This window comes from Drosophila miranda (assembly GCF_003369915.1).
Source record: "Drosophila miranda strain MSH22 chromosome Y unlocalized genomic scaffold, D.miranda_PacBio2.1 Contig_Y4_pilon, whole genome shotgun sequence".
Taxonomy (NCBI): domain Eukaryota; kingdom Metazoa; phylum Arthropoda; class Insecta; order Diptera; family Drosophilidae; genus Drosophila; species Drosophila miranda.
The window spans coordinates 1,100,934-1,171,294 of NW_022881636.1; the positions used below are offsets into that span (position 1 = coordinate 1,100,934).

General features: G+C 46.5%; 5 protein-coding genes, 1 long non-coding RNA gene and 1 pseudogene across 8 annotated transcripts; 4 read left to right on the forward strand and 3 right to left on the reverse strand.

Moving 5' to 3' along the window:
• The first annotated feature begins 2,982 nt into the window (after positions 1-2,982).
• Positions 2,983-4,632, forward strand: LOC117194906. Its single transcript, XM_033399371.1, has 4 exons — positions 2,983-3,264; positions 3,861-4,236; positions 4,302-4,459; positions 4,540-4,632. The coding sequence occupies exons 1-4, from the start codon at positions 3,172-3,174 to the stop codon at positions 4,543-4,545; spliced, it is 633 nt and encodes a 210-aa protein (XP_033255262.1). The 5' UTR covers positions 2,983-3,171; the 3' UTR covers positions 4,546-4,632.
• A 16,900-nt stretch (positions 4,633-21,532) lies between these two features.
• On the forward strand, positions 21,533-22,117 carry LOC117194946. Of its 2 annotated transcripts, none has more exons than XM_033399416.1 (2): positions 21,533-21,873; positions 22,024-22,117. In XM_033399416.1, exons 1-2 carry the CDS (start codon positions 21,588-21,590, stop codon positions 22,098-22,100), a joined length of 363 nt encoding a protein of 120 aa, XP_033255307.1. In that variant the 5' UTR covers positions 21,533-21,587; the 3' UTR covers positions 22,101-22,117. The 2 variants fall into 2 exon arrangements, with proteins under 2 accessions (XP_033255307.1, XP_033255308.1); XM_033399417.1 differs by having other exon boundaries at positions 21,996-22,085.
• Positions 21,866-26,418, reverse strand: LOC117194947. Of its 2 annotated transcripts, XR_004474942.1 has the most exons (10): positions 26,337-26,418; positions 25,451-26,199; positions 25,244-25,391; positions 24,815-25,181; positions 24,579-24,743; positions 24,359-24,489; positions 23,965-24,298; positions 22,449-23,382; positions 22,243-22,382; positions 21,866-22,160 (listed from the first exon to the last, which is right to left on the reverse strand). It is a non-coding gene; the product is annotated as an uncharacterized LOC117194947 (long non-coding RNA). The 2 variants fall into 2 exon arrangements; XR_004474943.1 differs by lacking the exons at positions 21,866-22,160; positions 22,243-22,382; positions 22,449-23,382 and adding an exon at positions 23,485-23,902 and having other exon boundaries at positions 26,337-26,417.
• Positions 26,419-26,571: 153 nt separating this feature from the next.
• On the forward strand, positions 26,572-27,622 carry LOC117194914. Its single transcript, XM_033399380.1, has one exon. The coding sequence runs from the start codon at positions 26,638-26,640 to the stop codon at positions 27,541-27,543; it is 906 nt and encodes a 301-aa protein (XP_033255271.1). The 5' UTR covers positions 26,572-26,637; the 3' UTR covers positions 27,544-27,622.
• Positions 27,570-28,427, reverse strand: LOC117194916 (U6 snRNA-associated Sm-like protein LSm1). Its single transcript, XM_033399381.1, has 3 exons — positions 28,144-28,427; positions 27,907-28,091; positions 27,570-27,841 (listed from the first exon to the last, which is right to left on the reverse strand). The coding sequence occupies exons 1-3, from the start codon at positions 28,196-28,198 to the stop codon at positions 27,746-27,748; spliced, it is 336 nt and encodes a 111-aa protein (XP_033255272.1). The 5' UTR covers positions 28,199-28,427; the 3' UTR covers positions 27,570-27,745.
• Positions 28,428-28,665: 238 nt separating this feature from the next.
• Positions 28,666-31,430, forward strand: LOC117194926 (annotated as a pseudogene).
• A 25,077-nt stretch (positions 31,431-56,507) lies between these two features.
• LOC117194927 lies at positions 56,508-58,262 on the reverse strand. Its single transcript, XM_033399390.1, has 3 exons — positions 58,157-58,262; positions 56,943-57,106; positions 56,508-56,885 (listed from the first exon to the last, which is right to left on the reverse strand). The coding sequence occupies exons 1-3, from the start codon at positions 58,260-58,262 to the stop codon at positions 56,547-56,549; spliced, it is 609 nt and encodes a 202-aa protein (XP_033255281.1). The 3' UTR covers positions 56,508-56,546.
• Between the last annotated feature and the right edge of the window lie 12,099 nt (positions 58,263-70,361).

Consider the following 70,361-nt stretch of genomic DNA (forward strand, 5'->3'; position numbering starts at 1 on the left):
CCTTATGGCGGTCTTCAGATCCTTCCTCGCCGCTTTGTAGGTCTCGCTGCATCGGGCCAAGCGCGGTGTGCCACTGGCTCGCTGGAGCAGCCTTCTGGCCCGGTGGCAGGTTCTACGGAGAACCGCAATCGCTTCGCTCCACCAGAAAACTGGATCCTTGTGTTTCCGGAACGTCCCTCTCGGTAGCATGCTCTGGTCGCAGGCGCCTTCAAGTGCGTCCGCCAATTTGGTCGCCATATCGTTGGCTCCGACTGCATCGTTTGCAGAGTAGCTCTCAAGGGCGCCTGCAGTGATTCAGGTTGAGTTGAATCAACTGCATGTCGTCCTGGTTTTGCCGACCCCGCTTCGCGTGGCTGGGCAGTTTTAAGTGCCTGCCTGGTGCGTGACCTCCTTCTTTCCAGCTGCTGAGCAGATGAAGCACGCAGGCTCTTTTTTGCATTCGGCAACTTTGTGCCCTATCTCCCCGCATTTGATGCAGCAGCCACTCCTGTCCACTGTACTCTTGCAGTTCCGTGCGATATGCCCGGGTTCCAGGCATCGGTAGCTCCTTGGGAGTCCATCTCTTTCCCGGATCCTACATATGGTCCAGCCGTTCCTCACCTTGCCGCCTTTCAGGACCGCTTGGCCCAGGGAGAAAGGCAAGCTGGGACTCCGCGTATCCGCGGCGCAGACTGCGGACTCTTACTCGACCCTCGTCAATGTTGAATTGGCGAGTTAGAGCGGCACAGATCTCCTGATCCGTCGCGAGGGAGTCGATGTCCCGTATCTCCAATATGACCACCTTCGAGTCTTCCGTCATTGCGCGCACAGACGCTCCATCGCCGAGGACACGTGCGATGCTGGCTTTCATGCCCTCAGCACTCTCCACGCTGTCTTTTGCCACCTCCAGCAGAAGGTTGCCGTTTATGGTGCGGCGTACCTTGGAGACGCAGCTTCCCAGGTCGGAAAGCTGTTTGTCGTGTCGTCTGGTGACCATTGCCAGAACCTCGCTGTACGACTTCCCGGGGGCCAACTTTGCCAACTGTTCTTTTTTATTTTCACTCTCAAACTGAGTCAATGCAGTGCGTGGGCGGAGGTGCAGATGCAGCTGCAACAGCAACAGCAACAGCATCGGGGTGGCAGAATCAGCACCGAAAATAAATTTCAAATATGTCACAAGCAAAATGAGATAGAATTTTTAGGCGAATATTCGCTGTGCCATGCTGCGTGGGCAGCGATGGCCAAATGCAGGGGAAGTCAATGCGCTCTAGCCGAAAAAGTGAAAGCCAGCATCAATCATGTGAGCAGGCGAGGGGATATAGTTGTCAATCGATTCGCAAGAAGTTCAGGGTTGCCTACTGAACTTAACCGTTCGACAATAGTTCTCTACGATCCAGACTACAAGGTGGCAAAACAATAACACTCCCCCACACACCAGACGTGCGATGTCTCAGCTAATTTTCATTGCCACAAGCGCGGACGGGCGTCCTTCAGGGCCTGCCAAATTCTAAATTTTGGCTAATTTGTCAACAGCCCCCCAGCATTATCCGCACATATCCGACAATTTGGGTAGAACCAAACATCTAACAAAAGCTGTACACATTCGCTACTTACACTATATGGATAGTACGGATTGAATTACTGGAACCATGTGTCCGCTATAGAGAGCTTAGCTTGTTCATACATAAATGGGCACCTAGCACTATTATATTTTGCATGCAAATTCCAGGACACAAGTGTGTACCCTCACGTAAAGATGATGCCAGAAATTCCAACTGACGAAGCAGATATGCGATACACTGCATCAGCAGTAACCCACCAAGATGAGGCTCCTCCGTGCTTAGCCGCCTCCTTTGGCACTGACACTTGGCATTTCGCAACCTTCTCGAGCCAAGGCGAGCACTTCAGAAAATTGAAACTTTCAGTTTTATGCCACCATCGAGCACACAGCACAGTTCTTTTACATGGCCAAGTGCAACTCTTTTGGCTGTTTTTTCAATTTTCTAATATGCTTTAAAGCTTCTGCTTGATGCTGTTGGGAGCGGCGCCTATTGCTTAATTCGATTTTGCTTGACTTTGATGCTGGCAAACTTCATTTGTCCGACTCTAAAAGCGTGAAATAGGATTAGGCCGACGGAAATGCATTCAAGCTGACTTAAATCCATTTCTAGTTGGGCAACGATACAAAGTACCAATTAATAATCTATAAGAAATCAGATTTGAGAGGAGTTAGGGAAGAGAGAGTTGCAGTGCACGCAGTTTATGGAAGAGATCCAAATTAAATTAAGACTGCCAGAAGAATTCCACAAATAGCCATGACCAGAATGAAGTTACTTTGGGCCAAAACGATGACGAGTCAATACTTTTTTCCAGGCTTGTGGATAGATCAGCGTCAGTGCGGCGCCTTAATGCAAGTCTGTGCACGCATTGTATTTGGTAAATTTTCTTTACAGCAATCCGAAAGGATCGAACAAGGTGAAAATGAGCAGTGTACGAATTAAACATTTTACCATTTAACCATTTGGTAATTTGGTAAACCATTTTTTTGTGAAGCTCAAGACTCAAGCCACGGAGTACCATTAATAATACGAAAATGTACAGTAATTAGTATCTGATCTACATCCATACAACATTGAAATGCAGCCCTGAATATCGCTCCGATTATAATCGGGAGACAGCTCTGCTTTTCACTTTGAATTCCGGTTTGAGCAGGCGACGACTTTCAGTGTGAAAATCCGAACAGTCATCCTTTCGAAAATTGTGCCAGCGAGCGGAGCTCATGTAAAGTGGAAAATTAAATATAAAAATGTAAATTCCTCTCAGAGTCGTAGTGAGAAGTGTCGAACAAAATATTCTAAAACTGTATTTAGCACGCGAGTGTTCTCAAGTAAGTTCACACATATTTAAAGTGAAAAATTTCGCATTTGCCGCACACACGAACACACGCACGCACACACAAACGCCGGTTTTGTGAACTCACTTGACGAAAAGAAAGAGCGAGAAGAAAAAAGTTGCCAAATCAAAATTGTCACCGAGCCGAAGTCCGTTGAGCCCAAGGTCAGCACCAAGGAGGCGCAGTGCCAGTCATCGGACTGCGAGACTTCCCAGCAGGAGCCGGTCTCGCAAGTAAGCAGCCCGAAGGGCGCCCGTGTGGGGATCTTCAATGCCGAGTACTTCTTGTCGCGTGCTCAGATGAACGATAAAATCAACAACATCTTGCGCTCGCCCACCAAGCCGCACAACGGGGTGCGCCAGCGCTCCGTCTACACCAACAACCCATTGCCGGTAAGTGAAATTCCAAGCAACGTGAAAGTTTCTTCAATTTTCAGACATTTTGTTTTACAAAACTGCCGCATCATCGCGCTAGCAGGGTATCAACAGCGAGCTAACAGCCGCCGCAGTCTTAACAGCTCGGCAAGAGCAGCATTGCCACATCACCTCATTGCCCTCTCCTGTTATTTCAGACCTTCTTATTTTCCGTCTCGCTCTTTTCCACCATTGCTCTCTTACTTTTCGACTTTAATATTCGAATTTTCCTTCTCTATTCCCCCCCTCTTCTCTTCTCTTCTAATACTATTCAAAATAGTTTGGTTAATTTCTATAAAAATCAAATGCAAATTGGGAAAAACGCACACACGTATGTAAATACATATATGTATGTATGTATGTATATGCATGCGTTAACAGGATGTCGACAGAATGTTAGCAACAGTTGCAAAGTCATTCGATTTCTGCGCTGCTGACACTTTCTCTCGTATCTGTCGTTTTCTCTCCTGCCGGTATTCAATTATTTTCTGGCACTTTCACTTCCTCACCTCTTCATTTCCTTCCGGATCTAACTTCCGCTACTACCTCTCGCCTTCTCATCCCCCCACCCTTAGCAAGCAAGCTTGCGTGTCGGCATGACTGGGGGGCAGCTGTCCCAACGCATGAGCAACATCTCGCTGTCCTCCGGCACGGACTCCGTGGGCCACATGGATCGCGGCAGCAGCTCCAGTCTCGCTAGCAGCGCCACCGTTGGCACCAACACCATCACCAGCGGAATTTCCAAGGAGTGCGCCAATTACCCCGTCGGCAGTCATTCGGCCCGTCCATACGTCCAACTGCCGGGCATACACATTTCCAACCCTCCCAGGGGGGCCAGGGAATATGCAGGAAATAGACGCTGGCAAAATGGCGCACAACGGCAAGGCACTCACAGGGCGCTACAATGCCACGCCCACCTATGGCTTCGACAGCGAGCAGAACTACTGCCTGGTAAGAGGCTCCTGCATATCTGTAAATCTAGCCGATTCTATGCTCAATCTCAGAATTCCCAACAGTTGCCGTCTCCAATGCCCCCTCCACCATACGCCTTGGCACGCGTGAGCAGCACACGCAACTTCGAGCTCGAGAACCACACACCGCCGGCATGTCCCGGCTCTGGACCCATTGCCATGACGAACGGCACCATCCAGTTGCGCCTCCGCGATGGCGTGCGGTGAGTGTGGACGCCCCCAGCCCCTTGGCTCTTCTTTAAGACCGACCCCTAATGTTAATACCTTTCTTTGCATGGGGCAGCATTGACATGACTCTGGACAAGGCGGTGCGCGTGCTCAATCAGCGCAGCATGGTGGCAGTTGCTCTATCACGCAACTGCAGCAACTTGGCTTTGATCCACCCCAATGGACGCATCTTGCAGAGCGGCGCTAAAGTCGAAATAGTCACCTACGACGGCATGAAGGGCAATAACTTTGAGTGAGTGGGAATGGCCCTTACCCCAACGTGGCATATTTGAATCCTTTGAATTATCTTCCCATTAAAGTCGCTATGCCAAGATGTGGTACAAGGGTGTGAGCTTCACCAGCGAGGCGTGCGCTCTCATCTACCTGGTGGACACAGCCGGGACGCGCACCACAACCGACACTTTCACCGATCTGACCAAGGACTACACCCTGGCAGTGTTCTATGAGTGAGTCCCCCGGCCAATTGCATCGCTTCTTATTTGGCTAATTTCGATTTAATTCCCGAACTTCTCGCAGCGACTCGCGGCATGGTCCCTGTTATATGGCTGAAGCCCATGACGTGATTGCCAATTCAGCTTACACCTGTACCGAGGATGGCACTGAGATCTATGACATAAACGGATTTCGCATCACCCAGGCAGCCGATGGCCTGGTGAAGGTCACTCGTGTGGACAACAAGTGCTTGATTCGCACCAGTCCCGGCAATGGATCGGCCACTTTGACCACACCTTGCATCCATTGCACTGCCTCTCTGGGCAAGACCTCGCATCTGTTTGTTCGGTGAGTGTCAAACCGATGCTCTCAACCTCCCCCTCCCCCTCCCCCTCGCCCGTCATCCTGCTCTGCTAACTTCCGTTCTGTTCTGTCCTTTGTAGTCGCAATGAGAAGCGCATGCACTTCGATGGATCCTGTTTCATTGTACGCAACGCCGGACACTCCCCCGGCTTCAATGAGAACAACCTGCTCATTGTCTACTGAGCGGCGTTCGTAGTCCGGAGATAGAAACGGCGCAGTGGTAGCCCATCCCACACGCATACACTCACACATGTCAACACATTTCACCTGGAACACATACATAGACACCTACAGCAGCACACTTGAGGGACCTTGACGTGGAGAGAGGGATTCAGTTAGGATCCCGGAATTTAGGAATATCAAAATCAATTTGGGAAATAAGTTAGAAAGCAAATATGTTCGTACAAAAACCAGCACCACACCACACCACACACACACACCTCAGCGAAGGAACTCAGCCCAGTCCTATCTGGGTTCCGATTGCTCGACATGGGCGCAACACAACCACACCACCAACCCCAGGGAATACTAGTTGTCTTTCGTTTACCATTGCCTACATATATATCATGCCGTATATATGCGTGTATTACTAGTTGTTATTGCAAATCGGGAGCGCTTTCCTGCTTCCCCAAATCAGTTGGCCAAATCAGACCGATCTCAAGCTGAAGCGGAACCAATCAGAGCCGAATCGCATCGAACAGGGCCGTGCCAGCGTTTTGTGTTCTAAAAAAGAAACATCGTTTTTCAACTCGTTTCCATTTCGGCTTTTTCAGTTCTTCTAAATTGTTTCTTTTACGCAGTTCAGTTCTAAATTTTGTTTGATAGACTTTAAAAATGGCAAAACTCAAGAAAAAAAAGTTTAAAGAAATATCTCCCAAAAAAAAATTTACAAAATTATGCACAGTTGGTGCGTCTGATTAAGCAACGTGTATTCAACAATTATAGTAGATCAGAGGACTAGTTCTCTTGGGCGTTACGTTTAGGCAACGTAACGCCAGTGCCGATACATTATTTCTAAGCTACCAGTTCTTTCAATGCAATCCAATAATGTTCATCCACACCCGTAGCATACAGACACTCAAACACGTAACCCATAATCACACACACCGCACACTCTTTACAAGAGGCAAAAGAAAGTGAATTATTTGCAAGTGGCACAGCGCCAGCCACAGTTAAAACAGCCACAGGACACACATGAAAGATAGAACAGATCCTGTGAAAGGTAGAAAGAGTTTATTAAATTAACCCCAATTGTAATTTGATTAAAAGACACGTCCTGTGAGGAGGACAATGAAAGAAACCACCATACAAACACAAAACATAGGCTTAATATATACATAAATACGATGGGATGTCCAATTATAATACAAAGTTAAGCCCAGTGTGAAAAACCGGGATTAGCCTTACGTCAATCTCCAACACCTAAATTTTCTATCATGTAAAGAGAAATTCATGTGCCCCAAAATCAATACTATGGAAGTATAATAAATTTAAAATGAAATCTGTTCATTCAATAAATTAATTTATTCCTACAAAAGAATGGTGGAGCAATGGAGCTCGTTTCGTTTCCTACCCTCCATCCTTTGCTAATTTCTTGGTGGAAAGAAAATGTCGACTGCCTCCTGCCCCGTGCCTTTATGTGTTCGAGTATTTATGTACCTTCTGTCATACATGGCCGGGGGTATCGTAAATTTACAACAAAATTGTTTTATGTCCCCACTCCATGGGCCCTCCTGGCCCCCCTCAGGCGGAGCTTGGCGTTTACGCCGTCACCTGAAGGGCCATCAGGAGTTGGACAATTTCAGGCCCTAGACGACAGTTTGGTTCGGTTTCCCATCTTTAAGAGCACTTGGAATTTAATCATTTAAATTTCTGCGAGGATTTCCAAGAAAATAAATTTGAATATCTGCCGCTATAGAGTTTATATTTAAATCCGATTTAATGTAAAAGCGGATTACGCTCTTCCATTTTGAAGGACTTCGGATAAGCCCTATCTTCGGAGACATCGGGATATGGAAGACCTTTTTGATCTCCAAAAACCAAGCTTCGCGGGGATAAAAATATTTCGTTGAATTTTTAATCGCACATTTACGACACAGCTGTTTTTATTTTATCGTAGCGTGACAACCCTGGGCGGCCAGTGTGTACACTCTTTTGGACTACAATATTGTTTGTCTTGCTGTTGACAGCGGTAAATTAGGCAAATGGAAGGAAAAGTACATTGATATTTAATTAGTAAAATGTCTTGAGCCTTGTCGTTACCTGCCAACAAATCCAAATGCACATGGATATCGGATCGACTGTCATGCAGACTAAGGTTAGGTTAGGTTGAGGCGGCTGCAGGGCTCGCTCGGAACCCGTCACACTTAGGCCGGTTTCGGCCCGTTGTGATACCGCATAGGATCATTTCCTTCCTGCGTTGTGAGACTTCCTGTCAGCAATTATCCCATCCAGATGCTCTCACAAAGTTCGCTATCCTCCTGGGACATAGTTTGGACATCTCTGAGATGTCGTGTAGAAAGGCTGAGCCCAGGTGCTGTAGCCTTCTTCTGCTGAGAGCTGGGCAGGAGCAGAACAGATGTTCCACTGTCTCCTCCTCTTCCTCGTCTCTACAGCTGCGACAAAAATCGTTATGTGGGGCCCCAGCCTGTTAGCGTGGGTGCCTATTAGCCAGTGTCCCGTGAGGGAACGTGTGACTACGCTGCACCTTTTCCTGCTTAACTAGAGGAGCTCGGAGGTGCGCTTCATGTCCATGGTCGGCCATGTTTGCCGAGTTGTGCGACATCGTGGCACTGTTTGCCACATATCGTTGTTTAGTCGCTTGTATTGCTCCCTTATAATGAGCTTACAGGTGGCCATTGGCATACAGATATCCTCCTTGTCTTGAAGAAGGGGGATTTTAGTGCCAGATCTGGCCAGCTCGTCCGCTATACAGTTGCCCTCGATGTCCGGGTGCCCCGGGACCCAAATCAGGCTAATAGCAAATTGCTGAGCCATCTCGTGCAGAGATTTGCGGCAGTCTGCCACGGTGGCCGAGTTCGAGGAAATCGCGCTTAGCGATTTGATCGCAGCCTGGCTGTCGCTATAAATGTTTAGCTTGGTTGCCGTGACGGCAGCCGCTTGTAGGCAGTCTAGAGCCTCCCTGATTGCTATGACTTCCGCTTGAAAGACACTGCAATGATCTGGGAGTCTGAAGGAATGCCTTATGCTTAGCTGTTCAGAGTAGATTCCCCCTCCGACTCTGTCGTCCAGCTTTGATCCATCTGTGAAGATGTTTATGGCCCCATCTGGGCCTGGGAGTCCCTCGAGCCATTCGTCTCTGTGAGGGATGATTGTGTCGAAGGGAGTGTCTGTGTACTCTCTTGGAACTTGGTAGTCTGTTTTTGAGGGGACGGTACTGCTATTATTTAATATGGCTGAGTGACTTATGCACTGTGTCACCCATTGATCTGAGTCTCTTAGACGTATTGCTGCTGCTTCTGCCCGTTCCTTTCCTGCGAGGTCAAGGCTCTGTAGGCATAGGATGGCATTTAGCGCATCATTTGGGGTGGTGCGAAGAGCTCCGCTGATGCATAGGGCGGCAGTCCGCTGGACTTTGCCCAGTTGCTTGGTGATCGCCCTTTTTGATAGGGCCGGCCACCACACCGTAACTCCGTAGAGTAGTATTGGTCTAACTATAGCTTGATATATCCATTGGACTATGCTTGGGATCATACCCCATCTTAGCCCAATAGCTTTTTTGCATGTGTAGAGTGCAGTCATTGCCTTCTTCACTCTGTCTTTGACATTCAGGTTCCAGCTAAGCTTCTTGTCAATTACCAACCCTAAGTAACTGGCACTGTCGCTAAAGGAGAGCCTGCATCCTTGTAGTATTGGAGGGTTGAGGGGCGGGACCTTGTATTTATTTGTGAATAGTACGAGTTCCGTTTTTGAGGGATTTACTCCCAGACCGCGCGATTCTGTCCAATCCGACAGTTGCGCTAGCTTTGTGGACATTAAGTCGCACAGTGTTTGGGGGTATTGCAGCCCCCCCCTTCTAGGTCACATAGAATCTTGTTGACTGCTATGTTCCACAGAAGAGGAGACAGGACACCACCTTGCGGGGTGCCTCTGTTGACATACCTTGACTGGGCGGACGATCCCATCGATGATGTCACCGGCCTGCATGTGAGCAATTGATCAATGAGCATCACCAAGTGACGGTCCACCCCCAGGTCAGTCAGGGCTTCTGTAATGGCGCCCGGTACAACGTTGTTGAAAGCTCCCACAATATCGAGAAAGGCTATGAGTGAGTACTCTTTGTGATGCAGAGATTTCTCTACCGCTGAGATCACTTCATGAAGAGCCGTTTCCGTGGATTTTCCTTTCCGGTAGGCATGCTGTGCGCCTGACAGCAACTGAGGGTGTATAGTTGTCCTCAGTTGCAGCCCGACGAGTCTCTCAAAGGTTTTGAGGAGGAAGGACGATAGGCTGATTGGTCTAAAGTCTTTTGCAGCTGAGTGCGAGGCTTTCCCAGCTTTGGGAATGAAGACTATCTTTGCCTTAAGCCATGTTCGCGGGATTGTACCCACAGCCAGTATCTTCCTGAAGATACCTTGTAGCCAGTTGATGGCCGTATCCCCGGCCTTCTGAAGTTGGGCCGGGATTACCTGGTCTGGGCCTGGCGATTTGAACGGGCTGAAGCTGTTTATTGCCCAGCTTATGTTACGTTTTGTGAGGATGTGATCCATCGAGGTTACCGGTCCCTCTCCTGGAAGATGTGCCGTCTCGATGGTTGTGCACCCTGGAAAATGTGTGTCTAGTAGAATCTGCAGGGACTCCTCACTGGAGTTAGTCCACGTGCCGTCATTCCTTTTAAGATACCCTACCGAGGGGTTAGTTTTTGAGAGAATCTTGCGAAGCCTTGCGGCCTCTGACGTTTCCTCAATTTCCGAGCAAAATTTTTGCCAAGAGGCCCTTTTTGCTTTCCTTGTTTCCTTTTTATATAGTGACAGACTGATTTTGTAGTCTGCCCAGTGGCTCTCCTCGTTCGCGCTTTTGGCCCTGTTGAAGAGGGTCCTGCAGCTTTTACGTAGGATGTCTATTTGTTTTGACCACCAGGGGGGTTTCTTTTTCCCCCTAGGTTTGCTAGAGGGGCACGCTGCCGCGAAGGCTTTGTTGCATGCCTCTGTGAACCTGTTCACTAGGCGATCTAGGTCGTCTTTTGTGTCAGGGCATGATGGTGCTTTGGAGGGGAGTAAGTCCTCCAGGGCTGAGCTATATTTTTCCCAGTTGGCTTTCCTGGGATTAATATAGTCCTTAGGTTTCGGACACTCGAGGGATAGTGTGGTCTCGATGTATCTGTGGTCAGAGAAAGAGTGGTCATCAAGGACTTGCCAACTCTTGACTATGTCTAACAGGTTGGAAGACACTAGGGTGATGTCAATAACCTCCTGTCGATAAAAGTGGGGTCGTTGCCCCGATTACAAATAAATAGATTTGAGTTGAGGATGAAGCTGAAAAGTGACTCACCCCTTACATTTGTGTTCGAGCTCCCCCATTGAGTGTGGTGAGCGTTGGCATCGCAACCTATTAATAGGTCTATGTCCGACCTCTCGCTGTCGCTGGCTAGTTTGCGAACCAGGTCGTTGGGAGGATCGTTTCCCTCATGGGCCATGTAGGACGACATCAGCCTTAGATGTGTCCCTTTCAGCTCTAGGCTTGCCGCCGTGTTGTCGCTATCGCTATAGTTATGGAGCAGAAAGATATTAAGGTGCTTTCTGGCGAGAATGCAGGTGCGGGTTTTACCTTCATGTTGAGCTACAATTATCTTGTACGCCTTCGACCCTAGTCCACAAACCTTGTCTCCCACTATCCAAGGTTCCTGGATCAGGGCTACGTCACCTCCGCTCTCTTCGAGGCGGTGTTTCGATCTCCGAGGCAGCGTCCTGGTCAACTGGCTTGTCGACAGGACGTGCCTCGGCCGCCGCATCCGACTTGTAGACCTTTACGGTCACAGAGCTGAACCCAAAATTGAGCTCGCGTTTGGCAGCCTCAATCGGGGCCAGCGCCTCTTTGTTGAGGACGACCACCGCCTGGTATGTGGGGCCCTGTGTCGTCTCAACTTTGACCACCTTCCATACTGCTGTTGGGAGGTGGGGGTTGCATCTTTGCAACATTTTTAGGATGCGCTCCGGCTCCTTCATGGAGGCAGGCACCCAGACTCTCGCCCTTGGACTACTGGGCACTTCGCTCCAGTCTACAGCGACGAGCTTCGCCCCTGGGTAGACTTCCCCGACTTGCGCTACCGCTGCTTTGTACGGCTGTACGGAGCGCTCGTCTTCACAGGCTACGATTTTTATGCAGCCCTGGTACCAGCCCATGTCTTTGCAGACGGGGGGGGATCCAGGCTGCTTTTCCAGCAGCTCGAAGCAGCGGTCGGCCAGTGCCGCTTCCACCCACTTCCACTGGTTTCTAGGTATCCGGGAGTCCGCGCTGCCTTTGTGCAGGACGCCAATCAGCGTCCTTTCTCTGGCAATCTGCGCGAATGATGTGTTAGGCAGCACTCTGGAGCGCTTCGGTGTCGGCCCCGGAGTCTCTTGCGAGCGCTGCCTTTTTGGCTGAGGGGCCTCCTTCTTCGGTGCTTCCTTGCCAAAGTTCGGCAGCACCTTCGAGGCCCACTCAACCTTCTTTATCCATTTGTCCGTCGGGCTGGACATCTGGCTTGCGTTCTGCCGACGGAGTATATTGCCATCCCTCCTTCTATCGGCATATGTAAAAGATTTGGCTTGGACACTAGTAGATGGTGACTCATCACCCGCCACTTTACCAGCAGGCAGAGCAGCCGCAGGATTGCATAGCCACTCTGCCAAGGTATCGGTTTTGGGAGCCAATTCACCACCCACCCCGACACCGGGATGGGACCCCTTTGGGCTCTCCCTAGCATCTTCCGCCGCGCAGGTTTTCCCTGCTGATTTGCGGGTCGGGCCAGGCCTTTGGGCCGCTGCCTTCCCCTGTTTGGGATTGCTCCCTGTTGGCATTTGGGGAGTGCCAGACTCATTTTATTTGTTTTTAAATTCTTCCATTCTTTTCCCACGAGCTGCAGAGAAGGGGTACGGTCCCTCCGGGCAGAGATCCACGTTGCCCGGATAACTTAAAACAGGGGGCTGCCAAGTCCCTGAGCTCTCCGTTAACGACTGGGCTAGTTTTATATACCGGGCCCCCAGCCAGGCTGACTCTCGGCACGGGTCGAATAACACTCTTAGTCCGGCCCGGTGTGAGCTGAATGTGGGGGGTTGGGATGTGGGTAGGTAGTGTGTAGGGATAGGGGAGTGTGTGAGCTACTTATACGAGGCGGCACCACAAGCGCATCGTCAGTGTTGCTACTTCGCGAACACCCGCTGGCTGTCCGGGGCTGCTTATTTTCGGTACTCTCCCTAGGGATGACCGATTATTCGCAGCTGACCTACCTATATGACCTGTATATAGGTAGGTCGTTCGCTATCCGCAACCTGCGACCCGTCCGGTGGCCTCAGCTAGGCCCCCTTTGAGCCACCTTACGAGCTCATCAGACCAGACATGCAGACTAAAGTTTCCAACAAACTTAACCTGGAGCTGGAGGTGGAGGTAGGCACGCGGCGCGGATGCTACAGCGCTGGCTGTGGCTGTTGATAAAGATTATTGGATAATGTCTTGGCGGAACTATCTGCCACGTCTGTCTCTGTCATAAGAAGAAAATTGTTACATGGTTAGAGATACACAAAGAGAGAGAAAGAGAGATGCATACGGAAAGTGTGTGAAAGCGTGGAGCAGTGAGAGCGGGTGCAGAAGCCACAGCGTGGATACAGAAGCAGCGGTAAGTACAAATAGCCCAACCAGGGAAGGATCAAAATATTGATGTCTGGAATGGCTTTATTCAAGTGTGAGAGCCTAACTGGGACTCGTGCGAGCAAAGGACCGACCCCACATATGTATCTGTGGCATATTCAATGCTCACGCTTGTGTGACTGCGCCCCTGCGAGTCCTTGTCTGCATCCATTTGCCGCTCGCACCCGTGTGCCCAACATCAAAAGCTTTTCACACTTAATTGGGCGTAAAATTAAATCATAATTGATTAGAACACTTGAATTACAACAGCCGTGGCCGTGTTGCTGATGTCAATGGCATCAGAGAGAGCCGCATCCTGCCAGCATCCAAGCCCCCAAGCCTCCCAGCTCCCAGCTCCCAGCTCCCACTCCACCTCCTGCCAGCAATTCCGTTGGCATTCTAAGCATAAACAAACTTTTTGGTTTCGATTTTCCCCAGCTGACGCACGGCACGGCAAGGCACGGCACGTCGGTGACTTCGGCCACGTTCCTGCCACTTCCGAATCCGGGCACTCCCGAGACAGAGCGCACTAATTGATGCTGGGAACTTCCCTGGGGAGGCTCCCCCGCAACCCTGTTTTTCATCGGAAAGTTTATGAAATTCAATTTCCCCAAAAATGGGGAATGGAATGGAAAAAGGCTGGGCATCAATTTTCCTGCATTATCGTTTAATGAGCCGACAATTATGCGAGGCCCCTCTGCTTCGGCACCATGCACGTCTATAGATATTCAATTAACTTGAATTCACAGCCATAACTCTCCGAACGAGTTCATTCCACATGCATTTGGCCAGGGCATAGGGCAAGTCAACTCGATTTCCGGCTATTAAGACATGGCTGAATTTCAGCCGTGGAATGCAACGCCATGGAGTGCCGAGTACAGGCAGGATAATTACACTTTAACCGGGTGATTCGAGCGGAGAGGAGAGTCGACAGCAACGTCAACGGTAATGGAAAATGCACCTTCCGCCGCCCTGGGGGTCTTGGGAGCCGTCCTGGGGCACGGCACATTTAATGGGAAATGAATGGCAATGTTGGAGGTAGAAAATTATGAAAACGTTCCCAGGGGTAAGTTGTACGAAAACCAGCACGAAGTGCCCTCCATAATCTTCCACTTAAAGTTGATAAAAAATGTAAACGACTTTCATTTCGCCCGGGAGCGATACCTCTGACGAGGACTTCAAAGGACAGCTGGAAGACCCAGGACAAACTCGAGGCGAAAGTGAGTAGCTCATTGAATTGGATGGATTGTCATCCCAGTCAGTGACAGCAATCAAATCAATCACACCAGCCTCCACCTGAGTAGAGCAGGCAGGTCAAAGTGCGGCAGCCTTGGAGGATGTTTTGAGATGCAGCAAGAGGGAATTCCTACACCGATTGGGGCAAAACTTAGGCTAGGTACAGCTGGCAAGGCCGATAGCTTGATCCGATTCATAAATAATATACAGCTAAGAGTACTATATGTTTGGATTCATTGGGAATCCGTGCGTGGTGATGTCTAATGCAATTTGCGTATTTGAAACCCACTCGAAAGCAATTAAATTTCCTGTGGTTGGACCACTCTCCGGCAATGAGATTCGTTGGAGTAATTGCAATCGAGATTGCCAACTAATCTTCAGGTAAAACAATCCATAATGGAGCAGAAGTTTTGTTCGCACTCGGCATTTATCAAGTTTGAAGTTTTAATTTGCTTTCGCCCCAACAAAAACAACTACAGAATACAGAATAACAAAAGTGTCAACACGATTTTAATTGAGTTTAATTAAGCCGCAAAGTAAAGCCTCTCAGCACTCTTGTCTGTGGACCGACCAACAGAAATTTAAAATATTTGCGCTAATCCACTTGGCAACGGCCTAACAGAAATGAACAGCTGGTGCCAGTCCAGGCCTCTTCAATGGGCCAACTTTCGGATAAAAGAGGTACGTGCCAAAGGCTTCAAATACTCGTATTTGCTGGGGCCAAAGTACGTACAATAAACTCGAAGCAATCCGAAGAGCAAAGTTGCGATCTGGAAATTTATGGATGGCGAAGGCCAAAATGTTTTGCTGCCCAAAACCCAGGCTGAACCCATTTGTTGGCCCAGCTCTGAAAATGTCACATGCTCCTCACACCCACAGCTACACCCACACCCTGTGTGGTCTGGGTCTTGGCCGTCTGGGTCCGTCTCGGCCGGATTTGTCTGCGCCAAAGTTCACTGACACTTTCATGAGTTTTCTTGGGTCGACGAAAATAGTTTTTCCACATTTCGCATTCGACCGAGTGGAAATGAAATCCCCTTGGAGCATAGATAAAATATTTCAGAGCAGTGCTCGCTGCCAAAAGCTTACTGTTACACATTCGTTCTGCGAAACGAAATCCAGTTAATTAAAATGTGGCAAGCAAATAATCAACAAGCAATTCAAACTAGAAAAAGACCACAATTCTGCTTCCTCTCTGCCTTTGCCTGCCGTAAATGGCCGTCCAATTGGTAATGGCTCGACAAAAATCCCACATTCATATTTACGAACCATAAATATGGACTCGTACTACCAAAAAAAGGAAAGGAAAAAAATAAAAGAAGGTTAACCAATTTGTTCGCTTGCGGCTGCTGTAAGTGACAACAAAAGAGGTGGTGGAGCCGGTCAAGGCATTGTAGCTTTTTACAAATGAGTTTCCGTATTTCATTCGGATTCCATGCATATTGCATTTTCTATAAATACAGTATTTGCCAACTGTTCTTTTTTATTTTCACTCTCAAACTGAGTCAATGCAGTGCGTGGGCGGAGGTGCAGATGCAGCTGCAACAGCAACAGCAACAGCATCGGGGTGGCAGCATCAGCACCGAAAATAAATTTCAAATATGTCACAAGCAAAATGAGATAGAATTTTTAGGCGAATATTCGTTGTGCCATGCTGCCAAATGCAGGGGAAGTCAATGCGCTCTAGCCGAAAAAGTGAAAGCCAGCATCAATCATGTGAGCAGGCGAGGGGATATAGTTGTCAATCGATTCGCAAGAAGTTCAGGGTTGCCTACTGAACTGAACCGTTCGACAATAGTTCTCTACGATCCAGACTACAAGGTGGCAAAACAATAACACTCCCCCACACACCAGACGTGCGATGTCTCAGCTAATTTTCATTGCCACAAGCGCGGACGGGCGTCCTTCAGGGCCTGCCAAATTCTAAATTTTGGCTAATTTGTCAACAGCCCCCCAGCATTATCCGCACATATCCGACAATTTGGGTAGAACCAAACATCTAACAAAAGCTGTACACATTCGCTACTTACACTATATGGATAGTACGGATTGAATTACTGGAACCATGTGTCCGCTATAGAGAGCTTAGCTTGTACATACATAAATGGGCACCTAGCACTATTATATTTTGCATGCAAATTCCAGGACACAAGTGTGTACCCTCACGTAAAGATGATGCCAGAAATTCCAACTGACGAAGCAGATATGCGATACACTGCATCAGCAGTAACCCACCAAGATGAGGCTCCTCCGTGCTTAGCCGCCTCCTTTGGCACTGACACTTGGCATTTCGCAACCTTCTCGAGCCAAGGCGAGCACTTCTGAAAATTGAAACTTTCAGTTTTATGCCACCATCGAGCACACAGCACAGTACTTTTACATGGCCAAGTGCAACTCTTTTGGCTGACTTTTCAATTTTCTAATATGCTTTAAAGCTTCTGCTTGATGCTGTAGGGAGCGGCGCCTATTGCTTAATTCGATTTTGCTTGACTTTGATGCTGGCAAACTTCATTTGTCCGACTCTAAAAGCGTGAAATAGGATTAGACCGACGGAAATGCATTCAAGCTGACTTAAATCCATTTCTAGTTGGGCAACGATACAAAGTACCAATTAATAATCTAGAGGAAATCAGATTTGAGAGGAGTTAGGGAAGAGAGAGTTGCAGTGCACGCAGTTTATGGAAGAGATCCAAATTAAATTAAGACTGCCAGAAGTATTCCACAAATAGCCATGACCAGAATGAAGTTACTTTGGGCCAAAACGATGACGAGTCAATACTTTTTTCCAGGCTTGTGGATAGATCAGCGTCAGTGCGGCGCCTTAATGCAAGTCTGTGCACGCATTGTATTTGGTAAATTTTCTTTACAGCAATCCGAAAGGATCGAACAAGGTGAAAATGAGCAGTGTACGAATTAAACATTTTACCATTTAACCATTTGGTAATTTGGTAAACCATTTTTTTGTGAAGCTCAAGACTCAAGCCACGGAGTACCATTAATAATACGAAAATGTACAGTAATTAGTATCTGATCTACATCCATACAACATTGAAATGCAGCCCTGAATATCGCTCCGATTATAATCGGGAGACAGCTCTGCTTTTCACTTTGAATTCTGGTTTGAGCAGGCGACGACTTTTAGTGTGAAAATCCGAACAGTCATCCTTTCGAAAATTGTGCCAGCGAGCGGAGCTCATGTAAAGTGGAAAATTAAATATAAAAATTAAAATTCCTCTCAGAGTCGTAGTGAGAAGTGCCGAACAAAATATTCTAAAACTGTATTTAGCACGCCCGTGTTCTCAAGTAAGTTCACACATATTTAAAGTGAAAAATTTCGCATTTGCCGCACACACGAACACACGAACGCACACACAAACGCCGGTTTTGTAAACTCACTTGACGAAAAGAAAGAGCGAGAAGAAAAAAGTTGCCAAATCAAAATGGTCACCGAGCCGAAGTCCGTTGAGCCCAAGGTCAGCACCAAGGAGGCGCAGTGCCAGTCATCGGACTGCGAGACTTCCCAGCAGGAGCCGGTCTCGCAAGTAAGCAGCCCGAAGGGCGCCCGTGTGGGGATCTTCAATGCCGAGGACTTCTTGTCGCGTGCTCAGATGAACGACAAAATCAACAACATCTTGCGCTCGCCCACCAAGCCGCCCAACGGGGTGCGCCAGCGCTCCGTCTACACCAACAACCCATCGCCGGTAAGTGAAATTCCAAGCAATAAAGTGAAAGTTTCTTCAATTTTCAGACATTTTGTTTTACAAAACTGCCGCATCATCGCGCTAGCAGGGTATCAACAGCGAGTTAACAGCCGCCGCAGTCTTAACAGCTCGGCAAGAGCAGCACTGCCACATCACCTCATTGCCCTCTCCTGTTATTTCAGACCTTCTTATTTTCCGTCTCGCTCTTTTCCACCATTGCTCTCTTACTTTCCGACTTTAATATTCGAATTTTCCTTCTCTATTCCCCCCTCTTCTCTTCTCTTCTAATACTATTCAAAATAGTTTGGTTAATTTCTATAAAAATCAAATGCAAATTGGGAAAAACGCACACACGTATGTAAATACATATATGTATGTATGTATGTATATGCATGCGTTAACAGAATGTCGACAGAATGTTAGCAACAGTTGCAAAGTCATTCGATTTCTGCGCTGCTGACACTTTCTCTCGTATCTGTCGTTTTCTCTCCTGCCGGTATTCAATTATTTTCTGGCACTTTCACTTCCTCACCTCTTCATTTCCTTCCGGATCTAACTTCTGCTACTACCTCTCGCAAGCAAGCTTGCGTGTCGGCATGACTGGGGGGCAGCTGTCCCAACGCATGAGCAACATCTCGCTGTCCTCCGGCACGGACTCCGTGGGCCACATTGATCGCGGCAGCAGCTCCAGTCTCGCTAGCAGCGCCACCGTTGGCACCAACACCATCACCAGCGGAATTTCCAAGGAGTGCGCCAATTACCCCGTCGGCAGTCATTCGGCCCGTCCATACGTCCAACTGCCGGGCATACACATTTCCAACCCTCCCCAGTACGGGCCAGGGAATATGCAGGAAATAGACGCTGGCAAAATGGCGCACAACGGCAAGGCACTCACAGGGCGCTACAATGCCACGCCCACCTATGGCTTCGACAACGAGCAGAACTACTGCCTGGTAAGGGGCTCCTTCATATCTGTAAATCTAGCCGATTCTATGCTCAATCTCAGAATTCCCAACAGTTGCCGTCTCCAATGCCCCCTCCACCATACGACTTGGCACGCGTGAGCAGCACACGCAACTTCAAGCTCGAGAACCACACACCGCCGGCATGTCCCGGCTCTGGACCCATTGCCATGACGAACGGCACCATCCAGTTGCGCCTCCACGATGGCGTGCGGTGAGTGTGGACGCCCCAGCCCCTTGGCATGTAACCACTAACCATACAGTATATAGATGTGCAAGTTCATACAACGAAAGCGTCACACACTGGCTAGCGCGTTCAGTACCCCAGAGTGACGTCATCATGAGAGAGAGAGCGCAGAGAGAACATCTTTGCATGTGTTAGTACACACGCAATATGTTTCGACAAAAATATGTGATTGGATGCTTTTTCAGATTTTTTGAACTCTCTCAGGTCTGGTTCTGTTTTGCCACCAGCATGTTTTAGTGTATGGGTGCACATGCATTCTCACGTACTTTGCGTGTGTGTGTTTAGTATTGCTGGCCGCTAGAAATGAAATTTGAGTTTGGTTCTTGTTTTGGGTCTGTTGATGGACTGACCTACCGCCACAAAATAAATGATGAATGGGCAGGGGGTGGGGGTATGGTACACTAGGGCGCGGGAAATGAAATAAAAGCTGTTATTTGTTTGATTTATACCACAAAATATAAAATATTACAATAATATAATTACACATTTATTTCCTTATTTTAAACAGGTTTATTATAAATTATAAAAATTATGCAAACGCCGTCGGTTCTCGACTTTTTTGTTTATTATAACTATAACAATGATGTATCTAAATATACAATATAAGAAAAAATATATATATACTTAAATAAATTTGCATAAATATATATATTTCTTTCTATAAATAGAGGATATGCCTTAAGAATGTTCATATATGTAACTACATATATATACGTAAATACATACATACAGGGGTGGTCAAAAGTATTTACACAACGAGTTTTTTTTGCATGTTAAATTTCAGGACCTTTTCCTGTGGTTGTTGAAAGCTAAATAAAATAAAAACTTTTATTCCAAAAAGATTGATCTACTAGCAATTGAATGAGAGAATAATTGGAAAAGATAACTGTTTGTACGAATAAGGAGAAGCAAATTAAGTGATGCTTATCAGTTGTCAAAATTATTTACACACATTTTTAATGCTGCAGAAGTATTTACACAAAACCTTAAGTTAATTTTTTATTATGATTTAATGATTTTTTTAAAATTTGTTGGATGAATAATAATAATAATGATTAATATTTTGTAATTCCACCTTTGGCATCAATAACTGCTTGCAACCTGGCTGGTACTGATTCCACTAAGTGGCGAGCATATCCAAGTTCCAATTTCGACCAAATTTCCTTTACTTCCTCGATGGTAGCGTCGCGTTTTCGGTTTTTATCAATTGTTCTTTGTCCTTTAATAAGCGACCAAACATTTTCTATGATATTGAGATCAGGGCTCTGCGCAGGCCAGGGAAGAAGAGCCACATTGAGATCTCGTAAAAATTTTGTAGGTGGCGATCCCTTGTGGCATGGAGCATTGTCTTGCTGTAAAATCCAGTCGGAGATGGGAAATAGCCTGTCACCAGACACAAAAGCATGGTCATTCAGTATACCGGGTATCGGATCGAGTTTCAACAGACAACTCCTTTGTCTTCACCATTTTACTAAGTTAATTTTAAATTTTAAATTAAATTTACTTATTGCAACTGCAATAAACGAAAAAACGACTGCACTAAGTCAAACCAAGTCTAAGAATAAGCTCTAATTTGCATTGTGTAAATACTTCTGAAGCTATGCAAATTTGTGTAAATACTTTTGACAACAGCCCATTAACAGTTATTTTTCTAATTCTTCTTTCAACCAATTCCTAGTAGATCAAGCTTTTTGCCCGTAAAGCTTTTTTTTGTATTTTGATTTCAACAACAACAAAAACAACTCCTAAACTTGAACTTGCGAAAAAAAACTCTTTGTGTAAATACTTTTGACCACCTCTGTATGTACTTAAAGTCGCCGCTCAAATTGGCTCCCGATTGAAGATCGGTACCCAGGGAACACCACGAGGAGGCCATTATATATTAAATGGGGTCAAAAATTAATCTGACCTTTGAGTCGACTTTTAAGTAATTAAGTCACATCCATGTTCCCCGCCTAAAATTAAATCTGTTAGATATATGTACATACATATAAATGAAAATAAAAAATAAGCAAAATATAATAAACTTATACAAGTTAAATTTTTATATTAATAAACTCAACGTATTGAGTTTTCTTGCGGACGAAGTCCGTGTTCTTTATCTGACGAATAATTAAAGACTAAAGGTAAGATAAAAGTTGCACTTTTGTTGGAAAAATTCTATTGAATATACATATAGTGCAGAGCAGTAAACTGTGCTATAAAATTAAAACAGAAAGTTTCTATGAATGCGTACATAAAATCACCCTAAAGTCAAAATTTCAGAAACACTGTGAACATTTGAACAGTAATAGCATTTCTTGACGAATCGCGAAAAATGTTTTTAAACGAAAATTTGCGAAATCGGCCCAGGATCGTGATGCCGAAACAGGAACAACTGGAGGCAGTACCACTGCCTAATAAGAATGCTGATATCGTTTGGCGCGGGGTACGCGGGCGACTGTACGACTCACGTGCAGCTCGGACAGTACCACTGGCCTTCCGTCCGTACCGTGCTTCCGGAAATTATTCCCTGGATCTAACCTCGTCACAAAAAGCCATGAGTCCCGTTAATAAATTAACGTACTTCACCTTGCAGTTGTTTTTGTCCGACCTGCCTCCGGGTAAGTAAGGCCGTGTCGGTCTCACTGCTTAACAAATATGCTTTATAAAACAGATAAAAGACATTTAATATTCAAACACCGCAGAATTTGATTTAAGCCGATCTCTCATTTTGTTTACCTAGTCTTTCTTACGTTTGCTGATCGCTACAGATGCCGCTCTGACTGGAACAACTTGTAGCGGCCTGTCCAACTCTTCTGGAGCTGTGAGCCCAGCCTTGCGGCGGTAATCTTGTGACAAAATATTTGCCGGCGCTAGCATGACCGGCGGACCTGTGCAAACTGGACATCTAGAGGAAGTAAGGACGGGATCGGAGGGAGATAGTTAGTTATCCGGCTGAGTATGAACCATTTTTGCTGTGAAAGGCTTACCTTGCTGCTTCTACTGCTGCTAATTGAGCGACAATCGGAGACGGATAGATTTTAGAGTACAAGCACATCAGACAATGGGCTACCAGCAGTACGGGCAGGAGAAGCATGCAGCAAAAAAGAGTGGCCAGCTAAAATGCGTTCTTCAAATAATAAAATATAAATACAGTATTAACAGAGTGGAGAATTTAGATGAAATCTGTACTCACTATCGGATCGACTAGACGTTCACAAATTAAGGAAGCGCCTTGATGGTAAATGTAGGCCAGAGGCTTACAGTGTCCTACGTTGTTTTCCGATTCCCTAATCACTCTTTCGATATATTCTTAAATCTGAAGGTTGACCGAAATCGAAAGGTTATTGGCGAGATGGTTGATGTACTCGTTGCCTTTATTCCTAATAAAGTTCTCGGACCTTTCAACCGCGTCCATCAGTATTTTAAAAGAGTCGCCAAAGTTATTGTTGTCGTATAGAATGAGATTATCAATTTCCTTTACTTTTTCCAATAATGTTTTTACGGCATTCGTCAATGGGACCAATATATGATCTTGGTAAATATATAGATCTATGGCAGCCAGGTAGTAAGCAAGGCAGCCTGGCCAATCTTTTAGATATCTTGTGTTTATATCACATTGGATAAATCCCCAGTGAACAAAGGGGGATCTTCAAAGCCGTCGACGAATACTTCAAAATTTAACAACTTGTCTATGTCGTAAATATTGTTCGCTCTCAGCAGCTGAAATACGGACTCATTTGCATTGCAGGCCCTGATTGCCTCCGACACTGGCAGCGTGGGAAACGATTCCCTTACTTCCGTACTCCCCGACATGTAGCGATTGATATCGATCACGGGGTCGAGATATCGGAAGTTGTTTTGATCATTTTTTATCAAACCGATTATCAAGTAGAACAGTCCAACTAGCGTCATGAACGAGAACACACAAAATATCATGATGATGGCGCTGAAATAGTGACACAAATGGCTGTTGCTGCAAATTTTTCGGTATGCCAAAAACTAGAGATTAGTCACATAAATAGACATGAGGCAGCCATTCTCTTTGAGAATACTCTAGGGGGTCCTGGCATTGTCCGGTTAGGCCCTAAGAAGCCGCATACCAGTGCCGATATCAAGATTACTATAATCTACAATCGGGAAAAATTTTATTAAAATCGGTCGAACCGTTTGGGAAAGTTTTATATATATATAATAACAACAAATTTTGTTTACTTCTGCATCCGACACTAGCCGTTTTATCTCGCTTCCCTGCGCCAGACCGTGCACACCGCACAAGGAAGTGTGTGAGATTCGAACCGATGATCCGATCTGATCCAGACTCGGCAATCTGTTACATATGGGTATTGTCTATGATTCTCCGGTTTTAGTTTTCTTCAAAATTGTAGATGCCACAGATTTTCGTTCTTTGTGGGCGAGGATGGTGCTTAATTCCGTGTGTCATCACAGGAGTCTGTATACAAAATTTGGGGGCTCTATCCCTCATAGACTCTGTGGACTAGGCGTCAAGCAAAATGGAAGGATAGACTGACGGACAGACAGACATAGCTTTATCGAAAATATATACTTAATAGGGTCCTAAACACTTCCTTCTCGGTGTTACATACACATTCTTTCACCACAAAGCTAATGTAGTCCGAAACTGTTCGACTACCGGGTTTAACAAAATGCATCAAATTTACATAAAATATGCATAAATTCATTCGACTTACTATAAAGATTAACAACAAAATGACGATGTTAATAGTCCTGCGATCTTGGCCAAACTTTTCGTAGACGTCATCAAATGTCCTTGCGGTCCTCAGTGTGTTTAGGTGAATATCGCTGATCATAGAATCAATCAAGTCGCGGATTTCTATAGCTTCATCCAGAAGCATTATCCTTGATCTAGTAAGGCTTCGAAATATTGGCGGAAGAACGAGTTTCATCTGTTTCAGGATAATGTCCTTAACCTTTTTTAAGCGGGCCATTCCCCTTATTGGGATCTGATAAAGTTTGTCGTCAATAATTTGTTTCATCGCTTCGACAGAGTGTAGTATTGAGAATCTAGAAATTACACTGGTTACATTTGGGTTTTGTGGGTGCTTTGTAGGGAAAATATAATACCAGGTCTAAGTGCAGGCACTTTGAAACATCGTAAGTAATTACACCCATGTCATGGTTGAACTTATAGCATTTTGGCAAATGGCACAAAGCATAAGCAGCGTAGGTAAGATCTCGTTTCTGGCCCCGTAAGCCTGAAATGGCGAAAAGGTAAGGGCACAGCTGTATCGACGACTATCCATCAGATATCCGATGCGAGAAATTCTGGGCTTCTAGTAGTTACCGTCTCTTAATTGGGACCCAAAGAAACGGATATCCTTCTCTAAGGCCTCCACTTGCAACATTATCTTAAGGGCTTTCGGCATGTTGATCAAGATGCGCTCCATTTCTGCTAGCGCAGTACTCTCGGAGGTATCCCCCAGGTCCAGGAATATGTGATCATGTGCGTCTATGGAGACAGATGGAGGGTGGCAGATAGAAGATATATCGTTTCAGATTCAATTCCCGAGTCGAACTCACTATTAAGTTGGTCATCGAGGTGGGCATCCAGCTCCTGGTAATTGTACACCATCAAATGGTAGATGTGATCAGCCACATCTTTTAAAAAGGTGCAAGTGTCTCTGCTATTGTCATATTGCTGTCTTCTAGTCCGCGATCCAGAAACTTTTTCGCGATAAACATTATGAAAAGACCAAGCATGTGGGCAATCGAAATCGGAGGCACATTATTTTGCTGCCATTGAGGCTGGTCGACCTCGACCCAAACTCACATAAGGCCAATAACGAGAAGGGCAAGGCAAACGCTGCAAAGACAACGCCTCCGGAACTCGTTCGATCTCTTATTTTGCTTGCAACGTAAGCAGCAGCAAAAGCAGCAATAGCAAACACTATGTCATCAAAAGGGTTAAAAAAGGATCTTATGGATCGCCTTTGTAAAGGCTTTGCTTACCCAATAAACGGAATGATAATTATACAGAAGAGGTGGAATATCACGACAACAAGCAGAAACCAGTACTGAGCCAATAGAGCAGCCCAATCGTTCTTCCACACCTTAGGGCCGAGAACCAACTTGTTGTTGGCCGTCGTCGTAACATAGCCTGTAACATAGCCGTAACATGCCTGGCTCTCTGGAGCTAGTTGATCTGGTTGTACTTACCCGGAGGCAGGTCGGACAAAAACAACCGCAAGGCGAAGTGCGTTAATGTATTAACGGGACTCAGAGCTTTTTGTGAAGAGGTTAGATCCAGGGAATAATTGCCGGAACCAAAGTATGGGCTGTACTCGACGGAAGGCCAGTGGTCCTGTCCGAGCTGCTCGTGAGTCGTACCGTCGCCCGCGTACCCCTCGCGCCAAACTATATCAGCATTATTATTACTTTCAGTACCACTGGCTCCAGTTGTTCTTGTTTCTGCATCAGGATCCTGGGCCAAATTTTGCATAGTAAGTGAGAGTAACACAAGGATCAGCACCACCGAATGGATGCCTCGAACAGAAAGGGGAACAAAGTGATGCTTTCGTCCTCTTCCTGTGAATTTTCTTTCGCGTGGAGGTTCTGCCAGCGCCATTCCGATCTCGATACGGTTCCTCCCAACGCATCGGCGTCCGCTTCCGTCGCTTGCCACGTTGTCGTTTGAAAACATTTTTTTACTGCAATCAATCCTTGCACAGTTGGTGTTACACTTAACGTAGGATGTGTGTGTGTGCACGCATGTGTACTTGTTGTGTTTGTGTCGAGTGGAGAGTTAAGTTCTAACTCGTCCTATATGTGATAACATATTTCAAAGTAAGACTTAAGTCAGAAGTTTTGACTCAAAACAGATGGCCGCAATTCAAATATTCGAATATTTCTTCAAGATTCGCGATTCGTCAAGAAATGCCATTGTTTTTCGAATGTTCACAATGTTTCTGAAATTTTGACTTTAGGGTGATTTTAAGTACGCATTCAACGAAACTTTCTGTTTCAATTTTATAGCGCACTTTACTGCTCTGCACAATATATTCGATAGGATTTTTGCAACAAATTGAAATTTTTGTTATCTTACCTACACACACGAAAGCTATTCAGCTGAGAATATAAAAGGTTTTAGCAGCCGTTTGGCTTCATCTTCCTCGTGATCAATTCTCAATGAAATGCCAGACATTCTCTCTCTACCTAGCGGTAGAGATTTCCAATTTTAATGTTAGTTAACATTGTCAGGATTGAAATGCGTTTAACGGCACGCACACAAAAATAGTATAGCAAAGTATGAAATGGACATATCGATAGTATCAATGGTACCATCACTAACCAAAACGAAAACACTGTAAACGCATTAAAAAAATTGTAAATATTATTTTAAAGCCATGAGTTCCAACCATCGACCCCTGGACGCATCGGATATCCAGCTGATACAGACTATAAGAGAAACGCCCTCGCTGTATGATCCGCAGCTCCCCTCTTTTCGGCTCTCGCAGCGCAAAGAGGAGGACTGGGCGAAAGTGGCAGAAACGTTGAGAATTTCTACTATAGATGCTCGACGGCGTTGGACCTGTTTACGAGATCGCTATTCGCGGGAGCTAAAACAGATGCGTCTCCATCCTACCAGCGAATTCGGCCGCAATGATTTCTTCAAACAAATGGATTTTCTGCGGCAATTTGTAAGAAAGCGGCGCGAGCGCAACAGAAGAGATCAGACACCTACTGTTTGGGTCAAAGTGGACATGAGGAGAAACAAACTAATGAAGATGTCGACCGAAACGGACACCCTGATTGAGGATTCGCATGTTTACGAGGAGACCGATGAGCACAATTACGATACTAAGCTAGAAGTGCAGACATCGCACTCCGAGACGTACTCTGTGCTAGTGGAGGCCGATGATGGTCAAGAGCCCGAGCAGGAGAGTTTCGAGGAAGACTTCATTGGGGATGAGCACAAGACAATGGACTCAACGACCACAACCTCTCCTCACGCCGATGACGCAGCCCACCCCACCCAGGGCGACATCAACTACATGGTCTGCATGCCCAGCATGAGTCAAGAACGGAAGCATCTTTCCCAAGAGTCACTAGCTTCGATTATGGCCATGCCAACAATGACAGAGACCGAGGACGATTACTTCTGTAAATCTGTGGCTGCCTATCTACGGCAGCTGTCGCGGGTGCACAAGATCAAGGCCAAGGTGGAGATGTTCCAAATACTGGAGAACTACATTATGCTCGAGGAGGAGAGACGAGGCGTGGTATCGGGCTCGAGACCAGGGTCGGGGTGAACAGGTTACATAGCAATTGATGTATAGGTCTTAAAATAGTTTTTAATGCAGTACAAATATACAAAGTGACGAAAAATCATTTGAAGCTTAATCTATTTACTTTAGTTCCTTCTTTTTTTCTTTTCTAGCAGAAATCCTCATTGATTAATTCCGCGTTGACGGCTAGGCCGCGCTCCTTGAGTGCCTTAGACACCAGACGATGCTACTCTTGCCGCTGCTCCTGCTCGCGTCGTTGGGCATCCAGTATTTCGTCCACAGATATCTCTTTGAGCGGCAGCTTCTGTTCCTTTTCACGATCCTGTTTTGGGGATGTTACAAGATCCGGGGTATTAATTATTCGGAAGTTTGAATTCGTTCACTCACAATTTCACCCAATAGGACAACATTCTCCCCTCGGATTATAAATACTCCACGTGGAATGTCGCCATATTGATTGCCCACATGTATCCTCTCAATGGTGCGCTGCAAAACCAAGTTGGCAAACTGATCCACCGATCGTAGGTAGCCAATCAGGGTACGACCATCTCGCAGGAGCACCATCAGTTTCTCTGTAATTGAGACATTTCATTGTCATCCAAACAAACGGCCGGAGCCACTCACTGTCTACTTCTTCCAGGAGGTGAGCTGTGCCCGCCAAAGGGTTCAGATCGTCCATGTTCAGACTGTGAGTGATTGATTGTGTGTGGAAAAACGACTTCGATTCAACTTTTCGCTTAATTATTGTTAAATGTGTTTTTTTTTTTATGTTTTAAGTTCTCCTGCTACCCTTGAGTAGCGTGGGTTTATTTGGCCGCCCGCCTATGCGAAGCAGGAAATTGCCGAGTCAAAGAATGGAAGTTGTTGGTGTACTGGTTATAAGTCAATTAGTGTTTGGCACGCGCTGATGTTTTCTTTTTCAAAAAATTTGTAAATATCATTATACTTTCTTAGAGATGGCAGTGCTTCGATAAATCACGCGACAGTGATCGCAGATGGTGGCAGTTCCTCAATAGCACAATCCCATATCGATACAGGAATAAAATATCGATGCAAAGTATCGATTCACCGATATTTTTGATTGTTGACGTTATCGAGCAGCTGAGCCGGCATGCGGCTACCATTAGTTTGAAAAATTGAAAATTGAATCGAAATAGCAGGAACATGAAGTAAATTTGTGATTAAATGAGCTAAACTGTTGCTAAAACCATTGGAAATCCAACCCTTAGGATTAGTATTAACGGCTTGCTCGTCTACTTCCCGTACGAATACATCTACCCGGAACAGTATGCGTACATGCTGGAACTCAAGCGAACCCTGGACGCCAAGGGGCACTGCCTGTTGGAGATGCCCTCGGGCACGGGCAAGACGGCAACGCTGCTCTCGCTGATTGTGGCTTACATGATAGAGCATCCAGAGACGATTCGCAAGCTAATTTACTGCTCCCGCACAGTGCCCGAAACCGAGAAAGTAATAGCCGAGCTGCAGAATCTGATGGTCTACTATGAGCGGGAATGTGTGAAGCCGCCCGCCATGACCGGCCTGGTGCTGAGCTCTCCCAAGAACTTGTGCATCCATCCGGAGGTAAGCAAGGAGCGCGAGGGCAAGGCTGTGGACGGGAAATGCTATGGCCTTACGGCCAGCTACATACGCGATAAGCATGAATTGGACACCGATACGCCCATCTGTAAGTGGAGTACACCTGTATGCCATAATCGCGTTGTTATTTATTGACTTGCAGTACTTTGCGGGCTTCAGTCTGGAGGACAAGGAGTCCACCCTGCCCATTGGCATCTACAGCCTGGATGATCTCAAGGAATATGGACGCTCGCGCAACTGGTGTCCCTACTTCTTGGCCCGCTATGCCGTGAGTGAACAAAACAGTAATGTAGCATTTTCTAGCATTGGTTCAACATATTTCTTGCTAGATTTCCCATGCCCAAATTGTGGTGTACAGCTATCATTATCTGCTGGATCCGAAGATCGCGCAGGTTGTATCCAAGGAAATGACGCGAGAGTCCTGTGTGGTCCTCGATGAGGCCCACAACATCGACAACGTTTGCATTGATTCGACGAGTGTAAAGATAAACAGACGTACAGTGGAGCGCAGTACGAACGCGTTAAATCAGCTGACCAAATTGGTGCAGGAGTGAGGCCCAATCCGACCCCTCTATTCCTTTCCCTACTCTACCTTAATGTTTCTTTCAGCATTCGAGAAGAGGACACAAACCGTCTCAACGAAGAGTACCAGCGGATGGTACAGGGCCTGAAAGATGCCAGCGTCCAACGAGAGACGGACATGATTATGGCCAATCCTGTTCTGCCCAACGATGGGCTGACCGAGGTGGTACCTGGCAACATACGCAATGCGGACCACTTTCTCAGCTTTCTGCGTCGCTTCATTGAGTTCATTAAAACACGACTGCGCGTCCATCACGTGGTGCAGGAGTCCCCAGCCGGCTTCCTCAAGGATATATCCGCTAAAATATGCATTGAACGCAAGCCGTTGCGCTTTTGTGCCGAACGCCTGTCCAGTCTGCTGCGCACTCTCGAGATTACCGACATGACGGAGTACGGAGCGCTGACTCTGGTGGGTTATTATTCGAATTAGGAGTTGCGCTGCCTATCACATATAAAGTCTTCTTTATTTATAGATCACACATTTTGCCACTAGTTTCCACCTACACCAAGGGTTTCACCATTAGGGTTTCACCCACAGTATCGAATCCAATACTGCACTTCAGTTGTCTGGACTCCTTCATTGCCATGGCTCCGGTTTTCTTCCGCTTTCAAACCGTTGTCATCACCTCAGGCACCCTGTCTTCGATGGACATGTACCCGAAGATACTCGACTTTGATCCCGTGGTCATGAGCAGCTTCACCATGACACTGGTTCGTCCCCGCCTTCTCCCCATGGTGATAGCTGACAGCCTTATTGCCAATAAAACAAAAATTTACTACCTGCTGATATTCCACAGATTGTATCCAAAGGCAACGATCAGGTGACTATTTCCTCCAAGTTCGAGACTCGGGAAGATACAGATGTCATCCGGAACTACGGTCAGCTGCTGGTGGAGGTGGCTAAAACAGTTCCCGATGGCGTTGTCTGTTTCTTTACCTCATATCTGTACCTGGAGTCCGTTGTGGACTCCTGGTACGATCAGGGCATTGTCGACACCCTGCTGCGCTACAAACTGCTATTCATCGAGACCCAGGACAATGCCGAGACCACCTATGCTTTGATGAACTATGTTAAGGTGAGATCAATGTATGCTACTGCTATGGCTTCTCCTCCACTGAGCTTGACACACTTGCCTCGCTCTCATATTCATCCATACCCTTGCATAGAGGGGTGCTGTGGCATTGGTTGGATCATTGGTATCAAAGATCTGTCGTAGATCCAACTCATGTGCTTAGTTTGTTTTTCCATATTTCCGGCCTTTCATGCTCTCATGCGTTCTCGAACTGTTTTTCAGGCCTGCGATTGTGGTCGCGGCGCCGTGCTGCTGGCTGTGGCGCGTGGCAAGGTCTCGGATGGTGTGGATTTCGACCATCATTATCGCGCTGTGCTCATGTTCGGCATCCCCTATGTGTACACGCAGTCGCGCATTCTCAAGGCCCGCCTCGACTACCTGCGCGATCAGTTTCAGCTACGTGAGAACGACTTTCTGACCTTTGATGCGATGCGGCATGCAGCGCAATGTGTGGGTCGGGCGTTGCGCGGGAAGACGGACTATGGCATCATGATCTTTGCGGACAAGCGCTTCTCGCGCCAGGACAAGCGCTCCCGTCTGCCCAAATGGATACAGGAGCATCTGGTCGACAGCTTCTGCAACCTGAACCAAGCTGGCGAAACGGCGCCAGCGCATGCGCACCGACAGCTTTGCTTTGCTTCTCTTTTTATACCCGATACTCAACATGAGTATTGGGGTATATTAGAGTTGTGGTAAAAGTGGATGTGTGTAACGTCCAGAAGGAATCGTTTCCGACCCCATAAAGTATATATATTCTTGATCAGAATCAATAGCCGAGTCGATTGAGGGCTGTCTGTCTGTCTGTCCGTCCGTCCGTCCGTCCGTCTGTCCGTCCGTCCGTCCGTCTGTCCGTCCCCTTCAGCGCCTAGTGCTCAAAGACTATAAGAGCTAGAGCAACGATGTTTTGGATCCAGACTTCTGTGATATGTCACTGCTACAAAAATATTTCAAAACTTCGCACCGCCCACTTCCGCCCCCACAAAGGACGAAAATCTGTGGCATCCACAATTTTAAAGATATGAGAAAACCAAAAACGTAGAATTGTAGAGAATGACCATATCTTTAAGACTGCGGAATCTGAATTGGATCGTATTATTACTATAGCCAGCATCAAGGAAACAATTTCATTTTTTCTCACCCTGTCTCTCTCTAACACACACGTAGCATAGGAGGCTTTGCTTAGAGTAAAACATTAGCGCCTAGATCTCAGAGACTGCAAAAGCTAGAGCAACCAAATTTGGTATCTACACTCCTAATATATCGGACCGAGACGAGTTTGTTTCAAAATTTCGCCACACCCCCTTCCGCCCCCGCAAAGGACGAAAATCTGGGGATATTCAAAAATCTCAGAGACTGTTAAGGCTAGAGTAACCAAATTTGGTATCCGCACTCCTGTTAGATCTTACTATAAAACGTGTATCTCAAAATTTCGCCCCACCCTCTTCCGATCTGGATCAGATCAGATCATTTGTATAGCCAATAGGAACAAATCAATTTGCAGTGGCTACGCAGCGCCCGACGTCAAGCTCAGACTGATTTTCTGTCTCTCTCGCACGCACTCTTTGTCGTGTCGTTTAATATTAGCGGCGGCTGCCGGAGGAGAGCCATACTGACTTAGTATCGGGTATAACCGTAGAGTTGCGGTGTCCGCAGCAACTCACAACGTTCCCCTCGTTTGTATTTGTATTATCATTGATGGAAACTAAGACTAAGGCGAGGAAAAAACAATCTATAAACTGCATTTATTGTAAAAGCCATTACACGTACACTGGCCAGCAAAGTTGGCGTTTAAGTTGATTTCAGACATGATCCCGCTATAATTTAGTTTTAGGGGGGCTGGTAATCAGCCGTAGTTTGAACCGCGTGGGATCACCGAACAAATTTTGTTTATTTTATGCATTATTTATCCATAATTGCCAGTGTGAGTCGTTAATAATGCGGTTCCAGTCGGGTTCCAGGTTATCAATGCATTATTTCAGTACTGCACGTTTGCTTAATGAGTATGTGTGTTTTTTCTGTCTTTTTGTCTGTCAGGTCAGAACTGTTTTTAATTGAATTTAAATTCGTGAAACAGAAACTGAAACTTTTCCCATCCGAAAGCAAAGAAAGAAACACTCTCATTTCCTGAAGTCCTCGTGTGGCGGGGGCGGGCGCTTCGTACTGGGAGCTTGTCGGGGAGAACCAAATCGAAAGCTTTTGCAAACAGACACGAACGGCCACGGCCATTACTCAGAGCAGAGCAGAGCGAAGCTTGAATACAAAACAACCGCAAAAGTGAGATAAACCTTACTGGCATGGCACTCCATTCGCATTCGCACTCGCACTCGCATTCGCGCTTGCTCTCCGACAAAAGAACTTTCGATTTTTTCATAATAAAAAGGTTATAACTAAATCATTGGCCGTTTAGTCGGGAAGATGCTAAGGAAAGGAGCGCGACACTGAACACTAGCCGATAAATAAATCAAAATAATTAACAATTCAATTCTTAGTTCGTTTTCCAACAATCATTGTGTTCCATCCTAGCCGTATACGCTAAAAAGCCAAATCAAATCACACCTACATATATCGTTTAGTTACTAATATCCAGAGCCAATTCCAATCAAACAATCCAACAAAATGAAGCCCCAAGCCAGTGAACAAAATGGCAGCCATCAAAATGGGGATTCCTGCGCCGCGGATGAAGCTTCCGTTGCCGTTGAGGCTGCCGCCGCCGCGATCCCGACAGCGGCTTCCGCCGGCGCCGTCGTTCCTGTGCTAGGCACCAAAAACAGTCAACAGCTGAAACTGGAAATGCTCAACATGGGCAACGGAAACAACGGTGAGTTGAGTGTGGAAGGACAGAGATGGAGATGGGGATGAACCTTTAACTCTTTCTTCCTGTTTGAGTCGGAGACCGGAGAGAGTTTGAATTGATTTTGTTTCCTGAATAAACCAAAACTAAGCCCAATCTTTAGCTCCTGTACCAAATACTCCTCTATCGAGCTCCCTTAGATAAATGAAGCTAAGGTTGATCTGATCTTATCTGATCTTGATCTCCCAGTAGTTTCCGAGAGATACGTCACGCATTCAAGGCTGCAGGTGGCGTCTGATCGCAATCTCGCCAAGATATTGCATCACTCCATCCGAGGCATAGATTAGAGCAAATTGGAATTCAATCCGATGCGTATAATGAGCCGACTCCGATTTCCGGCGATGCTGCATATGCCACACATAAAACCGCTGTCTTCACACATACTACATATACCGCAGACTGAAAACAAATTTCAGTACTCTTCTTCAAACAATTATACACAAAAACAAAACAAACGAGGGGGAACGTTGTGAGTTGCTGCGGAGACCGCAACTCTACAGTTATACCCGATACTAAGTCAGTATGGCTCTCCTCCGGCAGACGCCGCTAATATTAAACGACACGACAAGGAGTGCGTGCGAGAGAGACAGAAAATCAGTCTGAGTGTGACGTCGGGGGCTGCGTAGCCAGTGCAAATTGATTTGTTCCTTTTGGCTATAAAAATGATCTGATCTGATCCAGATTCAGCAATCTGATAGATATGGTCATTATCTATGATTCTGCGTTTTTAGTTTTCTCGATTGTGCAATATTGTGTATGCAACAGATTTTCGTCCTTTGTGGGGGCGGAAGGGGGTGGGGCGAAATTTTGAGATGCACGTTTTATAGTGAGATCTAACAGGAGTGCGGATACCAAATTTGGTTACTCTAGCCTTAATAGTCTCTAAAATCTAGGCTCTAATGTTTTACTCTAAGCAAAGCCGGCTATGCTACGTGTGTGTTAAAGAGAGACAGGGCGAGAAAAAATGAAATTGTTTTCTTGATTCTGGCTATAATAATTATACGATCTGGTTCAGATTTTGCACTCTAAAAGATATAGTCATCTTCTACGATTCTGCGTTTTTAGTTTTCTCGTATCGTCGAAATTGTGGATGCCACAGATTTTCGTCCTTTGTGGGGGCGGAAGTGGGCGGGGCAAAGTTTTGAAATATTCTTGTAGCAGTGACATATCACAGAAGTCTGGATCCAAAACATCGTTGCTCTCGCTCTTATAGTCTTTGAGCACTAGGCGCTGAAGGGGACGGACAGACGGACGGACAGACGGACAGACAGACATGGCTCAATCGACTCGGCTATTGATGCTGATCAAGAATATATATACTTTATGGGGTCAGAAACGATTCCTTTTGGACGTTACACACATCCACTTTTACCACAAATCTAATATACCCCAATACTCATTTTGAGTATCGGGTATAAAAACGAGGGGGAACGTTGTGAGTTGCAGCGGACACCGCAACTCTACAGTTATACCCGATACTAAGTCAGTAGGAGAGAGAGCCACTCCGGCAGACGGCGCTAATTTGAACGACACGACAAAGAGTGCGTGCGAGAGAGACAGAAAATCAGTCTGATCGTGACGTCGGGGGCTGCGTAGCCAGTGCAAATTGATTTGCTCTTTTTGGCTATAAAAATTATCTGATCTGATCCAGATGCAGCAATCTGATAGATATGATCATTATCTATGATTCTGCGTTTTTAGTTTTCTCGAATGTGCAATATTGTGGATGCAACAGAATTTCGTCCTTTGTGGGGCGGAAGGGGGTGGGGCGAAATTTTGAGATATACGTTTTAAAGTGAAATCTAACAGGAGTGCGGATACCAAATTTGGTTACTCTAGCCTTAATAGTCTCTGAGATTTGTGAATATCCCCAGACTTTCATCCTTTGCGGGGGCGGAAGTGGGTGTGGCGAAATTTTAAAACAAACTCGTCTCGGTCCGATATATTAGGAGTGTGGATACCAAATTTGGTTGCTCTAGCTTTTATAGTATCTGAGATCTAGGCGCTAATGTTTTACTCTAAGCAAAGCCGGCTATGCTACGTGTGTGTTAGAGAGAGACAGGGCGAGAAAAAATGAAATTGTTTTCTTGATGCTGGCTATAATAATAATACGATCTTATTCAAATTCTGCAGTCTAAAAGATATGGTCATTCTCTACGATTCTGCGTTTTTGGTTTTCTCGTATCTTTAAAATTGTGGATGCCACAGATTTTCGTCCTTTGTGGGGGCGTAAGTGGGCGGGGCAAAGTTTTGAAATCGTCTTGTAGCAGTGACATATCACAGAAGTCTGGATCCAAAACATCGTTGCTCTAGCTCTTATAGTCTTTGAGCACTAGGCGCTGAAGGGGACGGACAGACGGACGGACGGACAGACGGACAGACGGACAGACAGACATGGCTCAATCGACTCGGCTATTGATGCTGATCAAGAATATATATACTTTATGGGGTCGGAAACGATTCCTTCTGGACGTTACACACATCCACTTTTACCACAAATCTAATATACCCCAATACTCATTTTGAGTATCGGGTATAACGAGGGGGAACGTTGTGAGTTGCTGCGGACACCGCAACTCTACAGTTATACCCGATACTAAGTCAGTATGGCTCTCCTCGGCAGACGCCGCTAATATTAAACGACACGACAAAGAGTGCGTGCGAGACAGACAGAAAATCAGTCTGAGCGTGACGTCGGGCGCTGCGTAGCCACTGCAAATTGATTTGTTTCTGTTGGCTATAAAAATTATCTGATCTGATCCAGATTCAGCGATCAGACAGATATGGTCGTTATCTGTTTAGTTTTCTCGAATCTGCAATATTGTGCATGCAACAGATTTTCGTCCTTTGTGTAGGCGGAAGGGTGTGGGGCGAAATTTTGAGAAATGCGTTTTATAGTGAGATCTAACCGGAGTGCGGATACTAAATTTGGTTACTCTAGCGTTAATAGTCTTTGAGATTTGTGAATATCCCCAGATTTTCGTCCTTTGCGGGGGCGGAAGGGGGTATGGCGAAATTTTGAAACAAACTCGTCTCGGTACGATATATTAGGAGTCTGGATACCAAATTTGGTTGCTCTAGCTTTTATAGTCTCTGAGATCTAGGCGCTAATGTTTTACTCTAAGCAAAGCCGCCTATGCTACGTGTGTGTTAGAGAGAGACAGGGCGAGAAAAAATGAAATTGTTTTCTTGATGCTGGCTATAATAATAATACGATCCAATTCAGATTCTGCAGTCTAAAAGATATGGTAATTCTCTACGATTCTGCGTTTTTGGTTTTCTCATATCTTTAAAATTGTGGATGCCACAGATTTTCGTCCTTTGTGGGGGCGTAAGTGGGCGGGGCGAAGTTTTGAAATCGTCTTGTAGCAGTGACATATCACAGAAGTCTGGATCCAAAACATCGTTGCTCTCGCTCTTATAGTCTTTGAGCACTAGGCGCTGAAGGGGACGGACAGACGGACGGACGGACAGACGGACAGACAGACATGGCTCAATCGACTCGGCTATTGATGCTGATCAAGAATATATATACTTTATGGGGTCGGAAACGATTCCTTCTGGCCGTTACACACATCCACTTTTACCACAAATCTAATATACCCCAATACTCATTTTGAGTATCGGGTATAACGAGGGGGAACGTTGTGAGTTGCTGCGGACACCGCAACTCTACAGTTATACCCGATACTAAGTCAGTATGGCTCTCCTCGGCAGACGCCGCTAATATTAAACGACACGACAAAGAGTGCGTGCGAGACAGACAGAAAATCAGTCTGAGCGTGACGTCGGGCGCTGCGTAGCCACTGCAAATTGATTTGTTTCTGTTGGCTATAAAAATTGTCTGATCTGATCCAGATTCAGCGATCAGACAGATATGGTCGTTATCTATGATTTTGCGTTTTTAGTTTTCTCGAATCTGCAATATTGTGCATGCAACAGATTTTCGTCCTTTGTGTAGGCGGAAGGGTGTGGGGCGAAATTTCGAGAAATGCGTTTTATAGTGAAATCTAACCGGAGAACGGATACTAAATTTGGTTACTCTAGCGTTAATAGTCTTTGAGATTTGTGAATATCCCCAGATTTTCGTCCTTTGCGGGGGCGGAAGGGGGTATGGCGAAATTTTGAAACAAACTCGTCTCGGTACGATATATTAGGAGTCTGGATACCAAATTTGGTTGCTCTAGCTTTTATAGTCTCTGAGATCTAGGCGCTAATGTTTTACTCTAAGCAAAGCCGCCTATGCTACGTGTGTGTTAGAGAGAGACAGGGCGAGAAAAAATGAAATTGTTTTCTTGATGCTGGCTATAATAATAGTACGATCCAATTCAGATTCTGCAGTCTAAAAGATATGGTCATTCTCTACGATTCTGCTTTTTTGGTTTTCTTGTATCTTTAAAATTGTGGATGCCACAGATTTTCGTCCTTTGTGGGGGCGGACGTGGGCGGGGCGAAATTTTGAAATATTTTTGTAGCAGTGACATATCACAGAAGTCTGGATCCAAAACATCGTTGCTCTAGCTCTTATAGTCTTTGAGCACTAGGCGCTAATAGGGACGGACAGACGGACAGACGGACGGACGGACAGACGGACAGACAGACATGGCTCAATCGACTCGGCTATTGATGCTGATCAAGAATATATATACTTTATGGGGTCGGAAACGATTCCTTCTGGACGTTACACACATCCACTTTTACCACAAATCTAATATACCCCAATACTCATTTTGAGTATAGGGTATAACGAGGGGGAACGTTGTGAGTTGCTGCGGACACCGCAACTCTACAGTTATACCCGATACTAAGTCAGTATGGCTCTCCTCGGCAGACGCCGCTAATATTAAACGACACGACAAAGAGTGCGTGCGAGACAGACAGAAAATCAGTCTGAGCGTGACGTCGGGCGCTGCGTAGCCACTGCAAATTGATTTGTTTCTGTTGGCTATAAAAATTATCTGATCTGATCCAGATTCAGCGATCAGACAGATATGGTCGTTATCTATGATTTTGCGTTTTTAGTTTTCTCGAATCTGCAATATTGTGCATGCAACAGATTTTCGTCCTTTGTGTAGGCGGAAGGGTGTGGGGCGAAATTTCGAGAAATGCGTTTTATAGTGAAATCTAACCGGAGAACGGATACTAAATTTGGTTACTCTAGCGTTAATAGTCTTTGAGATTTGTGAATATCCCCAGATTTTCGTCCTTTGCGGGGGCGGAAGGGGGTGTGGCGAAATTTTGAAACAAACTCGTCTCGGTCCGATATATTAGGAGTGTGGATACCAAATTTGGTTGCTCTAGCTTTTATAGTCTCTGAGATCTAGGCGCTAATGTTTTACTCTAAGCAAAGCCGCCTATGCTACGTGTGTGTTAGAGAGAGACAGGGCGAGAAAAAATGAAATTGTTTTCTTGATGCTGGCTATAATAATAATACGATCCAATTCAGATTCTGCAGTCTAAAAGATATGGTGATTCTCTACGATTCTGCGTTTTTGGTTTTCTCGTATCTTTAAAATTGTGGATGCCACAGATTTTCGTCCTTTGTGGGGGCGTAAGTGGGCGGGGCGAAGTTTTGAAATCGTCTTGTAGCAGTGACATATCACAGAAGTCTGGATCCAAAACATCGTTGCTCTCGCTCTTATAGTCTTTGAGCACTAGGCGCTGAAGGGGACGGACAGACGGACGGACGGACAGACGGACAGACAGACATGGCTCAATCGACTCGGCTATTGATGCTGATCAAGAATATATATACTTTATGGGGTCGGAAACGATTCCTTTTGGACGTTACACACATCCACTTTTACCACAAATCTAATATACCCCAATACTCATTTTGAGTATCGGGTATAACGAGGGGGAACGTTGTGAGTTGCTGCGGAGACCGCAACTCTACAGTTATACCCGATACTAAGTCAGTATTGATCTCCTCCGGCAGACGCCGCTAATATTAAACGACACGACAAGGAGTGCGTGCGAGAGAGACAGAAAATCAGTCTGAGCGTGACGTCGGGGGCTGCGTAGCCAGTGCAAATTGATTTGTTCCTTTTGGCTATAAAAAAGATCTGATCTGATCCAGATTCAGCAATCTGATAGATATGGTCATTATCTATGATTCTGCGTTTTTAGTTTTCTCGAATGTGCAATATTGTGGATGCAACAGATTTTCGTCCTTTGTGAGGGCGGAAAGGGGTGGGGCGAAATTTTGAGATATACGTTTTATAGTGAGATCTAACAGCAGTGCGGATACCAAATTTGGTTACTCTAGCCTTAATAGTCTCTGAGATTTGTGGATGCCCCAGATTTTCGTCCTTTGCGGGGGCGGAAGGGGGTGTGGCGAAATTTGGACACGAAACGGTCAAGGTCCGATATCACAGGAGTGTGGATACCAAATTTGGTTGCTCTGGCTCTTATAGGTTCTGAGATCCTTGAACTCATATTTTGCAATTGGCAAAGCCGACCATGAAACCTGTGTGTTAGAGAGAGACAGGGCGAGAAAAAATGAAATTGTTTTCTTGATGCTGGCTATAATAATAATACGATCCAATTCAGATTCTGCACTCTAGAACATATAGTCATCCTCTACGATTCTGCGTTTTTGGTTTTATCGTATCTTTAAAAATGTGGATGCCACAGATTTTCGTCCTTTGTGGGGGCGGAAGTGGGCGGGGCGAAATTTTGAAATTTTTTTGTAGCAGTGACATATCACAGAAGTCTGGATCCAAAACATCGTTGCTCTAGCTCTTATAATCTTTGAGCACTAGGCGCTAATAGGGACGGACAGACGGACAGACGGACGGACGGACAGACGGACAGACGGACAGACAGACATGGCTCAATCGACTTGGCTATTGATGCTGATCAAGAATATATATACTTTATGGGGTCGGAAACGATTCCTTCTGGACGTTACACACATCCACTTATACCACAAATCTAATATACCCCAATACTCATTTTGAGTATAGGGTATAACGAGGGGGAACGTTGTGAGTTGCTGCGGACACCGCAACTCTACAGTTATACCCGATACTAAGTCAGTATGGCTCTCCTCCGGCAGACGCTGCTAATATTAAACGACACGACAAAGAGTGCGTGCGAGAGAGACAGAAAATCAGTCTGAGCGTGACGTCGGGCGCTGCATAGCCACTGCAAATTGATTTGTTCCTTTTGGCTATAAAAATTATCTGATCTGATCCAGATTCAGCAATCTGATAGATATGGTCGTTATCTATGATTCTGCGTTTTTAGTTTTCTCGAGTGTGCAATATTGTGGATGCAACAGATTTTCGTCCTTTGTGGGGGCAGAACGGGGTAGGGCGAAATTCTGAGATATACGTTTTATAGTGAGATCTAACAGAAGTGCGGATACCAAATTTGGTTACGTTGTGGTTAAGGCTAGCCTTAATAGTCTCTGAGATTTGTGGATGCCCCAGATTTTCGTCCTTTGCGGGGGCGGAAGGGGGAGTGGCGAAATTTGGACACGAAACGGTCAAGGTCCGATATCACAGGAGCGTGGATACCAAATTTGGTTGCTCTGGCTCTTATAGGTTCTGAGATCCTTGAACTCATATTTTGCAATTGGCAAAACCGACTGTTTGTAGTGGGGCGGATCGAAGCTCAACTCTCCCACAACGCAATTGCTGTAGCCGTCATAAGAAATGAAAACCGTTACTGCTTAACTCTATGCCTTATGGTGCTTTTTCTGCCGTGAGCGCCGTGTGGATCGTGGATTGTGGATCCGAGCGCCCCTCCGAGCACGCGAGAGCGAGTTGGGACCGGGGCGCATGGAGTTGGCACAGTGCGCGGAAATTGTTTACGTCTGGCCTGAACATCCTCCCCCCCCCTTGCAGGATGGGGTGGCCTATGGCTGGGCGTACGCCCCGGACCCGATTCATCCCAAAAAAGGCGCTCTGGACTTTATTTATTTTTTTTTTTTGTGGACGTTGACATGCAATGACTGCATCTTTCAAGAGGCGATGCAGTTACTGCACCGTCAAGTGGCCCGTGTTACACCAGCAGAAGGCTGTTACGCGCGGATCCCAGGCAAAACGCAGCCCTCCTCCCGCCCAACCGACCGAGGGGCGCTGCCGCATGACGCGCGGTGCGTAGCCGAACCAAACGCGAACATGCAAGAAAGATAGCTATTAGACTAACATTCGAGGAAAATTAGTACTAAACTTACTAAGAAACTAAGCATGCAATCAAAGTACAAATACCACTACAGTTACTAATTAATAGAAAGGTGTGTAAGGATTAATTATTTAATAAGAGGAAGAGAATTAGTGGTGGATATAATATGGTAGAGGGAATTATAATCCGAGCATAAGACCCTAAACGGTTCATGCAAGGAATAATTCGATCTACAAAGTGGAAGGAACAACGGTATAAAATTTCTAGTCAGTCTAATAGGAATCGTGAAGTTTATGCGGCTCAACAGATCAGGGCTGTCTATGTCACCCCTGATCAAGTTGTGCATAAATATCACACCAAGCATTTTTCTACGGTTAACTAAGGATGGGAGGTTTACTAATAGTAGTCTACTAGAGTAAGATGGGAGTCTTACACCCGCATCCCAGTTAAGGCCCCGCAGAGCAAAGAGTAAAAAGTTTTTCTGTACTGATTCTATACGGTCCTGGTGTACTTTGTACTGAGGGCATCATACACAGGAGCCGTATTCTAAGATCGGACGAACAAGCGAGGTATAGAGAGTCTTTGTTATATAGGGGTCGTCAAATTCCTTTGACCACCTCTTTATAAACCCAAGCACGCTCATGGCCTTATTTACCATGGTAGAAATGTGTTCGGAAAACTTTAACTTGGGGTCTAACATAACACCCAGATCATCCACCAGGGTAATTCTCTCAAGAGAACCACCAAATAGGGTGTAAGGAGCCAACAAAGGGCTAGAACGATGAAATGTCATAACTTTGCATTTCGAGGCATTAAGGTGTAACAAGTTTGCACAACACCATGACTGAAAGTTATTGAGATCGGATTGCAAGCGAGAATGAAATGAAATGTACTGGACACAGAGTTTAACATCATCCGCATACATAAGTACTCGAGAGTATGTTAATACTGAAGGTAAGTCATTAATAAAGAGTGTGAAGAGTAAGGGGCCTAGATGGCTGCCTTGTGGTACTCCCGAAGAAACCTTTACTGGGAAAGAGAGGGAGTTTTTGAAGAGGACTCTTTGAGACCTAGAACAAAGATAGCTAGAAATCCATCTCAGGAGGTTGGGCGGAAACCCTAAAAGGTCAAGTTTATGCGCTAAAAGGGAATGGTTTACAGAGTCGAATGCTTTACTAAAGTCGGTGTAAATAACATCCGTCTGTAAGTTACCTTGAAAGCCTTTAATAATGAAAGAGGTAAACTCTAACAAGTTCGTGGTGGTTGATCGCCGCCTTATAAATCCATGCTGAGTTGGAGATATAAGTGACTTGCAGAGATGTTGCAAGTGCGGAGTTAAAACCCTCTCAAACATTTTAGAAATAGCGGATAACTTTGCTATACCTCTATAATTTTTTGCATCAGACTTGCTACCTTTTTTATGGAGAGGAATTATAAACGATTCCTTCCAGATCGGGGGGAAGCAAGAAGAATCAATGGATAGGGTGAATAGTTTAAGCAAAGGTCCACACAGAGCCTCGGCGCAGTACCTGAGTACACAACCTGGAACCCCGTCTGGACCCGGTGAAAACACCGGCTTAACTAGTCGAAGATCATGAAGTAGGGAAGATTCATTTAACAAGGGACTGAAAATGCCGTTCGACCTCGGTAAACCGTATGGGTACGGATGACCAGAGTAGCTTTCCTCAGAATAGGTGGTTTGGAAGAATTGGGCAAAAAGATCGGCAATTGCCTGATCATTATTTGCCGACGTATTACAAAATGATAGCGAGGATGGGTGTGCGGACGTTTTACGCTTACTGTTTACGAAGCTGTAAAACTGTTTAGGGTCCTGAGAAAAACGTATCCTGCATCGAGATAGGTAGTTCTTATAGCATTGAGCATTAAGAACTGAAAAGGACTTGACAAGGACGTCGACTCAGTGTCTCTCCACGGTCGGATAGGCGTGAGGATGCGCAAAACGGGGGTTGCTCTTGAGGAATCTGTGGATGGCGCCGTGGTTCCTACGACGGGGCGGCTCGCGGGGAGACGAGTGTGTCGTTCGTCGTGAGCCGATGTAGATGGCGACGGTACAGTCGCGGCTGAGCGGGCTGGACGACGAGGGCGGCGTTTTACATGGTTCGATTTAGATGGTGTGAATTCCCCCGAGGCTGAGCGGGCCGGACGACGAGACGTGGGTACGTGGAGTAGCGTGTGGTTGTTTTTGCCGGAGTGTTGGTGAGCCAGGCAGTTCCCGCAATACTGGTTCATAAGGACAGCTCGGAGTTTCTCTTCGGGGCTCAGGAGAAGAAATTGGTGGTAGGTCCTTAGCGGATGGACTCCTTGGCAGATTCGGCAACGGTAGGAGCCAATTTCCCGAGCACGTCGGTTCTCCCTGGTGCGGTTGGCGCGGGGACGTGGGGCCATATCTGGGTGCGGAGAACTAAATTGAAATAAAGGCGTCGAAGACACATTAGTAACGATCTTGGAACGGGTGAGAGGCACATGTAAGACATTGGAAATTGCCGCCCGGTTACATAGTCTGGTGAGTCTATGTTGATCTAAGGACGGATTCACCTTCGAGTTCAGGCTTGAATTCGGACCGGAGCGTAGAGCTTTCATACAGTGCATATTTTGGAAATATTTCCGTCGGTCAGGAGACCGTTCGAGAACTTCTGCGGAGGGAGCTGGAAGGAAATTGCTGTCGTAAAAAGACCCCGAGTCTTCTACCAGTGTGATAGGTCGTCTGGAAATTTGACTCGAGAACGATGAGATTTGATTCATCACCTGAGGCACTGGACCTGTGAGTACCCAGCCGAAAATGGTCTCCTGCCCGAGGAGAGAGCCACAGATGTTGGTCAGTGAGCCACTTAACTGAATGGACGGAAGGATATCCGCTCCAATCAGGATATCTATTTGTGAACTCTCATAGAAGGTCGGATCCGCCCATGAGAGGTTCGGCAGGTCTCTCAAGAACCCTTGCGAGATCGGATGCGATGGAATATTCGCGGCCAATTCCGGAATAACGTAGGCTGTGGCATTTAGTTGTAAGCCCGGCTTAGTCGGAGAACGGATGGAAAAACTGCAGAGCTTCTTTGACTGAGCGGATACGGCATTATTTAGGCCGGAGACCTGTGCCTGGATACGTTGGAATGGCAATTTGATCATGTCCACAAGACGTTCTGTAATGAACGTCGCCTCTGAGCCAGAGTCGATCAGAGCGCGGGCGTGGAAAGTTTTTCCCAGGTGGCAAATAGGAGGACAGCACCTCCGTGCCTAGGAGGACAGCACTCGTGCCGGAGGCGAAATATAACTGAACGTTTGGCTGGGCTTCTGACGAACTTGGATTTTGTACGCTTGGTACTCGTAGATGTAGCTCGGCTGAGGAATTTTGTGCCGTTGTGGAAATCGCCTCGCTGGAGTTTGCTGGATTGCTACGGTGCAGAAGCGTATGGTGCCGGTCTCCACAAATTATGCAATTGTGGGCGCTTTGGCATGCTCGTATCTGGTGGCCCCTTGCAAAGCAGTTCAAACAAAGCTGCTTTTGCTTAATGTAGTCGGAGCGAGCGCCAGCGGGCATTTGAAGGAAGTAAGGGCATAACCGGATTGGATGATACTCTTTGGAGCAGAGATCACACGTGCTCCTCGTTTGATTCACTGTGGTCTCGAACGAGTGGGCACTCCTAGGATAAGGACTTCCTTGAGACCGAAACGGATTGCTTCTCGAATTGTCGGCAGTGCGTATGCTCGCCCTGGAGTGGGCCTGAGTCTCCATGCCTGGATGGTCGTCCTCGGTCACTTCGAGAGACAGGTACCGCTCCGCCAGGAACTTGTCCATGGCGTGCCAGGTGGGAATTTCGGACTTGTGCGTCACGGATTGCTCCCAAAGCTCTAAGGTCGTCTTTGGCAGCTTAGCGGAAATGAGGTACACTAAAACTCCGTCAGCGAAAACGCTGTCTGTGGAGACCTCGGTGTTCGGAGCAGAACCCAGCCGATTAGCTGCTTGCCAAATAGCACCTAATTCTTGGCCCTCAGCCGCTTATTTTGTTTGTTACTTATGTCTATGTCACTCATTTGTTTGTTAAAGCTCTGCGCTTGCTTGCCCTGCTAAACGCTCTCTGCCAGCTCGCTCTTCGCTATCTCCGCTTTGCGTCTGCCTACCGACGTCGGCCGAGCGAAGCTGCGCTTAGCGATCGGAGAGGCAATGAAAAGGGCAGGCAATCCACACTTGCAATTTGGATGTCACGCATTAAAGAACATATCGTAATTTTATTTCTGCGCCGAGTTTTGTTTAATTCGAAATAATTAGTCGGCCAATTGGGGATAAAAAACATTATCTCCACATAAAATTTGGTGACCCCGACGTGATCGAAGAGTTGCAGTGTCAATTAATAATCATTCGCGATCGACATTCGTTAGCCCTAGCAAATTTTCGGCGGTTAAGCACAATTCGGTGCTAAAACACACTTACATACACCTACATACACGCATTGCTGGCTATTAATTTCTCTGTCGCGACAATTCGGTCAGTGCAGTGCGGTAGGCAGTGCAGCGAACTCACTAATACACACAAGCGGAGTACAAAGCGGAATCGGACAGCTCGCACAGCCGCACAGCTAAAGGCATTAGCTGTAATCCCTTTGCTTTCGGTTCCCACGTTTATACGTATACAGGGTGTCTTTTTCGGTCGTGCTGAGTGACTCTTTTAAAACCTCAACATGGCAGCACCTGAGCCTACCAATGTCGCGAACGCAGCAATGCCGAGTGATGTAGATTTCTACAAGCACAAGGCCGAGTCCATCGCGCGCCAACTAAAGGCCATGGATCGCTTTCTTACCAAGGAAGAGCTTGCCGAGTTAGATGAGGCAGAACTTCAAGCTCGCTTAGAGCAAATCGAGCGAATGAATGCGGATTTCGATGCCGCTCAAACGAGCCTTGAAAGGCTGGATTTCCTGCAGTTAGCCCATGATGCCCGGCTGGACTTTTCGAATGTTTATGTCAAGGTTAGGTCCAGGCTGTCGCGGGAGATGATGGCTGCTCGCACGGTAAATGTTGCCAATTCAACGGCTCGGCATACTCTCGAGGGGAATTCGTCGTTGTTCGCCTATAATAGTACAGGCCGTTCTCGAATGCCCGAGTTGCAGCTTCCGCGATTCAGTGGGAGCTACATGGATTGGCCAGAATTCCACGCGATGTTTTCGACAATGGTGCACAAAGACCATCGTATACCAATCATCGAAAAATTCCAATATCTTCGTGGATGTCTAGATGGTGCTGCGCTGGATACGATTCGTTCCTTGGAACTTTCTGAGGAGAATTACGACAAGGCGTTGAATTTACTAATGTTGCGATTCGATAATAAACTGTTACATTTTCAGGCACACGTCAAGGCTATTTTCGGGCTGCAAGGGGTGGAGAAGGGCTCGGCTATCGGCTTGCGCGCGCTCAGCGATAAAATCAATTCGCACTTGCGTGCACTTCAGACCTTGGCGACCCCGCAGGAGATTTCCGATGGGTTGCTGATCTTCATCATAGGCACGAAATTGGACCACAAGACCAAGGAGAAATGGGAAGAGAACTTGCCGACGTCAGGATTGCCTCGGTGGTCAAGCATGGCCTCATTCTTGGAAGCAAGATGTCGGATGCTGGAAAATTTGGGATCGGCTATGGTAACAATTCCTAGCCAGCAGGTGGGAGAAAGTTAACCTAGCACCCTAATCACCTCCATTAACGATCATAATAGCTCAACATGCAAGTATTGCAAATCCTCCGATCACTACATATCCCGATGCCAGGCATTTATAGATCTCCCTGTTTTTTCTCGATACAAGGAGGTGAAGAAGCGCCATTTATGTCTAAACTGCCTCAACAAAGGCCATTCATTGCAACGCTGCAAGTCAGGGGCATGTAGAAATTGCCAAGCCAAGCATCACACACTGCTCCACATGCAGTCGGGCGCTGACGCTGAGTTGCCGTCGCCGAGCACGGAATCGACCCAGCATGATCCTGCAAGTGCCCTAGTAGCAAGCAAATATATTAGCCCTCCCCCTCGAGTCAAAAATCTCTGCCTAGCCAAAACGTGCTGCTAGCTACTGCAATCGTATATGTCAGGGGCCGTTTTGGATCGCTTATTCCATGTCGTGCCATTTTAGATTCCGCTTCTCAGGTTAACTTTATAACATCGAGACTCGCCAATCAGCTGCAGTTAGATCCTCACCCGTCTCACGTTAAAATCGCCGGTATTGGAGAGTCAATTCTACCATCCAGCAAGGCTGTGGACATCGTCCTGCAATCTCAAGACGAAAGCTATCGCGGTTTCCTCTCTGCAATTATCACTGCCTCAATCACAGGAATGCAGCCTAACTTCGGCCTAGACGCAAAGGATTGGCCAATGCCAAATAACCTAAAACTAGCTGATCCTAATTTCGCCAAGCCCCAGCGTGTCGATCTGTTGATAGGTGCTGGTTTGTTTTTCGAATTAATGTGCGTTGGACAGATTCGACTGTCAGACCAATTGCCAACATTGCAGAAGACGAAACTTGGCTGGATAGTGTCAGGAAGTATTAAAAACTCTGAGAAAGCCCGTGCGGCGCTAGCAGCCGTTGAAGATCCCCCTGTCATCTCCGCTTGCGAGACTAATTTGTGCGATATTGTAAGGCGGTTTTGGGAAGTCGATGGAGATTATTCGCCCTCATCAATTTCGGAGGAAGATGTTCATTGCGAACAGCATTTCGTCACAAACTGCATTCGCCTAGAGTCCGGAGCTTACTCCGTGCGTTTGCCAACCAAATTCAGTCTAGAGGAATTAGGAGAATCGTATCAGCAGGCGCTACGTAGATTTCTCAATTTGGAGAGGAAGCTAGCAAAAAATGCACAGCTTAAGGCAAAATATATGGAGTTTCTTCAGGAGTATCGTGATTTAGGACACATGTCGCCAGCTTCGCGGCAGTCAGACCTCCCGCAGTACTTCTTGCCTCACCATTGCGTCCACAAGCAGGATAGTACAACCACCAAATTACGCGTAGTGTTCGATGGATCTGCCAAAACAGCGTCTGGAGTATCACTGAATGATGCGCTTATGGCTGGACCCACCATCCAACCTAAAATTCTGATAACTCTGCTTCGTTTCCGCTTTTTTAAAGTCGCCTTGTGTGGCGATATCTGCAAAATGTACCGCTGTGTACGCGTTTCCCATCCCGATACGCACGTGCAGTGCATCCTATGGCGCAATGACCCGAAGGAGGAGATTCAGGTGTTCAAGTTGGAGACTGTTACTTACGGAACCAAACCTGCCGCTTTCTTAGCAATTCGTGCTATGCATCAATTGGCAAATGATGAAGAGTTGCGTTTTCCGCTTGGCGCTGATGTTGTTCGAAGAGATTTCTATGTCGATGATCTCATATCTGGAGGGGACAGCATTGATTCTGTCATCAAAATTCGTCAGCAGGTAAAGGAGCTACTTTCGAAAGGATGTTTTCCCATACGTAAATGGTGTTCCAATGAACCCGCTGCTTTGGAAGGCGTATCGGAGGCGGATCGCGAAAAGTTCCTTACCTTTCATGACGGGACTGAAGTAACCAAGGCGCTTGGTCTAGTTTGGGATCCCACCACGGACAATCTTCTGTTTAGCTTCGCTCACGTCGGAACCGCTGCAGGCCCAATATCGAAGCGTTCGGTCCTGTCTACACTAGCTAGGTTCTACGATCCTCTAGGGCTCATCTCTCCCATCATCACAAAAGCTAAAATATTTATGCAGTCGCTATGGAACGAAAGCCTAAAATTGAATTGGGACGAAAGCCTGCCCCAGGATCTACATACGACTTGGATTGAGCTGACTTCGCAGTTGTCGATGGTTAAAAACTTTAAGTTTCCACGTTACGTGCTTCGGCAGCAAGCCAGATTAGAAATGCACGCGTTTTGTGATGCGAGCCAAGCAGCATATGGCGCCTGTGTATACATGCGTTCGGAAGCTCTTGGCATTGTGCAAAGTCATCTCTTATGCTCTAAATCCAGAGTCGCGCCCTTGAAAAGTATGACTATCCCCAAGCTTGAGCTGTCCGCTGCCCTCGTATTAGCCAACCTAGTGTCCACCATAGTTAAGGGATTATCAGCTCCATGCCAAATACATTGCTGGTCGGATTCGTCCATAGCCCTTGCCTGGATTCGAGAATCACCATTGAATTTTAATATATTTGTTTCTAATCGAGTTCAGCGGATTCAGGAGCTCACCGCTGGAATGACTTGGCATCACGTGCCCACAAAGTTGAATCCTGCCGACATCATATCACGTGGAGCCACGCCCGCTGAACTAATGGATAGCAGCCTTTGGATCTCTGGACCACCATTCTTGCGTCTTGAGAGCTCAGAGTGGCCTGCAGGCTTGCAATTGCCGACCGATGTACCAGAACGTCGTCATGCAGCATTGGTTGTTTCAAACGAAAGGGATGTATCGTACGATTGCAAATTTCAAAACTCATTCGGATCCATGCAGCGCGTCTTTGCTTACATATATCGATTCTACATTCTCAAGGACAAAGGCATAGCGCGGTCGAAGGGTCAACTTACCGTAATCGACATCAAAAATGGTACGCATTTGCTCATAAGGGCAATACAGCAGCAACAATTTTCGGAAGAGATAAGGGCCCTCGCCAGCAAACAGGCCCTACCCCAAAAAGCACGATGGCCTCACTGAATCCATTTCTGGATAGCTTTGGATTGCTGCGTGTTGGAGGCCGCCTCCAAAATGCCGAATTGGACTACGACGCGAAGCACCCGATCCTGCTTCCTAAGGGACATCCTGTCACTGTCTCTATTATTATCTTCTTTCACGAAAGGTTTCTCCACGCAGGAGCTCAAGGATTGCTCGGACTGCTTCGGCAAAAATTCTGGCCTATTGGCGGACGCAAATATGTTGCGGGAATCATTCGCAAATGTGTTAGATGCTTTCGTTTGAAGCCAGTGCTGAGGGAACATATCATGGGAAACTTGCCTGCGGATCGCGTAAGGACTAATCCAGCATTCCACACAACGGGCGTTGATTTTTGCGGACCCTTTTATCACAAGTCGGAAGTCAGAAGCAGGCCTCCTATCAAATGTTACATCGCTGTCTTCGTATGCTTTAGCACCAAAGCAACTCATTTGGAAGTCGTTCGGGATCTATCTACAGAATCCTTTCTGGCAGCATTAAGGCGTTTTATAAGTCTACGTCCCAAACCTCGAATCATCTGGTCAGACAACGCTACAAATTTTGTAGGAGCAAAAAATGAGCTTTTGGAGCTTCGGCAAATGTTCCTCAGCGATCCTCATACGTCGGCTGTGTCACATCTCTGCGTTTCTAGTGGAATCGACTGGAAATTCATCCCCCTCGCTCACCTCATTTTGGGGGTTTGTGGGAGGCGGCTGTTAAAGCAGCTAAATATCATTTTCATCGCATCGTCGGGACCTACATTTTTACTCTTGATGAAATTCAGACCTTGGCTTGTGAAATCTCTGCTTTGTTAAATTCCCGTCCGCTTTATGCAATTACAGAAAGTCCCGATGATCTAGATGTGCTCACGCCAAACCACTTTCTCAATGGAGCCCCGAAAGCTGCATTCGACGAGCCAGATGTGGCGCATCTCCGGGTCAACCTACTTAGTCGATGGCAGCGGCTGTGTCAAATGAAGCAGGCGTTTTGGAGAAAATGGAGCACGGCGTATCTTTCGATTCTTCAGGAGCGGAGCAAGTGGCGGGAATCGTCTCCAAACATCAAGCTAGGAGCGCTCGTCATGATCAAGGAGGAAACGCTGCCACCATTAAGGTGGCCGCTTGGCCGCATTGAGAGCGTCATCCCAGGAAAAGATGGAACCATCAGAGTAGCCGTCATCCGCACTCAAAAAGGCCTTTTCAAGAGGGCCGTTGGAAAAATAGCGGTTCTGCCCCTTCAGGATGGATCTGTTGAAAGCCTTTGCCTTCCAACGGGGGGTGAATGTTCGGAGCAGAACCCAGCCGATTAGCTGCTTGCCAAATAGCACCTAATTCTTGGCCCTCAGCCGCTTATTTTGTTTGTTACTTATGTCTATGTCACTCATTTGTTTGTTAAAGCTCTGCGCTTGCTTGCCCTGCTAAACGCTCTCTGCCAGCTCGCTCTTCGCTATCTCCGCTTTGCGTCTGCCTACCGACGTCGGCCGAGCGAAGCTGCGCTTAGCGATCGGAGCGGCAATGTAAAGGGCAGGCAAGCCACACTTGCAATTTGGATGTCACGCATTAAAGAACATATCGTAATTTTATTTCTGCGCCGAGTTTTGTTTAATTCGAAATAATTAGTCGGCCAATTGGGGATAAAAAACATTATCTCCACACTCGGAATGGGTGAGTGTCGTGAGGCACTTGTGGACGGCCCTCTGGAGCTCTTTTAGCGCTGCTGCTGACTCGGTACGGATTTGGGGCAGACTGAAAAGGATCTTCAGCTGGGCCTTGAGTATCAGCCTCTTGTTTTGGAAACGCTCACGGAGGGCGTTCCATGCGGACGCGAAACCCTCGTTCGTAAGTGGAGCCTGTGCCACTATGTCGTGGGCTTCACCGCTGGTCTTTTTGTTGAGGTGGAACAGTTTTTCCACTGGAGCCAACCTTGGGTTTTCTATGTAGATGGCGGTGAACAGGTCTCGGAACGTGGGCCACTGCTGGTAGTCCCCATTGAAAACTTCAGTGTCACATGGAGGGAGGCGGCAACCGCCGGAAGTCGGCACTTGAAAGGCCAGTTGCGGCGTGTGAGGGACAGTCGGGGGCTCGAGCTGATCGTTCAGTTCGGCCAGGCATTGCGCGTAGACCGCGTAGCAGTCATCGTACATCTCTTGGACATAAGCTACACCCTCTGGATCCTCTTCCGCCATCGTCACCGAACAGGCCGCGAACTCCGCGTCCACCTTTGCCCACAGGCTTCGGAGTTGTTCTCGATGGACTTGGGAGAGCGAGCGGGTTGGTGTGCTAGCATCTGGAGCGCTGAGCTTCTGGTCGAAGCGGGGCAGTCTGCTTGCGGCCAAGGCAAACTTAGACTGTGCGGAACTGCGGCCATAGTGCTAGGAGCCGTGCGAGGGACTCCCGAGGGGAGCAACAAATCCTCGAAGGTGGATGCGTGAGCCCTGGACGGACCTCGCTCAGCTGGGGCCGGACGGGAAGATGTGGGCGTAGTGGCTGAGCCGTTGGAGCTGGGTGGATGGATCAAACTCAGCGAACTCACCCGCTTAAACTTCTTGCGAGATTTCTTCTCAACAGTGGGCATGTTTTGCTGATGGATCTGCGATAACGCGTAGTAGAGTCGCTAAGGTAGGTGAGCGGAAAAGGCGACGTGGAATTTCAGAACTACGAACCGTGGATATGTGGTTTTGGTGGAATTTATTGCGAGTATTTAAATTATGGAAATAGTACACCGTGGCCGGAATATATAGATATAAATACTACGATTGAACTACGGTTGAAAACAATATACTCTCGAAATGCAGGGTAGCGCGTCACTTGGCGTTCCGTTACAGTCAAGCGCGGCACCGAAAAATATTCTCCCAACAACTACAACGCAGGCAAACGGTGGAGAAGCGAAAGCGAAAAGAAAAACGAAAAGAATGCACCGCTGCTCCTGCTTGTATGTGTGTATGTATGTCTGTAAGTGCTAAGTACCGCGGCTTGGGTTGAAGAGATGTCAAACAACGGGTAAAACGGTGGATAACCGTTTTATATACAATATGTATAATATATAGATGTGCAAGAATATGCTAATTTAAAATGCGTACGTATAGATATGTAAGATAAATACATACATATGTATGTGCAGTATGTATGGATCGTTATTTTGTTGGTAGTATAATTAGTTAAATAAGGAGGCGCAGTGATTTGTTATTTTATTTCCTTATAAAACCGACAAACTATGGAACGTTGAGCATGCACGGAATAAACCACAAAAATAATTGCAAGAATATGCCTTTATGTTTGTTGCCAGCCGCTTGGATTGCGTTGCGATGTGTACATACATGTATGTATGTATGTATGTTAGCAACGAAAGCTCAGCTGGTAGCTGGAGAGGTAAGAATATTATTTACACTGGATCGGAAGCTGAACGCAGGAGTTAGCAGGGATCAAATTAAACCTTTGGAGAAGTAGGAAGCCACAACCGTTGGCAGAACGAAGTATGGTTTAATTTGGAGCTAGAGCGAGAAATAAATACATACACATGCATGTACATATGCCACGGGAACGCGGACTGGGATGGAAAACTCGCACAAAATCACTGCACTGTTGTTAGGCACAATCGAAGAGTACTTATCTTGAACTTGGAGCGATCCGCCGATGCTGGCTGGGGTGAGCTTCTCCTTATGGGGAAGGCGAAGATCCGGCTCGAAGGACCAATGTTTGTAGTGGGGCGGATCGAAGCTCAACTCTCCCACAACGCAATTGCTGTAGCCGTCATAAGAAATGAAAACCGTTATGTTAAGTGGTATATATATAATTATGTGTGTGTATTTGGTTGGACGGTCGCGCGGTAGATCGGCCGTCTGAAGCGGGGGTGAAATCGTCACTGCTTAACTCTATGCCTTATGGTGCTTTTTCTGCCGTGAGCGCCGTGTGGATCGTGGATTGTGGATCCGAGCGCCCCTCCGAGCGCGCGAGAGCGAGTTGGGACCGGGGCGCACGGAGTTGGCACAGTGCGCGGAAATTGTTTACGGCTGGCCTGAACACCGACCATGAAACCTGTGTGTTAGAGAGAGACAGAGCGAGAAAGAATAAAATTGTTTTCTTGATTCTGGCTATAATAATTATACGATCTGGTTGAGATCTTACATTCTAAAACATATAGTCATCCTCTACGATTCTGCGTTTTTGGTTTTATCTTATCTTTAAAAATGTGGATGCCACAGATTTTCGTTCTTTGTGGAGGCGGAAGTGGGCGGGGCGAAGTTTTGAAATATTCTTGTAGCAGTGACATATCACAGAAGTCTGGATCCAAAACATCGTTGCTCTAGCTCTTATAGTCTTTGAGCACTAGGCGCTGAAGGGGACGGACAGACGGACGGACGGACAGACGGACAGACGGACAGACGGACAGACAGACAGACAGACAAGGCTCAATCGACTCGGCTATGGATGCTGATCAAGAATATATATACTTTATGGGGTCGGAAACGATTCCTTCTGGACGTTACACACATCCACTTTCAACACAAATCTAATATACCCCAATACTCATTTTGAGTATCGGGTATAAAAACCACACAGACAGAATGCCGGAGGAGCATATGCATACCACTGGCTAACTGCCCGGGAGTGGTAATGGGAATGGGAATGGACCTTATGAGTATTGACATTGACATTGAAAGATTTGCTTCGCACTTACCGCAGATCGGTTCCGAACGGATCGGATCGGCAGGTTCAATGAGAGCAGCGATAAGATCTCTGGGCCATGGGCCATGAGCCATGTACAAGTACAGAGCCAAAGCCATAGCCACAACAGCAGAGGCAATGGCAGATATGACATAAACTCCTCGTCTTAATCCGGTATTTGGCCAACGGTCTTGGTCTTCCAATCGGAGCGGGAGCGTGTAGTGCAGAGCGTTCAGGGGGAGCAGTGGGGAGACCTGAACTACTTTTGTGAAGGTTAAAAATCGTTTAATTGAGAGCACCGCACCGCACCGGCCAAACACACGGGCCTTTGCCAGCAGCAGAGTCTAAAACGGTTTCGATTCGTGGGCTTCGTCGATATTTCTGTTGCCGTTTTCAGTTTCTTTGTTTGTGTGACTAATAAGCCCCCTCAGTCCCAGCCCCCAGCCCCCGGCTCAGTCGCCAGTACTTCACATTTGAGCGATTGCGGTCAATACAAAAAAAAAGAAGTAATATTGTATAAAAATGAAAAAGAGACCTGCACTGCTAACTGTAGCATTTAAAAACTCTCAGAAAATGCCATGAACGGTCGGTGGCGGTGGCAACCCTAGCCACTGAGAATCCCCCAGAGATTGTCATTCCTTGTTCCGTAAAGCAGATCGATAGACAGAGAGAGAGAGAGAGAGAGTGACAGGGCCAGAGAGCGAGGAACACCTGCCCTGCCCTTTGAAAAATGTGAATAATGACTTAATTGCATAGAACATACAGCAACAGGTTGTCTCTGTAACAGAAACCACCCCCCCGTCGAGTTGTGACCCATTTCCAACATAAAGATCACATTTATGAGTTTTCGGTAGAGGTTCAGGGAAAGTATTTTAGGGGTCTGCCAAGGCTATTTCTTAAAATGATCCCCCCTTTATGAATGACTCAAGATGCAAAAGTAAAGTACAATACGGCGCGTTCATTATCATTCAAGGGAGGCATCACTGTGGCTAGATCAGAACTAGAATTCCCAATGCCTATGTCATCTGCAGCTGGGGGCTATGTTCCGAGATTATGTAAACAAGACCGCCGCCTTAAGCAATTTCCAGATGAATTATTCCGTACTGTCACTGTCTCCGATTGAATTTCAGTCAGTCAGTCACATTGTCAGTACGAATCGAACAGAGTCAAAGATTGACCGAATTAGTATGCGCTGCTCTTAGAATTGGGATTTGACTGGCATAAATTGATTAATTCGGATTTTATGCAGGGAATACTCTAACCAAGACACTCTAACCCTCGCGGGATAGGCTGCATTCATTTGAAGCCCTTCAAGCATCTCATTTGCCATTAGAAGGTTTCCCGGACCCTTAGGTTAGGATAAGGCGGTAGCCGGGGAGAGGGGATATTCTCGGGCCAGTGATTTACACTTTATTTGCCACTGAAGTCAGCAATGGATGTGTCTATACATATGTAGCTCCTCACTGTCCCATTACCCGGGCGCACATGATGGTCTCCTCCTCCAGCATGTACTCCGTGAGGTCGCCGGGCTCCGCAATCATAGTCACGGGTACTCTGTTCATCTGGGCTACCCGCTGGCTAGGCCACACCATGATGTCGCAACAGTTGGTGAGGACGACAACGTTCGTGTTGTTCGTGGAGGTGCACATGAGGTTGCTGCTCTTCTCCACGTCGTTTCCGTTAGCCTTGCGCCGGAAACGGAACTTTACGGGCAGGGAAGTGCCCATCACTGTCTCCTCGTCGAAATACGTCGACAGCATCTGGTTGTACACCGGATTGGTGGTCGCTGGCTTCGTTAACTAGGGGATCAGATTGAATAAGGCGAACATAATTCGCATGAAAGACTCGGTACTAACCTCCTCCAGCACCACCGATGTCTTGAGCCGCTCGCAGGGATCACAGTAGTTGGGGACCGTTTGGGAATCTTTTGTCGTGTCGTGCCCGTTCACATTCGCACTCCCATTGCCATTCGTTTTCTTTTTATGCTGCTGATTCTTGGGTCTGAGCGTGACGTCGGGCGCTGCGTAGCCACTGCAAATTGATTTGTTCCTTTTGGCTATAAAAATTATCTGATCTGATCCAGATTCAGCAGTCTGATAGATATGGTCGTTATCTATGATTCTGCGTTTTTAATTTTCTCGAGTGTGCAATATTGTGGATGCAACAGATTTTCGTCCTTTGTGGGGGCAGAAAGGGGTGGGGCGAAATTCTGAGATATACGTTTTATAGTGAGATCTAACAGAAGTGCGGATACCAAATTTGGTTACTCTAGCCTTAATAGTCTCTGAGATTTGTGGATGCCCCAGATTTTCGTCCTTTGTGGCGAAATTTGGACACGAAACGGTCAAGGTCCGATATCACAGGAGCGTGGATACCAAATTTGGTTGCTCTGGCTCTTATAGGTTCTGAGATCCTTGAACTCATATTTTGCAATTGGCAAAACCGACCATGAAACCTGTGTGTTAGAGAGAGACAGAGCGAGAAAGAATAAAATTGTTTTCTTGATTCTGGCTCTAATAATTATACGATCTGGTTGAGATCTTACATTCTAAAACATATAGTCATCCTCTACGATTCTGCGTTTTTGGTTTTATCGTATCTTTAAAAATGTGGATGCCACAGATTTTCGTCCTTTGTGGGGGCGGAAGTGGGCGGGGCGAAGTTTTGAAATATTCTTGTAGCAGTGACATATCACAGAAGTCTGGATCCAAAACATCGTTGCTCTAGCTCTTATAGTCTTTGAGCACTAGGCGCTGAAGGGGACGGACAGACGGACGGACGGACAGACGGACAGACAGGGCTCAATCGACTCGGCTATTGATGCTGATCAAGAATATATATACTTTATGGGGTCGGAAACGATTCCTTCTGGACGTTACACACATCCACTTTCAACACAAATCTAATATAACCCAATACTCATTTTGAGTATCGGGTATAAAAACCACACAGACAGAATGCCGGAGGAGCATATGCATACCACTGGCTAACTGCCCGGGAGTGGTAATGGGAATGGGAATGGACCTTATGAGTATTTACATTGACATTGAAAGATTTGCTTCGCACTTACCGCAGATCGGTTCCGAGCGGATCGGATCGGCAGGTTCAATGAGAGCAGCGATAAGATCTCTGGGCCATGGGCCATGAGCCATGTTCAAGTACAGAGCCAAAGCCATAGCCACAACAGCAGAGGCAATGGCAGATATGACATAAACTCCTCGTCTTAATCCGGTATTTGGCCAACGGTCTTGGTCTTCCAATCGGAGCGGGAGCGTGTAGTGCAGAGCGTTCAGGGGGAGCAGTGGGGAGACCTGAACTACTTTTGTGAAGGTTAAAAATCGTTTAATTGCGAGCACCGCACCGCACCGGCCAAACACACGGGCCTTTGCCAGCAGCAGAGTCTAAAACGGTTTCGATTCGTGGGCTTCGTCGATATTTCTGTGGCCGTTTTCAGTTTCTTTGTTTGTGTGACTAATAAGCCCCCTCAGTCCCAGCCCCCAGCCCCCGGCTCAGTCGCCAGTACTTCACATTTGAGCGATTGCGGTCAATACAAAAAAAAGAAGTAATATTGTATAACGAGGGGGAACGTTGTGAGTTGCTGCGGACACCGCAACTCTACAGTTATACCCGATACTAAGTCAGTATGGCTCTCCTCCGGCAGACGCCGCTAATATTAAACGACACGACAAAGAGTGCGTGCGAGAGAGACAGAAAATCAGTCTGAGCGTGACGTCGGGCGCTGCGTAGCTCATTTTTATAGCCAATAGGAACAAATCAATTTGCAGTGGGCTATAAAAATGATCTGATCTGATCCAGATTCAGCAATCTGATAGATATGGTCATTATCTATGATTCTGCGTTTTTAGTTTTCTCGAATGTGCAATATTGTGGATGCAACAGATTTTCGTCCTTTGTGTGGGCGAAAGGGGGTGGGGCGAAATTCTGAGATACACGTTTTATAGTAAGATCGAACAGGAGTGCGGATACCAAATTTGGTTACTCTAGCCTTAATAGTCTCTGAGATTTTTGAATATCCCCAGATTTTCGTCCTTTGCGGGGGCGGAAGGGAGTGTGGCGAAATTTTGAAACAAACTCGTCTCGGTCCGATATATTAGGAGTGTGGATACCAAATTTGGTTGCTCTAGCTTTTGTAGTCTCCGAGATCTAGGCGCTAATGTTTTACTCTAAGCAAAGCCGCCTATGCTACGTGTGTGTTAGAGAGAGACAGGGCGAGAAAAAATGAAATTGTTTTCTTGATGCTGGCTATAATAATAAAAACGATCCAATTCAGATTCTGCAGTCTAAAAGATACGGTCATTCTCTACGATTCTGTTTTTTTGGTTTTCTTGTATCTTTAAAATTGTGGATGCCACAGATTTTCGTCCTTTGTGGGGGCGGAAGTGGGCGGGGCGATATTTTGAAATATTTTTGTAGCAGTGACATATCACAGAAGTCTGGATCCAAAACATCGTTGCTCTAGCTCTTATAGTCTTTGAGCACTAGGCGCTGAAGGGACGGACAGACGGAAAGACGGACGGACGGACAGACGGACAGACGGACAGACAGACAGACAGACAGGGCCCAATCGACACGGCTATTGATGCTGATCAAGAATATATATACTTTATGGGGTCGGAAACGATTCCTTCTGGACGTTACACACATCCACTTTTACCACAAATCTAATATACCCCAATACTCAATTTGAGTATCGGGTATAAAAAGCGGAAACGAAGCAGAGTTATCAGAATTTTAGGTTGGATGGTGGGTCCAGCCATTAGCGCATCATTCAGTGATACTCCAGACGCTGTTTTGGCAGATCCATCGAACACTTCGCGTAATTTGGTGGTTGTACTATCCTGCTTGTGGACGCAATGGTGAGGCAAGAAGTTCTGCGGGAGGTCTGACTGCCGCGAAGCTGGCGACATGTGTCCTAAATCACGATACTCCTGGAGAAACTCCATATATTTTGCCTTAAGCTGTGCATTTTTTGCTAGCTTCCTCTCCAAATTGAGAAATCTACGTAGCGCCTGCTGATACGATTCTCCTAATTCCTCTAGACTGAATTTGGTTGGCAAACGCAAAGAGTAAGCTCCGGACTCTAGGCGAATGCAGTTTGTGACGGAATGCTGTTCGCAATGAACATCTTTCTCCGAAATTGATGAGGGCGAATAATCTCCATCGACTTCCCAAAACCGCCTTACAATATCGCACAAATTAGTATCGCAAGCGGAGATGACAGGGGGATCTTCAACGGCTGCTAGCGCCGCACGGACTTTCTCAGAGTTTTTAATACTTCCTGACACTATCCAGCCAAGTTTCGTCTTCTGCAATGTTGGCAATTGGTCTGACAGTCGAATCTGTCCAACGCACATTAATTCGAAGAACAAACCAGCACCTATCAACAGATCGACACGCTGGGGCTTGGCGAAATTAGGATCAGCCAGTTTTAGATTATTTGGCATTGGCCAATCCTTTGCGTCTAGGCCGAAGTTAGGCTGCATTCCTGTGATTGAGGCAGTGATAATTGCAGAGAGGAAACCGCGATAGCTTTCGTCTTGAGATTGCAGGACGATGTCCACAGCCTTGCTGGATGGTAGAATTGACTTTACAATACCGGCGATTTGAACGTGGTACGGGTGAGGATCTAACTGCAGCTGATTGGCGAGTCTCGATGTTATAAAGTTAACCTGAGAAGCGGAATCTAAAATGGCACGACATGGAATAAGCGATCCAAAACGGCCCCTGACATATACGATTGCAGTAGCTAGCAGCACGTTTTGGCTAGGCAGAGATTTTTGACTCGAGGGGGAGGGCTAATATATTTGCTTGCTACTAGGGCACTTGCAGGATCATGCTGGGTCGATTCCGTGCTCGGCGACGGCAACTCAGCGTCAGCGCCCGACTGCATGTGGAGCAGTGTGTGATGCTTGGCTTGGCAATTTCTACATGCCCCTGACTTGCAGCGTTGCAATGAATGGCCTTTGTTGAGGCAGTTTAGACATAAATGGCGCTTCTTCACCTCCTTGTATCGAGAAAAAACAGGGAGATCTATAAATGCCTGGCATCGGGATATGTAGTGATCGGAGGATTTGCAATACTTGCATGTTGAGCTATTATGATCGTTAATGGAGGTGATAAGGGGGCTAGGTTTACTTTCTCCCACCTGCTGGCTAGGAATTGTTACCATAGCCGATCCCAAATTTTCCAGCATCCGACATCTTGCTTCCAAGAATAAGACCACCGAGGCAATCCTGACGTCGGCAAGTTCTCTTCCCATTTCTCCTTGGTCTTGTGGTCCAATTTCGTGCCTATGATGAAGATCAGCAACCCATCGGAAATCTCCTGCGGGGTCGCCAAGGTCTGAAGTGCACGCAAGTGCGAATTGATTTTGTCGCTGAGCGCGCGCAAGCCGATAGCTGAGCCCTTCTCCACCCCTTGCAGCCCGAAAATAGCCTTGACGTGTGCCTGAAAATGTAACAGTTAATTATCGAATCGCAACATTAGTAAATTCAACGCCTTGTCGTAATTCTCCTCAGAAAGTTGCAAGGAACGAATCGTATCCAGCGCAGCACCATCTAGACATCCACGAAGATATTGGAATTTTTCGATGATTGGTATACGATGGTCTTTGTGCACCATTGTCGAGAACATCGAGTGGAATTCTGGCCAATCCATGTAGTTCCCGCCGAATCGCGGAAGCTGCAACTCGGGCATTCGAGAACGGCCTATAATATTATAGGCGAACAACGACGAATTCCCCTCGAGAGTATGCCGAGCCGTTGAATTGGCAACATTTACCGTGCGAGCAGCCATCAACTCCCGCGACAGCCTGGACCTAACCTTGACATAAACATTCGAAAAAACCAGCCGGGCATCATGGGCTAACTGCAGGAAATCCAGCCTTTCAAGGCTCGTTTGAGCGGCATCGAAATCCGCATTCATTCGCTCGATCTGCTCTAAGCGAGCTTGAAGTTCTGCCTCATCTAACTCGGCAAGCTCTTCATTGGTGAGAAAGCGATCCATGGCCTTTAGTTGGCGCGCGATGGACTCGGCCTTGTGCTTGTAGAAATCTACATCACTCGGCATTGCTGCGTTCGCGACATTGGTAGGCTCAGGTGCTGCCATGTTGAGGTTTTAAAAGAGTCACTCAGCACGACCGAAAAAGACACCCTGTATACGTATAAACGTGGGAACCGAAAGCAAAGGGATTACAGCTAATGCCTTTAGCTGTGCGGCTGTGCGAGCTGTCCGATTCCGCTTTGTACTCCGCTTGTGTGTATTAGTGAGTTCGCTGCACTGCCTACCGCACTGCACTGACCGAATTGTCGCGACAGAGAAATTAATAGCCAGCAATGCGTGTATGTAGGTGTATGTAAGTGTGTTTTAGCACCGAATTGTGCTTAACCGCCGAAAATTTTCTAGGGCTAACGAATGTCGATCGCGAATGATTATTAATTGACACTGCAACTCAGAGATCACGTCGGGGTCACCAAATTTTATGTGGAGATAATGTTTTTTATCCCCAATCGGCCGACTAATTATTTCGAATTAAATAAAACTCGGCGCAGAAATAAAATTACGATATGTTCTTTAATGCGTGACATCCAAATTGCAAGTGTGGCTTGCCTGCCCTTTACATTGCCGCTCCGATCGCTAAGCGCAGCTTCGCTCGGCCGACGTCGGTAGGCAGACGCAAAGCGGAGATAGCGAAGAGCGAGCTGGCAGAGAGCGTTTAGCAGGGCAAGCAAGCGCAAAGCTTTAACAAACAAATGAGTGACATAGACATAAGTAACAAACAAAATAAGCGGCTGAGGGCCAAGAATTAGGTGCTATTTGGCAAGCAGCTAATCGGCTGGGTTCTGCTCCGAACATTCACCCCCCGTTAGAAGGCAAAGGCTTTCAACAGATCCATCCTGAAGGGGCAGAACCGCTATTTTTCCAACGGCCCTCTTGAAGATGCTTGCTTGGGCGCAGCTGGCGGCTACGCTGGGATGATCGTCGAACGCAGCAATCGGCGCTTCTTTACGAAAGCGGCTTGTCGTGATTAGGTCTTGATCATCGGGAACCTCTGTAATTGCATAGAATGGCAGGAAATTTGGCAATGTAGAAACTGTTGAAAGTTGAATTTCATTTGGCGTGGATATGTAGGTTTTTAATATATGGAAAAGTTCGCGCTCCAGTTCATGATTCTCCGATCGCAGTTTTTCCACTTGCACCTTCCAGCGTTGTGGGTCGAAGATCGTCAAGGAGATGCACGAGGAATTTTCAAAAGCGGCTAAAGCTGCATGCTTATTCTCCGAGCTATTAATGCTTCCTGATACTATCCAACCAAGTTTTGTCTCCTGCAATGTTGGCAATTGGGCTGATAGTCGAATCTGTCCGACGCACATTAAATCGAAGAACAAACCAGAACCTATCAACATTTCGATACGTTGGGGCTTGGAGAAATTAGGATCAGCTAGTTTAAGATTATTCGGCATTGGCCAATCCTTTGCGTCTACGCCGAAGTTAGGCTGCATTTCCGTAATTGAGTTGGTGACAATTGCAGCGAAGGAAGCTCGATAGCTTGCGTCCTGGGATTGTACAACTATATGTACAGACTTGCTCGAAGGTAGAATGGAATCTCCGATTCCAGAGATGTGAACATAAGACGAGCGATGATCCAACTGCAACTGATCAGCAAGTCTAGATGTTACAAAGTTTGCCTGTGATGCAGAATCCAAAATGGCACGACATGGGATAAGTGCTCCATAACGATCTGTTACATGGACGAGGGCAGTAGGTAGCAACACGTTCTGGCTAGGCTGAGATTTCTGGATCGAGGGGGGAGGGCTAGAACACCCGCTTGCTAGAAGCACAGTCGCGGCCTCTTGCTGGATCGATTCCTCGGCCGGTGAAGAGGAAGATGAAGCACCAGTTCCCGATGGAATGTGGAGTAGCGTGTGATGTTTGGCCTGGCAATGCCTGCAAAGTCCTGACCTGCACCTCTGCAATTCATGGCCTTTGTTGAGGCAGTTCAAACACAAGCGGCTCTTCTTTGCTTCTTTGTATCGTTCAAACGCAGAGAGATTCAGGAATGCCTGACATCTAGATATGTAATGCTCGGAGGAATTGCAATGGTTACATATGGGGTTAGGATGGTCGTTACTGGAGGTGATAAGGGTGACAGGTTTGTCTTCTCCCACCTGTTGACTAGGACTTGTTGCCATGGCTGATCCCAAATTCTCCAGCATCCGACATCTCGCTTCCAAAAATGAGGCCATGCTTGACCACCGAGGCAATCCTGACGTCGGCAAGTTCTCTTCCCATTTCTCCTTTGTTTTGTGGTCCAGTTTCGTGCCTATGATGAAGATCAGCAACCCATCCGAAATCTCCTGCGGGGTCGCCAAGGTCTGAAGTGCACGCAAGTGCGAATTGTTTTTGTCGCTGAGCGCGCGCAAGCCGATAGCCGAGCTCTTCTCCACCCCTTGGAGCCCGAAAATAGCCTTGACGTGTGCCTGAAAATGCAACATTAGTAAATTCAACGCCTTGTCGTAATTCTCCTCAGAAAGTTCCAAGGAACGAATCGTATCCAGCGCAGCACCATCTAGACATCCACGAAGATATTGGAATTTTTCGATGATTGGTATACAATGGTCTTTGTGCACCATTGTCGAAAACATCGCGTGGAATTCTGGCCAATCCATGTAGCTCCCACCGAATCGCGGAAGCTGCAACTCGGGCATTCGAGAACGGCCTATACTATTATAGGCGAACAACGACGAATTCCCCTCGAGAGTATTCCGAGCCGTTGAATTGGCAACATTTACCGTGCGAGCATTTACCTTTCAAGGCTCGTTTGAGCGGCATCGAAATCCGCATTCATTCGCTCGATCTGCTCTAAGCGAGCTTGAAGTTCTGCCTCATCTAACTCGGCAAGCTCGTCCTTGGTGAGAAAGCGATCCATGGCCTTTAGTTGGCGCGCGATGGACTCGGCCTTGTGCTTGTAGAAATCTACATCACTCGGCATTGCTGCGTTCGCGACATTGGTAGGCTCAGGTGCTGCCATGTTGAGGTTTTAAAAGAGTCACTCAGCACGACCGAAAAAGACACCCTGTATACGTATAAACGTGGGAACCGAAAGCAAAGGGATTACAGCTAATGCCTTTAGCTGTGCGAGCTGTCCGATTCCGCTTTGTACTCCGCTTGTGTGTATTAGTGAGTTCGCTGCACTGCCTACCGCACTGCACTGACCGAATTGTCGCGACAGAGAAATTAATAGCCAGCAATGCGTGTATGTAGGGTATGTAAGTGTGTTTTAGCACCGAATTGTGCTTAACCGCCGAAAATTTTCTAGAGCTAACGAATGTCGATCGCGAATGATTATTAATTGACACTGCAACTCAGAGATCACGTCGGGGTCACCAAATTTTATGTGGTGATAATGTTTTTTATCCCCAATCGACCGACTAATTATTTCGAATTAACTAAAACTCGGCGCAGAAATAAAATTACGATATGTTCTTTAATGCGTGACATCCAAATTGCAAGTGTGGCTTGCCTGCCCTTTACATTGCCGCTCCGATCGCTAAGCGCAGCTTCGCTCGGCCGACGTCGGGAGGCAGACGCAAAGCGGAGATAGCGAAGAGCGAGCTGGCAGAGAGCGTTTAGCAGGGCAAGCAAGCGCAGAGCTTTAACAAACAAATGAGTGACATAGACATAAGTAACAAACAAAATAAGCGGCTGAGGGCCAAGAATTAGGTGCTATTTGGCAAGCAGCTAATCGGCTGGGTTCTGCTCCGAACACCAGTGATATCAACAAAGTTGGATGGTAAGGATCTTCAGGGAGAGATATTGGGCTTGCTCTAGATACCGTAGCAAGAGAGCCATCGTTAACAAAAACGAGGTCAAGAAGTCTGTCCCTAATGTTTTTAACGGCATTAATTTGGACAAGGGAAATATCCTTTAGCCCATTGATAAAGTCATTATGTCAATTGGGAAACAACAGGTTAGCGTAATTACAAGGCAGCCAAGAAAGAAATGGGAGGTTAAAGTCCCCCATGACAATAATTCGATCATTGCACCCTAATGCAGAAACAACATTATTAATTGCTGAGAGGTGGTGTAAGTAAAGCTCAGCATCAGACCTGGGAGGAATGTAAGAGCAGGTTAAATAGAAAAATGCGGAGCCAACACGAACTGCAACAAATTCAATTCCATGAATGTTATTGAATGGGAATAACTCAGATGAGAAAACAGATTTAACTGCAATCAGAACCCCACCTGCAAAAGATGGGCGGTCCATTCTATAAACAGTGTAACTATCAATGAAAATTTCATGATCATTGACAGAGGATTTAAGCCAGGTTTCGGTAAACGCGATGGCATCGAAATCAAAGGACGCGCTATTAGTATGAATTTGACACAATTTTCCCAGCAAACTGCGAACGTTCTGATAGTGCATGGAAAAATAGTACATCAGTTTTTTGAAGCATGTTCGGTAATTCTTGGATTCGAGTTCGAATCTTTGAGAAGGAACTCATGCACAATTGTATGCTCAGGCCATATTGACGGTTCTAAAGAACAGGATAGTAAAGAATCAGGGAGAAGAATTTTAAAGGATGATATGTTGCGCTCATGTTTAAATGTAAATTTAGTCACAACTATATCAACAGGCGAAGTGTTAAGTTTAGCGGCAAGATGTTGTTTAACATCCTCCGTTGTAGCCTCAGGAATAAGACGAGAAACAAATACTGCTTTCCGAGGGACCACTGCTCTAAGTTGAAGTCCCGAGCGAGATCGAGATGGTGGAGCCACTCCTAAAAGAGATCTCGGTACAAGGGCAGAGGAATTGGCAGCAATGGCTGTAGCAGGAATTGGAGTAGAATTTGGAGCAGGAATTGGAGCAGGAATTGGCAAGACGTCGTCAGCAACCAGCACACCCGCACTAGGAGCACTCACCGCGTCAGAAGTGACGGCCACAGAAACTGCAGGGATGGGATTGAGGCGGCTTTGCTTAGAGTAAAACATTAGCGCCTAGATCTCAGAGACTATAAAGGCTAGAGCAACCAAATTTGGTATCCACACTCCAAGATATCGGACCGAGACGAGTTTGTTTCAAAATTTCGCCACACCCCTTTCCGCCCCGCAAAGGATGAAAATCTGGGGATATTCACAAATCTCAGAGACTATTAAGGCTAGAGTAACCAAATTTGGTATCCGCACTCCTGTTAGATCTCACTTTAAAACGTATATCTCAAAATTTCGCCCCACCCCCTTCCGCCCCCACAAAGAACGAAAATCTGTTGCATCCACAATATTGAGGATACGAGAAAACTAAAAACGCAGAATCATAGATAATGATCATATCTATCAGGTTGCTGAATCTGGATCAGATCAGATAATTTTTATAGCCAAAAGGAACAAATCAATTTGCCCGGGCTACGCAGCCCCCGACGTCACGCTCAGACTGATTTTCTGTCTCTCTCGCACGCACTCTTTGTCGTGTCGTCCAATATTAGCGGCGTCTGCCGGAGGAGAGCCATACTGACCTAGTATCGGGTATAACTGTAGAGTTGCTGTGTCCGCTGCAGCTCACAACGTTCCCCCTCGTTTCCTTTTGTTTTGAATAAACAGCCGGTGTTTTCCTAAAAAAACTTTAATTAACTTTCTAACCAGCCAACAATCTGGAAACCTATTCTATTCCGCGAGTGCATGCCTTTTGCTTTGTGTTAAAACATTATTTAAATTTTTATTTTTCGGCGTCGGCTTGTCGTGTGTGTGTTGTTGCAGTGAGTGAGTTTGCATTACATTGCATTGCAGTCCGCTCTCGTCTGGTAGCTTTTGTTGTGTTATCACTCTCTCCCTATCACATAAACTTAAATAAGTGTTCTTTCTCTCTCGCTCTCGTAACTTTCTGTTCAGTAGCTCTCTCTCTCTCAATAGCTGCTGCTGCAACTGTTCTCCTCTCCTCCTATTAGCGTTTGTCTGGCACACAGGTTTGATAGCCATTTGTTTTAAAATATTATTTGATTCTAATTTTGTTCAAATTTCTTATTATGGAGTTTTCTGTTGTATGTGCCAAAAAATCATGCAATAAGCAGATCACCCACGATCAGCCGATTATCCCCTGCTGGCTGCGACAGCGTAGTGCACGAAAAATGCGCTGGATTTTCTGGCCTTGTGAGTGATGCCATTTCAAAACGTAATGGCTTGCACTACAGTTGCGAGGCATGCCGTGCGGTGGAGAAAGACATGATGGCTTTCATGAGGCAGACGCGGAAGGGCTTTAAGGTGCTGACCGTTGGCTTTAAAAAGCAATACGATCGGCTCCTAGCCATGGAGTCTCAATTTGGCAGTCTGCAACTGCTGAATGAGTCTCCGTGGCGTAAAAAGGTCACTCCGCGGGATCTGCAAGTGCCAACCGTCACTCAGCCGTCCGCCGCCGAAAAACTGACTCCGACCACTCCAAGGGTGCAGCAGTTGATCTCGTTTGCCACTCCAAGGGCAACGACAGCTGCTGGCGATGCAGATTCGGTAGCCGAATTCATCGCCTCGGAGAATGTGCAGCCAAGTACGTCTGCAGCGTCCGTGTCCGTGGTGTCCGTAAGTTCGCTAGTTGTCCCGTCCATCCCGATCCCACCAGTAAATAGACCTTCCGGACCTCCGGATATTGCCACCACAGGTACTAGGCCTGTGGTGCCCAAACCACTGGTGGGAGTCCCACCAAAACGACAAGTTTTTCTCTCACGGCTGGCCCCTGACCTCACATCTAATGATGTAATTGCTTTCATTCAAAGCAAAATAAAAGCCGTGGGTTTTAAGGTGGAGAAATTCAACTTCTCTTATGCCAGGGAGATAGCCTCGTTTAAGATAAGCATCTCCCCAACTCAATTTGACACCATTTGCTCCGCCAAATTTTGGCCGGAGCATTTGGTGGTGAAGGAGTTTAAGGCTAAGAAGAAGAATAGGCCCCCCATATCCCTTACAAATCTTTCCAGTGTGCCACCCTTAACCTCAACTTCCTCTTCCTCAACTTCCCGTCTTGCTTCCACTTTTCCAAAAAACTAACTTCTCTTTTAGTAACCTATCAGAATGTAAGAGGCTTGCGTAGTAAGCTCAGCATTCTTTTCCGGGATAGTGTTGCATTTGCTTCCCACGTTATTGTGTTTACTGAAAACTGGTTAAAGCCGGACATTCTTTGTTCCAAGGTTTTGGCAGGTCGGTACACAACTTTTAGAAAGGACCGTTCGTCTCGACGTGCAGGGGGGGTTCTAATTGCAGTGGACTCTTACTTCACGTCGGAACAACTCACAGTCCTAGTTCAACAGGAACTGGAATTCCTGTGTGTAAAACTGATTCTTCCCGCTTTCGCTATATTCATTACTTGCTCGTATATCCCACCTTCTTCGGATATTTCAATTTATTAGCAGCACTTGTCCGCTTTAACCGCTGTTTCTTCCTCGCTATCTGATAAAGATCGTATGATAGTTCTTGGTGACTTCAACTTGCCAGGAACTGTTTGGTCTTCGGTAAACGAGTCTAGTATCCTAGTGCCCATGTCACGACATGACTTTGCTGACGGCTTTCTTGACCTGTCCCTGTCTCAAGTCAACCATGTGAAAAATTCCTTGGGTCGATTGCTTGATCTGTGCTTTGTATCGGATACGACCATAGTGTTGTTAACCCGAGCCCTTCCTCTCACTATACCTGAAGACGCCTACCACCCTACTTTCGAGGTGTCGCTAGATATAGGACCAACTGTATTGGATCGGTCGAGTAGGCTATCCGAACGTGTCCGCTGCTTTCGTAAAGCCGAGTTTGCGAAGCTTAAAAACCTCGTTAGGGATTTTGATTGGTCCGCTTTGTACTTGTGCACTGATGTCATAAAAGGCACAAACATTTTTTACAATGCTCTTGGCACATTTTTCGATTCTTGTGTCCCGCTTTCTTGTCCGACTAGAAAACCCCCTTGGTTTACCAAAGAGTTATCCAGTCTAAAAAACTTAAAATCAAGAGTTCATACTTCTCACTCTCGCTATGTAATAGCTCGGACAAACTTTTCAGTTCTTAGTGCTCAATGCTATAAGAACTACCTAACTCGATGCAGGATACGTTTTTCTCAGGACCCTAAACAGTTTTACTGCTTCGTAAACAGTAAGCGTAGAACGTCCGCACACCCATCCTCGCTATCATTTTGTAATACGTCGGCAAATAATGATCAGGCAATTGCCGATCTTTTTGCCCAATTTTTCCAAACCACCTATTCTGAGGAAAGCTACTCTGGTCATCCG

Coding starts and splice junctions, on each gene's coding strand:
- LOC117194906 (XM_033399371.1), top strand. CDS start 3,172: ATGAACGATAAAATCAACAACATCTTGCGCTCGCCCACCAAGCCGCAC. Junction 3,265..3,860: donor ACACCAACAACCCATTGCCG/GTAAGTGAAATT, acceptor CCCCACCCTTAG/CAAGCAAGCTTGCGTGTCGG. Junction 4,237..4,301: donor GCGAGCAGAACTACTGCCTG/GTAAGAGGCTCC, acceptor AATTCCCAACAG/TTGCCGTCTCCAATGCCCCC.
- LOC117194946 (XM_033399416.1), top strand. CDS start 21,588: ATGTTTTTAAACGAAAATTTGCGAAATCGGCCCAGGATCGTGATGCCG. Junction 21,874..22,023: donor TTTGTCCGACCTGCCTCCGG/GTAAGTAAGGCC, acceptor TGATCGCTACAG/ATGCCGCTCTGACTGGAACA.
- LOC117194914 (XM_033399380.1), top strand. CDS start 26,638: ATGAGTTCCAACCATCGACCCCTGGACGCATCGGATATCCAGCTGATA.
- LOC117194916 (XM_033399381.1), bottom strand. CDS start 28,198: ATGGACGATCTGAACCCTTTGGCGGGCACAGCTCACCTCCTGGAAGAA. Junction 28,092..28,143: donor CCTCCTGGAAGAAGTAGACA/GTGAGTGGCTCC, acceptor TCTCAATTACAG/AGAAACTGATGGTGCTCCTG. Junction 27,842..27,906: donor TTGTCCTATTGGGTGAAATT/GTGAGTGAACGA, acceptor TCCCCAAAACAG/GATCGTGAAAAGGAACAGAA.
- LOC117194927 (XM_033399390.1), bottom strand. CDS start 58,262: ATGGCTTTGGCTCTGTACTTGAACATGGCTCATGGCCCATGGCCCAGA. Junction 57,107..58,156: donor CCGCTCGGAACCGATCTGCG/GTAAGTGCGAAG, acceptor GTGGCTACGCAG/CGCCCGACGTCACGCTCAGA. Junction 56,886..56,942: donor CATCGGTGGTGCTGGAGGAG/GTTAGTACCGAG, acceptor CTGATCCCCTAG/TTAACGAAGCCAGCGACCAC.